Source organism: Lagopus leucura, unplaced genomic scaffold, assembly GCF_019238085.1.
Source record: "Lagopus leucura isolate 7727_CA_CO unplaced genomic scaffold, USGS_WTPT01 Super-Scaffold_100015, whole genome shotgun sequence".
NCBI classification, from domain to species: Eukaryota; Metazoa; Chordata; class Aves; order Galliformes; family Phasianidae; genus Lagopus; species Lagopus leucura.
Window position 1 is genome coordinate 1,960,390 of NW_024962269.1, and position 72,089 is coordinate 2,032,478.

Genomic DNA, 72,089 nt, shown 5'->3' on the forward strand with positions numbered 1-72,089 from the left:
GTAAGTCAGCTTTGGTACCAGAGCTGATATAAAAGATAATTGTGGCACTTCTGGGCACAATTTGTGATTTTCTTTTTTCTACACTTACAGTGTTAAATCAAGAATAATGTCTGTTCACTTAAGTCCTTGACTGGGAAGCAGCTTTTCCCTATGCAGCTGCAAATGAAATACGGTCGCCTGTTTAGGTCTCTTATTGGTAAAATGAACAGATGCATTAAATCACTTGGTTTTATTTCCCACTGCCATGTCTAGATTTGTTTCTAAAATATCTGTTTCTTCTGTTTTCCTTGCTCTGACAAAACAAATCTTCACAGCAAAACACATATTTTTGCATTTAACTTCAGGAAAAGATCACAGTATACTCCCATGAGGAGCACCTAAGCAGAGAATAGACACAAGACAGAATTACAAAATTATTGTTCAAAAAGGAATCAGTAGGAGAGAAATCAGTATTCTTTGCTTCACCTTGTGACTTGGATCCAGTGTTTGAATTCAGAAGGCTGAAAATATTTAGAAGACAAACCCAGAATGATCACACATTCAAACTTGAACACTAAGGAGTGAGGCAAGGAGTATATTTGCATGTCTCAGGTTTGCCTTGATTTTTTTCACTTGCAGAGCTGAGAACAGGTGAAAGGCATTGGTAATTAGTCACAGAGGGATTTTTTTGTTTCCTTTCTTTCTAGATAAAGACCTTGCTTTATGTGAAAACTGGAAGCAGATATTTAACTTCTTTTAAGGTCTTTGAAGTATTTCCTCTAGAAACAGTGTCAGTGTTTATGATGTGGCAGCAGGGTGTAATTTGAAGTACTAAGGACTCTGCTTGATAAAAGGAATATCCAGTGTTGCTGAGCTATTATGAAGCTATCATAGGAAATCTATAAATTTTGCAAAGCAGTCTGCAGTAAAACCTAATTAATGCACTATATTAACACAGCTGTATGTTTAATTTGTCATTATCTCTGATCTGATGCTACGCTGTGGTAACATTTGGTTCTGAATTCCAGCACATGTTTGAATGAGGACTGACTGGAATGAGGCTTGTGAGCGTGGCGGTAACTTTGCTTGAATACGAGCAAAAAGAACTGAATGCTTGTTTGTGGTGACAGATATTATTTAGGTTGGATAAACAATCCTGCAGAATCTTTTCTGGATTTTGACATATGCAGATAAATGAGTGTACAGGTTTGTGAACAGTAAGGAGTTTTCATTAGCCAAGTTATCTACCTCTGCAGCAATCTGAAAGTCTGAATTCCTCTCACTTCCTCCTAGGAGAATGGGAATTAGATTTGCGTCTTTATTTCTGAATCTGCTGCCTTCTGTCCTTCAAAAAATGAGCAGCAACAGCATGATGTGGAAATTACTGTCATGCTGAACACTTGGAGGACTTCTAGAGAGTGTTGTAAACTGTTTCAGTTTATCTTAATGGAGGCTGCTGAAGACTTCTGTTAAATCTGGCAACTTTAATGTTTGAACATAAGCTTTTAATTGCATAAGTGCAAGATGCTGATTGAGTTTAATGTGGTAATAGTCTGTACAAGCAGGTGAATTTCAGTCAGTGCTCACCAGTTGTACTGTGAGATGGGTGATATGTTCTTAACATCATAAACTAGCCCCACGTCAAGCACGTGTATTCCAGCAGTTGTCAATTATACGTATCAGTATTTACCCATTTTACCAAACTTCATGGCAGTTCTATTAAAAAAAAAAATAATAAAATAAAATCTCTGACAGAGGTTCTGTGGAGATTCAGTAATTTGCTTTTGAAAAAGTAAAGTTTTGGAGTTCCATACTTGTTAAATTTGCTGGCATGTTCTTGACAAGATATTCTTGGTGTTAACTGCACTTCTCAGGTACTGCAATTCTGGGAGCATGATTACAATATTTAGTGTGATACTGCCATCCATTATCACCAACACCACCTACTTCTGCAGAGCTGTAGCAGTGGGCGTGATGCTATCTGGTTCATGTTATTGGCCTACAATTCCATACACAGGGAAAAAAATAAGCTTCAGACTTACATTTTGATTTACTTTTATTATCCATATCTTTAACTCAGTTCCATCTTTTTGCAATTGGAAATGATTTTCACCAAGAGAGGTGCAGCTTTCTTCCTGTGGCTGAGCAGTGGCAGCTTTTGGTCAGTGGGTCACACCGCTCTCAGTGGGACAAAGCCTCTTTGCATGCTCTGGAGGTTGTCAAAGCTGATGCTGTGTAGATGCTGTGTGGATATCTGTGTGTCACAGCCTACTTAATTGTTTTGACCTTAATGAATCTTCTTTTCCAGTTCAAGCAAGATGAAACAAATAAAATACATGCATCATTCAGAATGACACGAGGGTAAAGAGCAGATGCTGCGAGTGCAGGAACTTGTAATCTGAGTTGGATCTGATACAGAAAATGTTGTGGGATCTTTCCATGTATAAAGCAGCATTTATCAGCCCAATCATTGTTACCATACAGAGGTCACTCAACGGAGGCCATGGTGAATTCTTTGCAGTTGATACTAAAAGATGCAAGCATTTGCTGTATTTTGTATACAGTGATGAAACATTGCAACAGGGACTGCAGACTCCTTTTACATCAGCAGCCATCTTATAACATAGGAAGACATAGTGTCTGCCACTGGCTTACAGCTTTAAGGTAGGCCAAGGTGCTGCCAGACTTGCTGCTATTGCTCTTTTTTTGGTCCACCACTGTCCTGCGCTGTTCCCTGATCTGATGTTTGATAGTCAGTATCTATTTTCTATCAAACTATGAGCAGACTCTGGGAGTGCACAAGATACTAAACCTCACTGCAGGGTTTCATTTTGCTCAAGGATCAATATGTAGTCAGTTGCTTGTTTTATTCTCGTCCTTATGACCTTTGGTCCCTTTTAGAAAGGATGAGGAGGAAACTCCTGTCTCTATTACCTTTTGTTCCCAAATTCCTCTCAACTCCTTCAGCTATCATTCTCCCTCCAGGCAAGAATCTCTGTGTGAGCCTTTCAGCCCTTCTGTCTCTGTTCTCATTCTGTAACAGCACTTCGAAGCCTTCCTGTTGGACAGTCAGCCCAGCTTCCCCTGGTGGCTCAGGGCCGTTCCTTGGTCCAACAGCAGGAGGTAGGAGGCCACCTGCACACTGTCCTGGCTGCACTAAGTTTGCTGTCATTAAGCCAGTGATTCTGTGACATATGCAGATATAATAGTTATTGCAGAGAAGAATTTCATTTAGAAATCACTTGAAGCCCTCAAAGGAGCAAGAGTTTCAACAATCTTATCTAGGTTTTGAGCTGCATGCTATGTAAACAACTTGCATAACAGTATTTAAATATAAGCACAGATGAATGAAGCTTATGTTCAAGTTCAAATATCTTTATTTCTTGCACTGTGATTGAGAAGAGGATCTTCAAATTAGACAATTCTCTGCAGGAGGGACTAGTGTATTTACCAACTGTGTATAATGCTCTGTTCAAACTACTGCAGTACAAGGTGAGCGTATTCAACCTAGTAGAGGATGAAGTTAGGATGTTTGTGACAACTTAGTTTTATCAGCTGTACTCGCTATAATAAGCATAGTACTTGGGGTAGCTGGGTGAAAACAGCAATCTTGGGGCATTTTCTCATACTGTCAGGTTGGGTATGGCAGGAATTTTTATATGCACATAGTGCATATAGTCCTGTTCATTGCAGGAGTGTTGGACTAGATCATAGAATCATATAGAACCATAGAATAGCCTGGGTTGAAAAGGACCTCAATAATCATCTAGTTTCAACCCCCTGCTATGTGCAGGGTTGCCAACCACCAGACCAGACTGCCCAGAGCCACATCCAGCCTGGCCTTGAATGCCTGCAGGGATGGGGCATCCAAATAGATGACCTTTAAAAGTCCTTGCCAACCATAACAGTTCTATGATTCTACATCTGTGAAATTATTGAAGTTGTTTCAGTACTGTGCTTCTGCTGGCTGATGATATTCAGCCATCAAAACAAGATATCTGTGTGTTTTGAAAATTAGATGTAATGAGATTGGACATGCTCAACTAACAGCTAGAGCAGTGAGTATAGTAAAATGGAGGAAAATGGAGAACTGCTCCCAGTGGTATTGTCAACACAACTACTGATCCACAGCAGGTGGATTATTTCTCCTTATTTTTTCCTTAATTGTCTTCAAGCCAGGGCCTCTTATCTCCGTGATGTCAAATCCTGAGGTTTGTTCTCAGTGTAGTGGCCAAGAACAGGCAACTTCTGGTGAGAAGGGGGAGGACAGAGACTGGCTGTGGTAATAGGAGCTGCCCTGCATCTTCCTCTAGCTCAGGTTTGCCTGAAAGCACAGGAAAAGATGCTATTTTTATAATTTCACAATCTGTGTTTAGTAGCTTCTGCTTCATTTCACTTGAAATTGCAGATGTAGTGGCTGGAAACAATTGTGGATAATGCTACTTTTTAATGATATTTAAGTTTTGGGAGATGCCACAATGGGTGTGCTAGGGAAATCAGAATCAGTGTGCAAACCAGATGAGAAAAGTTGATGAATGATTTTATGTGACAAGATACTGCATGGGAATTAATGGGAGTGTGTGATTATTTGACGTTTTATTGGTATTCATAGTGGGAAGACTGGGAGATGTTACTACTATATCAGCCTCCTGGTTAAAGTAGCTTTTGGTGCTGCTTGTTTGCTTTTGATTACACTGGTGCAATCTGGCAGATAGAAACAAGTTCAAAATGCAGGTACATTCAAAAATGTCATTAAAGCTCAGATTCAGAGTAACATTGTAAGGCTGCCAGATTTCACTGCATAGCTGTTGTATGAATTAGAGTGAGAAAATTGTTTTCCAGAGCTCGTTGCTTTAACTTTGAATACCTGAACCACAATAAGTTGCAATAAAGAATATTCTGTAAACTGCTTTCTTTCCTTAATTTGAATTTATGCATGCTGGGCATTTTGTGCCCAAATATTTATTTTGTACTCAAAATTGTTTCAGAAGACTTTATTTCAGATACAAGATTTAGTTGCATCATGTTTTGATGTTATGTATTTGGAATCACAGAAAGCAAATAATATTAACTAGGACATTAACTAGCTGATAGAACTTAGATTGGTGATCACAGCTCACGTTGCAAAACAAGAACACGTGTGAAGTATTTGTAATAAAACTTTGCTCAGAGCACAGAAAGCTTTTCAGATTCAGAAATGTACTGATGTTAATGAACGCTTTGACAGTGGTGCTACCATATGAAATTTCTAGGGAAATAACAAGGTTATGAAATGGCCAATCCTAGGTATAAAATAGTTCAGTTTTTTTCAAGTGCCTGTCTTCTATCAACCACAAGAAAAAGAGCTCTTGTATTCTGTGAATTCAAAATGCATTAAGAGATGCTTATTTTAAGGTAATGGCAAATAAGCAAAATAGGACCACTACAAAAGCACGTAAAATGAATTGGTGTGTATTGAAGTGGTGTCTCTAACAAAATTGTGAATTTTGTAGAGCTTTAATTACTAGTTAACTAGATTCAAGATGGATCTGTATATCAGCTAGACAATAGATACAAAAGAGTATTATGCAGAGCATAACATGCCTCTAACCATTGTTTGTTCCACTTGATTTGCAGTTCCACATAATAAGATGCCATTTGGGCTAGAGATTTACAGCATGCCTTATCTTTCGTAGATATGTAGAAATTTTTTAATCATCTGTAGTCAGTTCTCCAATTAGAAGATAACTACTTGAAAGGTTTGTTTGTTTGTTTTTCTGTTTTGTTTTGTTTTTTTCCTAGAAATCTTTTCCTATGACTTCATTATAGTAGAGTATAAATTCATCATTTTTTTGCAAGCTGGAATTGAATAAAAGTTCAAATAGCTTACCTTGAATTCCTACCTATGTTATTTATCTATAATCATTTCAAATACAGCTTAAATTATCAGACATAAGTACAAAAAAGATCATGTACTTTCTCTATGTGATATCAACTTTTGCCAGACTTAGAATATGAACTGAAAACCACAAAATTGCATCTAATGAAAACTGCATTATTCCTTAGTGCTTAGTTGTGTGTAAAACCACCTAGACAGATGTGCATAAGAATCCTTGTTTTTTCAGGTTCTATTATAAGGACAGTCAGCTCTTGGTCAGCGGATGGGACCTGCTGTTAGTAGTTAGTAAACCAGAATAGTTAAATGCTCTCAGTATTTGTTGTGTTAGTACCTCGAAGCTGGGATGTTTACATGCCAAGCTGCAACCATGGCACAGTGAAAGACTGCATATAACTGCAGTTTTAAGGTCTTGCCCAATTTATTACCCAGAATCATTGGGCATGATCATTTTCACTATCATAACAGACAGAAATAGACTTTAAAAAAAAAAAAAGCATTTTTGGCAAATGCTGCAAAGGGAAGGCCCGTTTTTACTTGTCAACACTTATCAAAGTGATGAATTTCAGATCATGTTTTCTGAACAATTTGCTAGTAAGAAATTTCTGTTGATGTATAGGCATTGTCTTTTTTATTTGAAGTGTTGGAAACAATTCCTTTCCTTCAGCTGTTGGCTGTGTCTCTTGATAACTAAGTGCATGGAGCTTTATATCGAGATGTCTTTGAGGATGCACAGTCTCAAATGTATCAGCACAACGGAAACAGCAAAAGGAAATGCTGTCCCACTTAGAGAGGTGGTGTCCTGGCTTGGAGAAATGCAGTTTGTGGCAGCTGCATCTCCTGTTCTCCAGCATATGGTGGGGTCTGGGTCTGGATCTGGGTTTCAGCCCTGTGCAGGGCTCCATGCTGCTGTGAGGTGCTGCTGGACACCTGTTCTGTCACTGCCTTCTGGCTTCCTGGGCACCCATGTGCCAGCACTGAATATACTTAGCATGAATATATTCCCCTGTGTTGTATACTTAACACAGACACTATGCTGTATATCTGGTGCTCCAGAGGTTACCAGAGTGCAAATCTATGGCAGTCTGCTGGATTGCAATCCTGTCATTTTACCTGCATGGGATGAGGGTACAATATGGGTCTTTTCTGACACGTACACCCAGACTTTGGGTGAGATAGAGAGTAAGGCTTTCTGTAGCAGCTTTTGATAAAGCTACCTTGAATGAACTGTTAGCTCTGGTTGTGTCTTTCAGTCTGTGAGGGAGAGAAGTAGATTTTGGAAGCACTTTACACAAGTAGCAAGCTGCATCTACAAATAGGATAAGGTAACTTATCCTTTAATGAATAAGCCACTGTGTCTCAGGGAAACTGTTTTAAAGAATACGGTGGGAAAGAGTGTCACAAGTGACTCAAGAGATGAGACACCACTGACTGGGTTTCAAAGATACGCAGTATTTAATTACTGGGCAGATATCACCGTAATCACAGTATCCAGCCAGTGCCTGTGGAAAGCAATCCACTTTTTGAATGAATTCAGGGAGATTTGGATCTGGATACAGCCCAGATGTGTGTTTAAGTTTGCTTAATGATCCTACTTTTGAGGTGTGACTAAATAACATTAAATATTTGCATAATGTCTCTCAGCTAGAGAAGGCATATAACTACTGAAAGTTAATTTGAAGCAGATAATTGCTTTGAGTGATCAAAAGCCCAGAAATATCAAAGCTGCTTGTTTCTTTTTAAACCATTGCAAGATGTATAGCTTTTGTGATGAATTTTTACGTAGAAAGAAAGCTCCAGCTGGCTGTTAGGGTATCCCGTTGCACAAGGTGACAGGGTGCTCTAATGGACATGGGCACATAAAACATTGAGGGAGAAAGCAGGGTGTGTGTTACAGTGCATCAGCTATTCTGCAGTACTTGTCTGCATGCGTATTCCTTGTCTGCAGAAAGCCTGATGTAGCAGCTTTCCTGCTGGGCAGAGCACATACGGGTGGTTACACTGGGGTTATGCTGGGGAAGGGGTGGGAGGGATGTAGCATGCGCTGTAAGCCTGTACTGCTCATATGCTGAGTTCTGATTCTGGCATTGTAGCATGGATAGTTTGTGAATTTCAGTGGAAATAAACTGTGAAGATAGCCACTACTCTGGGACTGTGTTCTTATTTGTTTGTTTTAATTTAGAATGAAGAAGTATTAAATAAATGTGGGGAATTATCATTTTGATAAATATGCTGAAAAATCTCCACAGTGTTATGGCATGGGCATGATTGTGGCAGAGGGGTTGGAACTTGATGATGCTTGGGGTCCCTTTTCTTTTTACTGTATTATCACTTTGTTTGCAGTGAGATCCTTCTCTCCTCTCCCTGATGAGGATAAGAGCTTCGGTGTGACTGCAAACGACAAAAATCCTTCTTGGTGAGAGGAAAGCCTTTTTTCCTTGTGAGGGATAATCTCCTTTTATGCTGGTCTTTCTGCTTGTGTCCAGAGAGATTACTGGAGGGTACTTGAGTGTAATGTCTCCAGAAAAGAACAATTTTTCAGGCTCTTCGTTACAGTCATTAGTAACTTCAGTAAGAAACCTGACTTCTCAGGCACTGCGATAATTGTCAAGGTGAAAGTGTAATTATAGGCCAAAGCTGGTGAAAGTTTTTGCATATTAAAGAGCTGTTCTGAAACTTATTCTGGGGCCATTCAGTTATTTTTCAGTTTTGTGTTGGAAATCAGCTGTTCAGTCAGCACAAATGTAAAGGAACACATTTCACGCTGGCCTGTACTGTTATGAATCACATTAGAACTTGCAGGAGTCCTAGGGCTTGTGTGATGTCTAGAAAAGGACTGTCTGATGTAGAAAAACTGAGGTTATGCTTTTTCTTTACTATTGATGGTCTTTTTCAATCATGTGAACGAAAAGAATATCTCTAGAGCTGGGATATCTTTCACTGGAGCAGCCAACCTGTTTTTTTGTATCTTTTTTTTTTTTTTTTTAGTTGTTTCTTTTCCCTTCTTAATTTGATGAACAAAGATGAACAGTTCTGTTACATCGTGCCCAGCGCATTCAAACCTTGATCCCATTAGGGAAAAAAGCCTGATTTTTAGGTGGTCGTACCATGTAGCCATTGGCAGCTCAGTTCTAACTATCACGGCTCAGGACTCCTTTTTTCTTTTTCAGAACCCTCCAATGCTTCTCTTTTTATATTGAATATCCTTTTCCCTTGAGGCTCAAAACATTACTGTGTCTATTGAGCAAATATCCAACACAAACAATGACACTCAGTTTATCTTCCTCCTATTGCTAATGATATTTTTAATCAGAAACATAGACAATTCCAAAGAAGTCAAATCAACATGTGCTGGTCTGTAAGCAGAGAAGATGCTATTGATGCAAATGCCTGATGAGATAACTGAGCTTTTGTCACAGCACTGATATTCTGTGACCTTCCATGTTAGTTATGATGGAGAGTGAAATCATTGCTGTGTATTTGATGGCTCCTTTGGCTGGCATGGTGACAACTGCAACAGACTGTCAATATTGTGTTCTCGGCTTTACTTTTTTTCCCCTTAGGGTACTGCCTGTTTTGCTCAGCTGGTAAAACCCAGCACATCCATACTTGCTCTCCATTTGTCACTAACTGCATTTCATGTAGTATACTTTTGAACTAGTGCTTCTTTGCTGTATTAGTCCTTGCATTGTAGAGATGGTTGCAGGAAGACATGCATGTCACATTCCAGTGAAATTACCTTCTTGCCTGCTTGCCTTTATCATGCCAGAAGACAGTACTGGATGGTGATCCTGATTCCTCATGTTTGGTTCTGTCCTTGAGAAGATAGGATGCCTCTATATTTACCAGACAAGGCTGCAATACTTGTTTTTCTTGATTATACTCTCCATGAGTTTACACGTAGCTTCTGACAAGTTGACTCTTCTCTCTTTCAATCTCTTAATGTCTCCCATGCGACATGACGAATATGAGTTGTAATGCTTGATTTCCTGTCATCACACTGCATCCTATTCAGTGTTACCTTAACTTCTAACTTTCTCTTGGCAACCAAGCTCCTGTAGCACAGTGATTTTTTTTTTTTTAATTTTTTTTTATTTTTTGGTTTTTGCTGCTACTGCATTTTGACTGAATTATTGGAGGTGTTTTTTCTTTACTCCTGGTTCAAGTGTGGCTCTTTAATCACTCTCAATGGATATTCCAGTGTTTTATTAATCTGTTTGCTAATCCATACCTCTTTTTAGGTCTATAATAGTACATGAGAACATGCAGGCAAACTAATTATTACTTCTCCTTTAACAACTGCATTTTTTTCTCCAGTTCTTCCTATAATGTTCTATAGCCTTCCTATGAGGTCTGTTACAAATTTTAATATACATGATTTGCTCAGAGTAATGCCTTCTATTTATTGCTGTGGAAACTACAAGTACAAAGAGCACAATAACACTATTTGGGAGTACAGATTCTTAGCTACAACAAACTAGTTTTCAACACAGTTACTGCTGTTAGCTGTGCATTTTCACCGGCAGTGAACAAGAGCCTGTCTCACTGTGCTCACATGCACTGTTCAGTCCCTATAAACATTCATCAAGTGTCAAGGAAGATCAATGGATGTGCCTTTTTCCACGTGGAGGAATTCAATTCCAGCCCTCTTCCTGATCCACACTTCCATGTCCGATGGCATTTTGTCAGACTGTCCCTCTGCTGCCATCTGTCACACAACAACAAAATGTAAAGAAATATTGGTGAGAAGGTTCTACCTCTACTGCCATGCCACCAACGTCTGCTGCTGACATTGTGGGCTAATCAAATAAAATAGGAGGCGTTACTTTCAGAGCAGCCCTCATAGATAGCTACTTTTTCAACCACGGGACAAAATATCTTGGCTTAAAATCACATCAGATTTGTCTGTGACATAGGCTAGGTACATCAAGGGTCAAAGACTCCTACGCTTCCTGTGTAGATTGCGAAAGCTCATGAGAATGTGTTTTCATTAATATTCATGAAACATTCTGCAAACATTCGTGTGAACAGTATTTGTCAGAACCTTCTTATTATACCTAAGCCTCCAATAGGAGTTTAACATCTTAGGCCAGCATTTCTTTCAAGGCTGTAACAGGTTATTCATTTCGTCAAGCAGGCTGTTTGCAACGCTGTGTGTTTAGCTGCATGTCAGCCATAGGAAATCATGGATAAGCTACAAGATTGGCTTCTCTATGAGAATTCATGTCGGCTTGCACGCAACTTCTTTAGCTAACTCTATTACTGTAAGGTTATTATCGAGTAGATGTATGTGGTGCTGACAGCTCCTGACAGAAGAGTGCTTTATTACATAGAAGCTTGCAAAGAAAAAACTTCAACATTAAAACATGATAATCTTTTATGCCCAGATAGCTACATATTGGACAAGAAATCCATATAATTAATATTAATTGTAATGAAGTGTGACAATCAAGAAAGAGTAACAGGAGATCCTGCTCATAAGTCAAGACCTCAATAGAACAGAAGATACAGAGCCAGCCAGAGATGGATGATGGAAGAACATTAGACTGAATAATTCATGAAAGAACACAGTAGATTGCATGTGAGGTCTGAAGCCTTTTAAAGGGCTGCGAATAGATGACAAAGTTCACTCGGTTCAGGTAAATAATGATGAGCCTTAAGAGAGGAGGATGGAGAATGTACATGTGATGTTCATGAACTATTAATGAGAGTTAAAAGGTCGTATATTTGCCATGTCAAGTGTGAATGATCAGGAACTTAACATGCAAGGAGAGATATATGTAATGTGCAGCATGTAAGGAAACAAAAGCAAATATTACCTTTATAACAGCTTTTTAAAATTTAAATGCTTTTTAACTGCATGTTTATGGCATAAAAAACCCTATTATGAGACCAATATGTGCATAGAAGCATTAAAACTAAGTACAGAGCCTAAAATACATGGGAGCAGTAGGTAATATAGATTGCCATGAACAACGATGTTAGAGTGCTTGGATTATAACAGGAGGTGAGAGTACAAAGAGAAAAATCCTACTTGGTATTTGAATGTCATGATCTGAAGTAATGTTGTTTAAAGAAATTATGGTTGCACTCTTTACACAATCTTACAAGCAACGATATGAAGCTGTGGGAGATCTGGGGGACTGGCTAGAAAAGATGTTTTGTCCTGAATTAGGTTTCCACTAGAGACATGAAAACGTATACTTCTGTGGAAGCATTTCCGTAGACACAATATTGTATGAGGGAGAAAAAAATGTTTTAAGGCTTGTCTACAAGATTTAATAATGTCTCTTAAATTCTGCTAGCTTCTTGTGAATCAATTTGTGTTGACCATCAGCCTTTTGGGGGTTATGAAGAGAACCAACTGATGATGACAAGGGCCTGATGCATGTTTTGGGGCAGTTCTTTTAATTTTCTGAACCTGAACAAATTAAATACTGCAATAAATAGGAAATTAAGTTTTGGTTATTTCATCCACACTGTTATTAGTCTGCCAGTTTTTCTCCTTACCAGCAAAGCTGTTGATTCTTAACATGAAGATAGAAAGAAAGATCTTAGATTTGAATGTGAGACAGTCTTAGCAGATAAACTCTGGTCTGAGGAAAACAGCCTTGCAGCAGCATGGAGCAGCAGCCCTTGGTTGTATCCTGCGAGGAGCTGGAGGGGATGGGGTTGCAGTGTGTGGCAGCAGAGGTTGTGGGCACCAATACTGCTTCCTACTGCATGGTTTGGCAGCTTGGTTTCTTTGAGAGCACTGCAGGACAGGTACTTTACCAGACCAGTATTCAGGAATGCCTTACTGACAAAAGCCAAAGGCATAAGAATTTTCTTTATAGGAAATGATAAGCTTGTGTTTAATAGGAGTTGGTACAGCTCAAACCCTGGTGTGTGAGGCAGTTTTGTGCTGATAAAGGTCTTGATGTTCTGCTGCAACTTTTCCCAGTGTTATAAACAATATATTTTTTTTATGATTTCAAGTCTGAAAATCATGGATGCAGCTAGCTATATGATATGTCCTTTGTCAGATATTTGGATAGTCAACTGAGCTTATTTTACACTGTCCTACCTTTCTCGTTTCTGATGTGACAGATCTGTGTTAATGTATATGGTTGTGCCGTAGAGGTTGTCACGGGAAGTGAGAAGTTCTGGCAGCTGAGTAAAGGGCGTGTGGGAGCTCTCAGTGCTGGGAGTGGTGTGGGACATGATTTGGAAGCTGGGTATTGGCGTGTTTCTGCCTTCAGTTCTGCAGGAGCAAGCAGCGATGTCCTGAAACAACATCAGCAAAACGTTCCTTCTAGTAGGAGGAATTTTTGCCCGGGGGTAACAATAAGCATTACAAAGTATCAAAGTTACTTTACCTGCATACTACACTAGCATGGGATACTGGCAAAGAGCATACAAGCTGGTTGGGTTTGTTTGTTTGCTTGTTTTTGTTTGTTCCTTTGTTTTCAGCGAGCATTTGTATTTGAAAACAGTCTGGGAAAAAGTGATTCTGTCACTGAATAATATTCAGCATTTCTCTGCAGCCATTGCTAGTAAGGAGCTGAAACTTCCAAGTGTACAGAAATAGCACATCTAGAAAACAGGAAAGCAGCCCTGTCTAGGGAGTCAGGAAGGCATATGTAATTGTGGCAAGGTGATCACTAAAGACAGATACTTGCAGATGTGAGTGTAAGAGCAGATGGGAAAAGGCACTTAGAAAATCTGTTACTATGTAACTAAAGTCTGTTTCAAGAACTTACATAAATCCTGGTTTTAGGTGGAGTAAAGCTCTTAAATAAGTGATAGGAATGGGTTGGCAAGATGGTCTTTTACACATGTATATGCTAATGTAAATGTCCTAATGCAAATTTAAGTGCTGAAGAACACTGTGTGGATTTGGGAAAATCCCTTAAAATTATAATTCTATAAGCAAAATATTATTTTGGCAGCACATGACAGAAGTAATCCTGCTCCCAGATGTTTCATACTATTGCATACTATTGCATTACTGCCTTCTTCAAGGCTTTCTTCTCTAAAATAGCACAAATGGATCTTGGAATGTGAAGCAACTCAGACTTATGGGGCAGCAGAGCGCTGTGTGACCTGCTAACATTGCGGTCTGATGGGGAAATACCCCAGGGAACAGAGTCTTCATCAGGCTTTAAAGCATGTCGATGGGAGAATGAACTGGAAGAAAAGCTCTGCAGGTTTGTATGGGTGCCATGCGTGCCAAATGTGCTGACTGCCGCCCTATAGATGGTGGAGGTGTCAGAGCAGTCTTTCCGTGGGCATGAAGACCTCTGGATTCCTTTTGTGGGAAGGTGAAAAATATGCTGGCTACTGGCTCTGTGCTTATGGCAGTGTCTCAGAATGCAGTTATTCTTTTACTCCATTAAAACTGAGTCTTAATGGAAATCATTTCATGCTGAGCAAAATACACAGGAAGTCTTGGATGTGTTGCTGTATGACTGAGAAGGTTGGGTCCCATCGGTTTAATGTTTTATGAACAGAGAGGGACTTTCAGATTAACACATTCCTATTTTTTCCCCTTTTTTTTTGTTTTGCTTTGTTTACTTAAGGATAATTTTAACTGAGTAAATCTCATTTAAAATGCTTACTTTCACTGACCGGTTGGTTACAAGAGCTAAACCTAGTGCAAATAGCTTTCCGCTGCTTCACCGCAAAGGGCGGCGGGTCGGCTGCGCGCAGAGCGCCTTTCGGCCTCATCCCGCTGCCTCTCGTGCAGCTGCGCCCAAAGCCGTGACTATTCCCTCAGCGCGCGCTGCTGAAGCAGCCGAGCGGCAGCAAGCGAGCAGCTGCGCCAGCACCGAGCTGCCGGGCAGGGGAGGAGCCTGCCGCGCGATGCCCACCGCGCCCCTCGTGCACGGCGCGAGGCGGGCGGCTTCGGCGGGAGCGGCTGCTCGCAGCTCCTCACGGCCTGGGCTGGCAGCGAGCGCCTTCTCGGGGGTGGAAGCCTGCCCTTCCCCGCCGGGATGCTGCCCGTCCCTCGAGTGCTCTGGAGCTCGGAATGGCAGCGGTGGAAGGGCTGAGAGCTCCGTGGCTGCAGGGAAGCCCCTCTGGCCCGGCGGGCCCGCCTCGCTGCCTCCGCATGCGCTAGCAGCCGTGTTGCGTGCCCGGCTGCTTCGGCACCGGGGCAGCCCAGCCGTCGCTCTCGCAGCGGCCGGCGGCTCCGTTCATCGTGGGCTCGAGTGTAAATAAGGCGCTGAACCTCGTTGGGAACACCGAGGTAAAGTGGGAACGGCTCGAGAGAGGTGGCGCAGCCCTGTGAGTGCGATAGGTGTGAGAAACGCGCTGCCTCTCTGACCCCTCCTGGCAGGGCTGCCCTGAGGCTGCCTGCGCTGCGCTACTGGATCGGCTGCTGTTGTGACTCTTAATGGCTGTTTGATTGTTTCTGTGGTGATTAAGTCCATTCCCTTCGAAGTACCTCTGCTTTTAAAATGGTTTTTGTTGAAGTAAGCGCAGAGGACGAGTGGCAGCGTTACTTGCGTATTGCTCTGCCACGTGCATGCATCCGTTGGGCTGACTAGCAGAGCGCTCCACAGCTGTGACATGGGATCTGGTGTGTGGCTCCGGGCAGCTGCTGCTCAAGATGGAGGGGCGAACAGCTGCATTGAATCTAGATGATCAATTGCTGAGCAACTCGCTTGCTGTGCTAGGGCAAGAAACAGGGTATACCTTGTCCAGAGGGAGCATGGCAGTGTTGTTCACGCAGTGTGGGATATCCTGCAGTGGTTATGTGAGCATGGCATGTTTTTGTAAGGGAATACAGGTGTAAAGGAGGCTGTGGATCATAGATTGGAGGTAATAGGCACTGTAGTTACACATGGCCTTCCTTTCCTCTTGTTTTCTGCTTGGAATGCTGAAGATTCTGGACAAGGAACTCTGTGTCAGTTTTTGTGGTCTTAAGCACCAGGCACAATCTGTTATGGTGCAGTGAGTGGCCTAATTTTTGTCCCTCCTATCTACAATTTCTGTTCTTTCTTTTCTCACTTAAAAGCCAGCACATGTGTACCAGCACCAGTGTCTATTACCCACAACATTTGAAGACAATTTTTTTTCTAAAAAAACCAAAACAACACTTTCAAAATTGGAAGAAAAAAAAACCAAAACAACTCCACTCTAAACATTCATGGTAGGCCTTCCCCAGAAATGTAATTAACTAGCATGGCCTGTTAATGAACTCTGTTTAGAATCAAGTTTCTTTTCATGTTTGTGTGGTTTCATAAGGACTTGTTCATGAGCTTCATAACAGTATGGCACTTGTCCCATGAAGTGGCAAAGTGTAACAAAGATAACAATGTACACATGGTGGTGGTGACTCCAACTGTTACCTGGTCTGTGAACATCAGTAGCAAGCTTCTGCTACTGCAAGAAGTAGCAAGAAGTCTTCAAATGAGACTTGTCACAGCTCTTCAGCTGCTTGTATTCATATGAACTATATTGTGTTATAAATATGCTTTTTTCTTGTTTTTTTTTTTTTTTCTGCTGCAGGATAAGTTCTACCTGAAGTTGACTGTATCAAGTGCAAGAGATTTCCTCTGTAGCATGTCTAGTTAAAGATGGAAATTCTCACTGTGGACCAGCAGATCCCACTTCTGTGAGTGGATTTATCCTGGAATGCTGAGGACTTGTGTATGTAAGTCAAGTTACTATGTGTGTGATATAAAAGACCTGAGTGTAGAAATCACACTAGAGTGGAATAAAGGAGACACAAATACTTCTTAATAGTTATAATGCCCTGAAGTTACCTTTACATGTTTAATGTGTGTCATAGTGTAGTGTGTTGTACAGTCTTTTCTAGGCTGCTTACTTTAATGTGGAAGTGAAGAGAAGGAGGGGGAGGTATTCCCCCTCTTGCATCTTGGTATCGTAGTGGAGGGTGCTTGATAGGTATATTTGAGTTCTTTTTGTTATGTTTGTAAGAGTACACTACAGTTTTGTGAGATTACCGAAGGTTTGAGGAACACAACTGAAGAGCATTCTGGCAGCATTGCTGATTCTGATGTCTTTTGCTATTATGAGTATAGAGAATGATGTCTGGTATTTGAAACTGGGGAGAACTTAGAATTTTGAAATACTTACCAGCAGTAGAATAAAAATGCAAGTAGCTGGGAGAAATCTTGTAAAGTGATATTTGGCCATACAACAGTTAGTATAAAGGTGGCCTGAATAAAAAGAACTTAGAGTGAAGCAGGACTTTTTCCAAATGCTTTTTATACTCTTCAGGAAAAATTGAAGACAATGCCATGTTCAGCACTTAAAAATTTATTTCTGGAAAAAATCAGAGGGACTAACTGAAATCTCTTGAACTCATAGTAACACTTCTTTCTGCATGTCTATATGTTGTGTAGTTAGTTATTTTTGTTGTGCTGTTGTTGTTGTTAGGCAGAAGCTAGAAAATACTAGGTTTACTCCCCTGGGGTACTTCCAACCTGGCAAGGGCAAGCTTTGTAAACAATCCTTTTATTCCACCAATAAACCCCTCCTTAATTGGGGAAAGACACTAGTTTCTCATTAGTGTTAGAATGGGAAGCTAACTCAAGCTTTAAGCCTCACTTTTGACCTATGACAATACTTAGAGCTTTCCATAAGAGGATCTCCACGTGCATCACAATCATTAACAAATTTAACTTGCCAGCTGCCTTGTGAGGTAGGTAAGCACTGCCTTAGCGTGCTGCCTCTACAAATGGGGAAGCTGAGAGACACGATATGTGCCTTATGGCCTGAAAAAGCACTTTCCAAAACATATAGAAGACGTTCTCGCCTGCGGGAGATTATAGCCTAAGTGAAGATATAACAAATGGATACAAGAGAACAAAGGAGATTGAGGTGAATGAAGAGACAGGCTGAAAGACTGTATGGTCACTTTGAGACTGATATGCACAATTCAGTCCTATGGGTGTGGATGTTATTTCATAATACTTCAGATTTCTCACTGACATTTGTAGAATTAAAAACCAAGGACAGTTTCCAGAAGCATCATGGACATAGATTAAAATGATGCTAAGCAGCATAGAGGTCAAATTCTTAGGAAGAAAGCCAAAACCTTTCATCTACCACAGACAACAAAATAGAAAGGCTGGCATGCTATGACTTGAATGAGACATAGACTGAAGTGACATTTGGATTTTATTAATTGTGGGAAAAAGTCAAAACTCTGACTTGCTACCACTAGCATAGTAGATAGTGCTAACTGCTCAGGACAGGGGAGCCAAGATGTCCATTGAAAGCTTGTCCCAGCAGTTCAGAGGGGAGAAGCAGCAATTATAAGCAATTTTTTTCCTTAGCTTTCCTCTATTTAAAGCAGCTCTTTTTTTTTTTTATTTATTTATTCTAAGTAATCAGTCTTGGTGATAGACACTTCCTAGACAATCCTGAGGAAGGAATGTGCTCTCTGTGAGATGATGCTAGATCTGTGGGTGTTTCTGTAATAGCTGTGGACATCTGATTCTATTTCCCAGTGCTACAAGCTCCAATTGACTCTTTCTGCAAGCCTCCCACTACTTGTGAGTGCCTTAAATAGTTAAGGAATCACCGAATCATCTGTAAGCATAGAATCATGGTGGCTGTAAAGCCAGAAAATTCTACCAAGGAGATTCTGTAGAATTACAAAACTGAAATACATTTGACAAAGTGAGAAGGTAGCTATTAAAGTGTAATTAATGTTGGAGGCCATATCTTTATTGAGGAAGAGTTTGTCGTTACGGATAGTAATGCAAAATATTTGTTTTGCTGCTAATGTTCTTGTAAGATACCATAGGTATTGCATTGGCAACTGTTTACTGTTTTGGTGCCAGCAGTGAAGTCTGCAGCCTGCATTCAGCAGCTGAACAGTGTTTCTTCTTGGGCTATAGCAGCAGTACCCTTTGCCACAGTGGTGTTTGTTTTCAGCTGGTTAAATGCATAGTGTATTCTGTTAGAAGAAAAAAGAAAACCTTCAATGCCGGAGAGAGGGCAGTGGCATCAATGATTGTTAAGTGGTGCTCTAGAAATAGCTATTACTGTCTTTCATTTTCAACCGTGGTATATTTCTGGGTATGAAAAAAAAATGAAAGATTCCTAGGCCTTTATCCATAGGATCAGTCTAGTAAAAAGTTGCACATAGAGAAGGGGAAAATAGAGATTGGCTATTCAGAGCTAGAAACGATTGGCTGTATTTTGATTAAATGTCATTAGTGCCACTTAATGTCAAATGCTTATTCAGCTTATGATTTAAAGTCATGCAGTGCGTGGCATTATTGTACATAGGAGACATTCATGCCTCTAGTGCTTAAATAAAGTGTTATTTGCATTCTGGAGCATCCCTAAACATTGTTGTTAGAATTGTTATTTTAAAAATATGTTTTGTCCTGCTTTTAGAGCACACTTAATCTTTTCCCCATTAATCTGCTTTCCCTAAACCTTTCCCTAATACTTCTGAAGGATCCCCGACCTGCTGTGCAGGCTATACAACAGAGCAAATCTAATCATGTCTGGAATTATCATTTTTATCAGTTTAATCCATATTTTTCTGTTATTTGCTTTCCAAAATCTTAGATGTTTTATGCACTGTGGTGAGTAATGGAGCAATTGTGGCCGTTAGTATCTTAAAAAAAACAACAACAACAAAAAAAGCAGCGACAGTGCAGCTAAAATAATAGATTTTCTGGAACGTAGCATTAGTGCTCCATGTTCCAAGCTTAATCCTTTGATTTATTGAATATATTTCAGTCTTCAAATTGTAGATCAGTTGAGAAATTGTGTCCCTGTGTTTAACTTTTAGAGCAACTATTCTGAATAGTCCTGATTATCACTTGGGCATTGATCATATGCTCAGCATTCTGCTCTCTTTCTGAATTTGTTTTCATGCTCTCATATGAAGCCTTAAATTGCTATTTTTTTTCTTCAGAAAGCTTTTATAAAATGACTTACAGCTAAGACAGTATCTATTTTCTTTAGGCTACAATTGCTGTTGTAGAGCGTAGCTACAAGCATCTAAGAGAACACCATCTTAGTTCAAACTAGGAGGCACGTTTGTGGAGCTCATTTGAATTTAGTGGTCTGAATGGAATTTGATTTGATATTTCATTCTTACTCCCCATATGTGTGCTACTTAAGGACATCAGTGAAATGCTAGTACTGGCAAGGTCTTCATCTAACAAAGTAACTACTAGCGATACCCATTTGGATGAGGATGCTTTGTTATAAATACATGAGGTGCTCAAGAGCAAACGAGGTGACTTCATCTAGATTTTGTATAGGAAGAGCTGTGGAAGTGCCATCCTTCACTTTTGGGGTTTCCTCTTTTCCCTCATGTGTATTCCAGGTAAGCTCTGTAATCAGCACAGCTTCCTGTTCTACTTCTGTCCATCACTTTTTTTTGTTGTGAAGCTGTGGGACACTCAGTGGCAGCTCACTGCTTGTTGTTCATGTGAAGCTCCACTGCTGCTACTTCAGTAAGGCTGCTTTGTAAAAATGTAGTTTAGCAGAATTTTTGCATGCATTATCAGGCTGTAAACCATTAACAGAAGGTTTGATTTGTACTGTTTTCATTCAAAGCAGGACATTAGGGCTCCGGCCACATTTTGTTATCCATTTGAGTAACTTTATTCAATTTAGAGCTCTCTGCCTAACCACGAGCGCTAAATTAATACTAGATTTTCACTCTGCCTAGTGGGAACACTAAATAGATAAATAAAAACCATTGCAGGATAATTGTAGGTGCTGTGGGCTGAAAGCCAAACCAGGCCAGTTCAGCCTTTGAGCTCCGTCTGCCAGCTTTTCTTTTTTCCTTGCCCATCATAATAGGGTATTCAATTATAATCTTTTCTCTGTATGTACAGTGGAGGTTTGCATACAGTGGCCCAGAGGCATTATTAATCTCAGTGCATTTGGAGAGTGAATAAAAAGACTAAAGGTTTAAGGGAAAAATCTCTCTCCCCTGTAGCTGTATTCATCACTTAAGGTCTTTGTCAAGAATGTACTTTTCTTCCTCCCTCCCCCCGTTCCTTGGAGCATAAGCTAGAAATGACTCCAGAAGTTAGAGGACAATGGAAGCATTAGTAGAGAGATTATGGATCTTGATGTGGAAGGTGGGGGTTGGGGAAGAAGGTAGAGACAAGGATGGAAATTCACAAATACGTAAGTAGACCAGTGTTTAGCAGCGCTTAAGAAGCAAACAGTGGTGTAATCAATCAGGGTGAAGCTTTCCAAGCCTTTTGGAAAGAGTTAACACAAGGGCTGTTTCTATTGCTGGCAAATAGATTAGTTAGGTTGCAAGCTTATTATAATCATCTAAAGAAAATTCTTGAGGAAAAAAATACATGTATTTGATTTCAATCAATTACAGAAAATCACAAAGATGCTGGAAGAATTCTGTTGGGGAAAAAGTCTTCTGGGGAGGTTTGGTGAGTGATTCTTCTCTTGCAGTTTCTGTGTGCTTCCCTGTAACGTTCTCATGGAAACCTAATCTATCTTCATGTTTTGGAGAAACTGAATATCATGGCTACTACTGAAGGGATTTTGAATTGAGCAGGGGTGTGTGGATCCATAGTCTCGTGTCAGCATTATAAATCAAGCTAGTATGATTTTCAAGGCAGTTTCCTGTCTGTTTTCTGCAACGTGAGTAGCTTGGATCAGCAATAGGGCATGATGGAGCAAGCAGCAAAGTCATCCAAGTTGTAATCTTTATTTGTTGTAGGTTAACCATTCATAAAATGCAGCATTCCAGATCATCATGCCAGGAAATGTTCTTTCCTGTGAGAGCAGTAGATATTGGTGCCATGTACTTTATTTTGATGGTCAAGCTGCATTGAAGGCCTTAGAATAGCATTATTGCTGCCTCTGCTTCAATGAAGTTGCTTCATTCTGTTGGTAGCTACAAAACTGTTTACAGTGCTTTTCTTGTAGTGCTCCTGTGCAGGTCCTGCTGACTATTCCTTAAAATAAAAGTAGCTGTTTACTGATGTACTGAGTCCTTTCCAAATATTTAGATGCTAACATCTTTGGAGAAGGTTTAAGTGCACAGCCAACTGCCAGATGCAATCTAAATAGAAATGTACATTATATTGCTCAATTAGATTTTCAGTTACGCTTATGAAAGCTGCTTTCTCATATGCCACTGACGTAATTAAACACTATTAGAAATTATTCTAAGTGACAAACAATTAGTCCTCTCTTCCCCTGCTCTTTCTTCCCTTTTGATAATACTATCAAACGTGACTACTCAATAACTATATACGTGACTACTCAATAATAAAAAAAAAATACTGTTTAAATAACATGTCAGTGTCTACTATTTTAAAAAAAAAAAATCAAACCAAAAAGAAACCCCACAGAACTTAAAATGTGCAAAGAACCTCAGACTACAACTGAAACCAAATGAAAAAATTCCACACCTCAGATATTGTAGAATTCCCCAGTGGAAGGCTTCACGCCTGCCTACTAGTAAACTGGTATTCTGTGGAATCTGATTTAACCTGGATAATGCTTTAACAGTGTCTTCCAGCATAAAAGCTTTAACATTTCACATCAGGACCTTGATTTACTTACCATCTGCTCAGAGGTCTGTCATCAACAGAGATGATTTCTAGCTCCCTTCAGATAACTGGCGTTGGCAGAGTTCTGCTAAACAGTCTATAACCTTGAAGAGAAGGAGTATATGATAACTCATGCATGTCGGTTAACCTTTCAGAGGTGTAATTGTCTTATTTCCTAAATAAAACTGTCAACTACTTCAGTTTTTTCCTAATCTTTTTTTTCCTCCCACCGTCAGAAAAGGACAATAGGAGATAAGGAGGAAAATGTGCTATTTTTGGTTTTAATTTGTATTAACATCATTAACAAACTTTTATTTTAGTAATACTTTTCTGTATTATTCACTGCTATGGTAGTGATGCTTATTTCAGAATGATTTAAAGAATGTACTTGTGGCTTAAAAAACAAAAAAGGTAGTGCTACTATCTCATAGAACTTATCCCAGCAAACTCTAGAAACTTAATGGGATCGGGTTGTCAAAAGTCAGTCAAAAACTGACTGACCTCAATTTTAGCTTTAACACCAAGTCTGCCATTTGAGGAGGCTAATAATACATTTCTTAGGCTGTCAAGTTAATGACTGAATTAGTCATTAAATTTAAAGAGCAAAAGAATATTTCTATAGAGGCAGCTACATTTTTATGTTTGCTTAGACTGACGTTGAGATGTTGGTTAGGCAGGTTTCCTATTATTTTGTAGTATATTCCTAGTCTTCATTCTTTTGTCTGGTTGGGGTGGAGGATTTTCTCTTCAGACAGCTAGAAAAAGAATCACAGTTCTTTCCAGTGAATCTGGACGAACTGGCTGTGAACAGAACACTGTGTTCTACCTAACTAAACATTGCTCCTGATTTATTTTATTTTTATTTTGGGGACAATTTTGTTGCTGACAGGGTCCCACTTGTAGCAGTAATGAGAACTATAAGCCTGGGCAAAGAGTTTAAGATGAGCTTGAGCTCTCCTTTCTAAGCTTTAAACATGTTTGAACCCATATTGTTCAGACTATGGTCTTTTGCATGAACATAGACAATTATTTAATTTAATCCTTTAGATAAATCCTTTTCAGCAGGATTTTCTCTCATGGGAAGCTCTACCAAATATAGGTTAACTTAGGCCACTTCTGTCAAAAGAAGAAAGGAACTGGGATGGAAGAAGGGCCAGTAAGCCACGCTGTGAGCCAGCAGGGAGATGGAGAGTGGCAGGCATGTTTAATCCAAAGCACAGCTTTATGGTTGAGGGCTTGCAACCAACATCTAACTGAGGCAGATGATTGTAGTTTAGGGTGGGGGGGAAAATAAGAGAAACCCTGCAAATTTGACTCTTGATTTTTTCCGGTAACTTTTTAACACGATGTCTGTGATTAATGGGTTCTTTATTCTACTGTTCAGAAGCAAGTTGGAATGCAAGGTGACTTTCTAAGGAGCAGGCTGTGTGCAATCTACTTTGACGCTTGTATACTGTGAGGGAAAGCAAGCTCCCATGTTCACTGTAGTGTCTGGTTTTTCTAGGTACTTCCAGCAAGTTAGCATAGATGTTTTTTCTACATGGTAGGGAAAGTCTCACCATATGAGCTAATAATTTCTTACTGGAATTAGTTGAGTTGATGTAGTGAAGGTCTGGTACCTGCTTGCTTCCTCCTTTTGTATCTGACTGTCAGGTGTGTTCAGTGTTTATAAGCAACTGAGAACTTACAGATGTTGTCAAGCATACAATGAATTAGTGGGCCCCTTGCTGCTTTAGTAAACTGAAATACATTGACTGGGGCTAACTTGGATTACTGTTGGACAGGTAACAGATGAGAAGTATAACTGCTGGAAAGAACAACAAAAAAAAAAGGCCTAGGTCCACAATAGATTCTCCATAGGGAATGCTAGATTTCTCTGCTGCATGAAGAGTAACCTGGAGAGACTGGGCAAAAAGTCTCAACTATGTTTACTTGATGTAAACATTCATTTTGCAGTAGTGAAAATGTGGTTGTGAAACTTGATTCTGTGGAAAAATCTCTGAAGATGTATACAAGCTTTGCATGTCAGCAGCTCTCTAACAGAATTCTCTACAGCTTAATCTGTATAAACAGGAGTGTCATTACTGTTTCACACACGGAACACAGAGATAGAATAATTGGCATAAAGTTGGTTAATAGTGCCAGTCTGCTTTTGGGTCTCTGGAGGCCAGCTGAGAATTATACTGCAAACTGTCCTTCAGTCTTTGCTTCTAAAGAAGCTGTTAGGAGACTTTTTAATGCTTAATTCTTAAAAATATTTATTCAGTAAAATGTTGGATGGGCTGGATATCAATTTTAATGGCATTATTCCTGATGTACGTTGTTTCCTCTGAGATGAAAAACAGAATAATGCGACTCTGAGTGGTGTCCAGGTGCAGCAACACCTTTTTGTATTGCGTTTGAATTCCTGACTATGCGCTAGGACTGCAATTAATTCAGAATAAGGTTTGGCATAAAACACCGTAATTTGGCTGTAAAGGAGCCCAAATTAGCTTAGCTGTGATTAGCTTATGAATGTTTCTTTACTGTTAGTGATTGACAGGATTCCCATGGACTTCATACTACAAATAAATATGATTTATTCCTTAATGAAAGTCATTGCTAGGCATGTTAAAATAAAAGAAGCTACACTGCAAACCCATTGTTGCTTTTTTTTTTTTTAAACACTTAAGCTCGTTAATTACTGTGCAAGTAGTATTCATAAACATCTGTATTGTAAGCCACTGTTGTCTGCACATGGATGTGGTTGGTTTTTATTCATTTCTGGGTACTGACGAGATGAGGTTATGAAGATTTTTTGTGGAAATGTCTGAACACTACTGTGTACAGAAGTTAGTCATTTGTTAGGCATGAGTTCCTGTGACTCAAAGTGTCTCGTGATGTCAAACACATTGAGATATTCAGGTATCAAAGCTAAAAAGACTGCGCTTCTGCAGAAGCTAGTTTTCTGTTCCTAGTGTATTGTAGGATGTACAAGTTTGGGACTTTCTTGGCGGGATTTTGACAGATTTAGACTGTCTGGCACTCATTTAGAGCAGGTGATCTTGATTGTTTAATTCTGAAGATTTTTGAGAAGTCATATTCGTAGTCTTAATGGCTGCCTGCCATTCAACTTAGTCTGCTCTGCTTCAATTTTGTTCTGCAGAGGCACAAGGGAAGCTGGAAAGGAAGCAAACTTGAGAGAAGGGGAATTCACTGGTACTAGAATCTTCATTTTTTTTTTAATGATGTTTTGCCTAAGTTTCTCTCATTGGGACTGTCATTCACATTTTTGCTTTGTATTTGTCTGCATCCCGTGCTCTGCATTTTTTTTTTTGAATTGTGCTTGGTAAAACTCACCAAAGGGTAGATCATCAGGCAAAACTCTTCCCTTTTACTAGGGCCTGTTGTGAAGCATTTTTTCTGTCTTTCCAAGTGTCACCTATTCTAATACCTTAAGGTGTTCTGACCAGCCTTCAAAGCCAGGAAAGTGTACAGAAACGTCTGTAGATGGAAACCCTTTCCAGGTGTTTCATTTAAAAACAAAACAGCAACAACAAAAAACCCCAGACATCTTCTAATGTTAAAACACAGATGTAGAACTCTGGTTTCTGAACAGAAGGTTGGTTTAGTTACCAGATAGCCCCTCTGATCTGTAGTAGCACAAATGAATGGATTTTTCATCTGCAGAAGGCAGAGAGAAAAGAGGAAAGAATCCTGAGAGGACAGAAATCAATTTCTACTTGCTGATCCCCTCTGGCTTGTGATTCTTTCAGTCATTCACTGATGCCATAAATTAGGGCAGCATGAAGGGTCCAGGATGAAGCAGGGCACCCTGCCTCAGCAGGAGCGTTCAAGCTTCCATGTATGACACGAGTCCATTCTCCCCTTTCCACACTGAGTGGAGCTCTGGCACAGGGGGAGGACCTTTCCCTGTTCTCTTATTTTGTTCTGATAATCTTAGGTGTTGGAGATACATGAGCATAATTATTTTGTAGGCACATAATATTCTTCTTATATACTTTTTCTATTTAATTTTTTAACTAGCTATGCTTTTTATCAAATGTCCTAGCTATGTTTCCCTGATTTATTTTCTTATTTAATAGACTGACGTCTCCAGACATCTCCATCATTAGCAGTAGTAGATGATTTTGATAAATATTTGGAAGCTGCCCAGGTCATGCATCGCCTTCAGATAAAGCATTCTTCTGTTTAGAGGTCCTCCATTGATCTTCTCACTTTTAAAGTTCCTCCAAAATGTGTGAGAGCAGGCTGAAAACATAAGTTAGGCTTAGAGCAAATACTGCTATCCTTTTATTGAATAAGTAGAAGGTAATGCAGTCTGATCATGAACTAACATGACCAGAAATGAAAAGGACCAGATCTTCTCTCATCTTTCTATTGTTCTGGAGCCAGAATCCTGCTATTCCACTCACTGCATGGTTTCTGTCTTGTCATTTAGTCATGGAGGAAAGATGTACTCTAAATCTGTACAAATTGAAGTTTGATTCTATATTCAAGAGATAGTCTTTACTTTTCCAAGTACTTCCTGCAGATCATTCTTTTCTGCTATTTTCATCTTTTGGGAAGCCATTTTCACGTCACAAATAATGAGAGGTTTAATATTACATAAGCTTTGGGAAAACAATATTGAGAAAGAAGGTGAAATTATTCAAGATACTTTTTAAAGCAGGCCAATCTTTCTGTAGCTATTTTGAAAACTTTTTCATATTGTACATTTCCACTGTGGTCAGGATTTAGGCACAGTAATTACCATCCTACTAGAAATCTACATGTTGCAGTGGATATTTGTACCATAATGATGGTAAATGCAAGCCATGTCTTATTTTTCAAACATATTATATTAGGGAATCATTCATCTGCTTCAGGCTAACATTTTGGTGCAGATCTCTGGGTGCCTTGCAGACAAGACAGGTGTAAAGATTTAAAATGCTGCATCCTAATCAAACTTGATTTTAATGAAAATATCTTAAGAGAAAAGTGAAAGTATGTAATTGACCTGTCTTTGTTCATCTGAATGTGATTCAGAAGAGAAATTCAATAATAACCAACAGAGACATCACTTAAGCATACAGAAACTGCTACTGTCAAATATGCACAGGGAGGGGGAAAAAAACCTCCAACTGCTCATTGATTTCAACTGAGATGAATTACATCTATAGATACCCAGCAATTCTGACTATGTTTAAAGGCATTGTCCATATAATAAAAATATGCATTCTAACTATGGTTCTGGATGTCAGGTGTGGTTGGGAATGACTCTGAGTGGAATAACAAATTATCACTAGTCAGTCTTACACTGGATGTTGGTGGGCACCAAGCCTGTTATGCCACAGAAAATCTTCACTATGAATTTCTTAAGGTGTTTTGAGTCTGCCTGGCTTACTGAATCTCTTGTACACAGTAGTGGGCTCTGCTTTTCAAAAGGAACTTTGTCCCACAGGGCTGGGGACCAAACAACAGAAAATATGTGCCAAAGATCAGGAGAAGAATTTGAGGTAAATGTCCTTATGGAATCGTTTGTTGCTTCATCAAATGCTGAAGAATGTTTTGAGAATATTTGCAATTATTTAAGAGCATACCAGCAAGAGTTCTGTTTGTAAAACCAGGAACTCAACCCAGAAGCAGTAAGTACGCAGTATTCCGGGAAAATAAAGTTGCAACAGGAATCAGTGTTGGAAGAAAACTGGCCTAATCACTAGGTTTTGCCTGTTGATGGTGGAGCCCAATTCTGCTCTTCCAATCTCAGCTGTAAAGAATTAGCTTTGAATAGTTTCAATACAGCTGGGTGTATTGAAACAGGTGATCTTTAAAGGTCCCTTCTAGTCCAAACCATTCTATGATTGTAAATGTGAGAGGTTAGGTTTCTAAGGGAGGGAATGAGCCTCTTGCTCTGTTAAATGCAATACTAATTACCTTGGTAAATAGTAAGGCTAGAAAACAAAATATTGCATTGCAAAGTAAATATATCAGGCAATTAAAAACACAAATCAGTACTTCAGAAGAAGTGGAGGAAAGATGTACTCTACCATCAAATCAATTTTATCACTGTGAGAAGCCAGATTATGGTTGTTTTCCAACTTTCATTTTAAAAAGAGAAATCCCATTTGTCCTGGGAGGCAGAGCTGTAGGTCTTAGGAGGTTGTAGCTGCCATATTTGACTTCACATAGCTCTCATGCAGTGCTGTGCAAAGGAAGGATGTGATCAATATGATACAGTAAAGAATTCTTGTAAGGATTTAACTAGTTTGTTTTGATTAAACATGCCAGCTACAAGGAAGTGACAACAATTTCTGCCATATGTAAACAGAACAATTTTGTAATCCATTTATTGACTGCTGTAACTGATGGAAAAGCTTTACCGTCAGCACAATATGTTCAAATCATCCCCTTTTTCTTCCAAAAAAGCCCAACACCAACAACAAAAAACACAGACCAGCAGGCACAGCCTGTTGAGACTGTGAGGAGCCCTGTTGTGCAAGCTAGTCAATAAAGAATTACAGTAATCTAATCCTGAAGAAAGACAAAAGTGTAAATAGCCTTTTGAAAGGCTTCTTGAGTTGGAAATGACAACTACTTGGCAGCAGCCTTTTGAAATGGTCTGGAGATACTCTGGTAATGGAGATGAAATGCTCCTGCGGTCTAACATGATTTTTAAATGTTTCCAGCTCCTAAAGAAACCATTTGATTGCAAACCAGAAAAATATGTGATGGAGGAATAACCTCCTTTGAGATTTACAGCCAAGAGGCAGTGTGTCTGCTTTGTCCAAGGAAAGTTTGACCCGGGATATTGAAAATTCACCAAAAATTGTACCGCTGATATTATCCAGTCTGCATCTGTTACAATGGGTAAGCTTCATACAGCTTCTTGAAACAATTACTGCTCTTTAGGCCACAGTATGGTATCTATACATCATTCCTACTGGGGGACTTGTGTCTTCTTTAGAGTCCTGAAAGACTTACCGTATCTTTCAGTGAGCCAGTTCAAACTGCCATCTTCATTCTGCACAGACCTTTGTGCTGATCTTCTGGACCACTTAAACTCATAATTGCTGACTTTTATTTTTTTAGGACTTAAGATAATTTTTCTTCATGTGCTGTTAGTAAAGACATTTTCCATTTCATGCGCAAAAGATTTTAGAAGAATAATGCTGTCTGATAGAACAATAAGGTCTCTTGCGACCACAGTAGGAATTTGACACTTGTATTCCTGTGAAAGAGGAAAACCACATGTCTTTTCCTTTTATTGTTAATTTTAAAACAAAAGTTACAAAAGAGAACTGTTAGTAAGAATGACTTAAGCTCTGCAGTATTCTATTACTGAGCCTGTTAGTAAAAAAAAAAAATTGAGGTAGCTCTTCAAACTGCACAGTTACAAGATCAATCTGGAAGCGTACATTGACTCAAACAAGAATATTGAATCTCTTATCATTCCAGTTAGATTATTTACTGCAGAAATTCTGGATTTTCTGAAGGTTGATACTAAATCAAGTGTCTGCTTTATGTAATTTTAAAGACTCTTGTAGTTGTAGAATCTTTTCATCTTGAAACGTATACTTTTCCCCTAGAATCACTCTGTAGCTGCCCCCAAGTTTGTTTTTTGTACTTCCGATCTTATAAACAAGTGTTTTAAAGCTCTGTATTTTTCAACTAGCTTGTCTTGTGTATCTGAGCTCCCACTGATTGTGTTCATTGGCCTTGGCAATTATTGTTCTCATGCATGTCTTTTGGGACTATCTTCTAAATGCATTTGAGGGGGTTTTTAGTAGTAGGAGCAGCAGTGCTGGAACTGCACCCAGGTACGTGCATCAAAGGATTACTGACTGGGGACTGAAATAGTGAAAAATAAGTTTAGGATAAGCATGATCTCTTGTGCCAAGTGTCACAAAGAAGTAGTACAAGTATGTGTTTGGCTCCTTATGTCTGGTTAAAAGAACACAAGACTTGCACTGGAAAGCAAACAAAGGGAATTACGTGTGCTATTATCTAACATAAGCCTGATCTTCTGCTACTTCATTTACTCCCAGTGCTTGCTGTCTGAACATGAAGATTGCAAGGGATAGTTTAGAACCTGTGGTCACATCAAACTGCTTGCATGCTTCTAAAGACATCAGAAGACAGGTCTAAATGCAATTAAGCACGTGCTTGAATTTTGTATTAACTCCTTAAGGTTGCATTTACAGAGGCAAATCTGAGCATTCAGGTGAATTACGTGGTAAGATTCTATAGAGAGGGAAGGACAGGCTTGTTCCAAAGGTTACAAGGCAGCTGTGGATTTCCTGTAGCACAGAAGACATTAAAAGTGCTTGATTTCAAGCAATGCATTTTATGTAAGAAGCAAACATTCTCAGGGTCTTTTCTTTTTTTCCTTTAGATTTATCTTTTATTCTAAGAAATTAAAGTAGAGATACAAAAATGCTCTTTGAAGTCAAACTTTGTAATTTTTAATCAGTTCCTCTGTGTTTCAATAAATCAGGAAAAAAGCCTTCCCACAATAGATCTTTGTTGGCTTCTTTGAGGAGCAGGTAAGAAGAGAAGAGCATCTTTGCCTCAATCAGAACATAGTCCTTCTCTCCAAAGCTGTTTGCTTAGGGAAATGATGTTGCAGGGATCAGAGGAGTGGGAGAAAAGCACAGCTGAGACTGTGCCAGAGGTGTGAGGCACAAATTCTGTCATGGAAATTAAGACAATTGTTGCTACTTCAATATTCAAGTAGCAGTAGGAGCTAAGGAGTAAGGCTGAGATGGGGCAAATATTGCAAGAGAATGAAATGCATGAAAAATTACTGGAGAAGGAGGAAGACGAGTGAGAAATGGAGAGTGAAGGTACAGGTGATAAGAAATAGAGACTAAAAAGGATTGAAATACTTTGAATAAAGTTACTCTTCTTGAGAATAATGAAGAAGTAATTAAAGAACTCCACTCGTACGCAGGTGAAGCAACGGTAGGAGATGTGAAGAAATACAGAGGAAAAACCTTTCATTTCTGCAGAAAGTTTACCTAGGAAACATTTTAAAATCCCAAACTTCATTGTAACTTTGGTATTTATTCAAACAACTCTTCAGTTGCCTATTTGCTTTTATAAAATTGTGTATGTTTATAAGAAGGTGGTTATAAAACTACCACTAGAAGACACTATGAAAAAGAACACTGATAGCATTATAGAAACAATTAGTAAATATCTTACAAAAGCTAATGCAATTAATGATAATTTTCTTGTTGTTTAAAGACTACATGATAAGCGAGGCTGGTTTTACATTTGTTGCTTTCAGAATGTTTTTCTCACATGAAGTAGGAGTTTTTCATTTAAAGATGTGATTGTGTAATCAGTCTGTATTTTCATGAGAGCCTGAGATTAACTTGATGGCTTTTTATTCTTGTACTTCTTCAGTTTTGTAAATGGTGGTCTTATGGTAGTTTGGCTTCCTTGCTTTCAATTTATTTTTGTTCAGATAGAGTTTTTATGGAGTTACCACCCTAATTTTGGTATGAAAATGTAGTAAGGCATTTTAGTACAGCTTAACATTCAAACCTGACCTAAAGGTAAGAATTTGCTTGAGCTACATTTGGTAAAATGTAGTTTAAAAAGTCCTTTTAGAGTTCATACTGTAAGAGTTGCTGTGAATTTGTGTTTCTGTGTAGCATTAGCAAGTCAAATACTGAACTACTAAGGACTGAGAAGAACACTGACTACAAATTGATAGTGAAACTTACTGCTTTTATGAGAACCAGTTCATCTGCCTCCATGTGCTCAGAGTAGATTAAGTAACAACAAGTGGTATGACTTGAATAGTACGTGTGCATGTATGGTCATGTCACTGTGGTGTAAGCAAATATTTTATTTCAAAAAATTCTTAGCTTATATTGATATAATTTCTGTGTCCAGATCACCTCTAAATAGTTAAGATACATTTGGGAAGTTTAATATGTATAAAAATCTGAAACAAATTTTAAAAGAGGTTGATGAAAAATATTAATAATAAAGTATTTGTATAGTTTGAAATCTTTGGAGTTTGCCTTTTTAGGCTGAATTTGGAAGTCTTTCATCACTGATGTGACAACTGAGAGAAGAATTTCCTACAAGTCCAAACTGTAAGAAGTTCTGATAGGGATTTTTTAAAAATTAAATTCATTTTTCAGAATATAGGTATTTTGCAACGAGGAATAGGAGATCATGGAAGCACATGGGTCAGAACAACAGCAACAAAAAAATCCATGCTGTTACTGCTATTTCAGAACCAGAACTATATGAGGATTTGATCTAAAGCCATCCCTCATGTGAAGAGAATGGTAAATTTTAGAATCTGTGGGAACAAAGGGTTCTAAATGTTTTTGCACAAAGGAAAGAGAAGCAAAAACCTCCGTGCCTTGGAGTAAGAATGTAAAGTTTTGTCTTTTTCTAAAGCTCTTTAAGGAATGCCTTGGGCAAGGCACTGTGGTGGTGGTGCTCAAGCTTTGAAAAGTCCTTAGTCCCTGTAACGTGTGTTATAACTGGAAGCACTTGATTCAGTGCAATTCAGTGTGGAATCTCAGTTTTACATTTTTTTTGAGTGAGCATCTATGTCCATGTTTTCCTACTAAAATATGAGAAGAAAGGTCCAAATTATACAGTGAATAGCAGTTTGTTTGGCTTATTCACCTCTCCTTTTTTGAAAAGAAAAGGAATTCATCTGGCAGGGGATTGCTGTCACAGCCTCCATCATGATGGACTCAAAAAGGTGTGACAGTGCCACACAGCAAAGCACAGTTTGTAGAAACTATGGCTTCCCCTAAGTCCATGTAAGCATGGAAACTGCAGCCTTGTACTGCTGCAGGATGTATGTCTTTGGCGTTGGGAAGCTGGGAGGAGAAAGCTAAACTGTGATGTGCAGGCTAATCTGTCACCTGTTACTGCAGTTCTCCACTTGTGGTCCGGATGCCTTCTGCCAGAAAGCAAATGTCAGTACTGTTTACGCCTTACTTCATGCCACTTACAAGCAAATTCACTACTAGGTTAAGGCTGCTGATCACTACTTCTAGGAAGTAGTTCAAATGCATTTATCTTGTAGAATAGTATCTGGGTACTACATTATGGATTTATACCATTCTCTTTCTCTCTTGTCCTCTGGACAGCGGGGAGAGCTTCAAAAAAAATTTAAGGGTAACTTCAGGTAAAGGAGGGAACATTTGTGAGCTCTCTAACTGCTGAGCTATTAGATGAAGAAAGAGTTCTTTCTATAAGTATTAATGAAAGACAGATGCACCCTTAGTGGTTGACGAGGGAAAGGCTTCAGAGTTGGAAGTTCAGTGTGGAGGCAGCTGTTTTCCTGCAGTGAGAATTGTTCACCTGATGCCTGGAGCCTCAAGACACAGCTCTGCTATTGTGTGAATCTCATACCTGCCTCTACCCTCCTTCTGCTCTGTACAGGAGCCCTGGCACCTGGCTGGGCTCTGAGGATTGTTTTAAGACTTTGAGTTATGCGTTCTGTCATTGTGCAAAAACTTTTGAGTTCTGTTCCAAAATTTCATGAGCGTTTTTGAAAATACTTAATTTTCTTTTTCTAAGCCTGCTTTTGAAAGGTAACACAGGAGCCTCTGCTGAAAAGCGGCTTGAACTTCATGATCTGCAGACAATCAGCGCTATCTGAAAAAAAAATTCTCAGGCTTTACTTCCGTGGAACTCTTCTCAGTATGTGGTACTACATCTTGACGTGAATGACCTCTTTAAGTAGTCTTTATTCTGATCTTCCCATTTCGTGTCCTGTAGCAATGCCTTTGAGAAAAATCCGGATGAGGCGGTAGAAAAACTTTTTCTGAATGAGAAGTATTTGTCAGAAAACTGCGAGGAACACTCCCTAAAGACAAAAGTGTTTCAGGAGCTCCATTGTTTTTGCTAGACTTGTGTCAAATGAGTGGCTCTCCTTGACTGGAAAACCTGAGGATTGAAGCTTACTCACACTTTTATCCAGACTTCACCACGCTGCTGTCAGAATATGCTTTATAGGTGCTTAATGTAGTCTATAGTAATTTAAGGTGAGGACTTTGTCTATGGTGTAGTTTCATCCGTTTTCTTGACAAAGCTGAGAACTTTAGTTGAGGTGGGTGCAAATTATGTTTAGTTACTTTTACCTGTGTGAAGCAGTTAAAAAATGAAAAAGCTGAAAAAATAGAATGAGTGATTTATTGTGGTTACCATATGTTAGAAAGTTAGTTTTTATCTGTTTTCAGTGAGTCCCTTTCTCCCTTTATGAGCACTAAAGCTCAGTATTTCTTTTCCTTTGGAAATTAAGGTTCCAGCACAGAATGTATTTCCATCTACTTGTAGCTTCTTTAATGGTGCATGGAAATTTTACTCAGGAGACGATTTTTTTTTCCTTCCTGGGGTTGTGTAACAGTTATTATTTCTATCCTGTATTTATTTTAGCATGCAACAAGAGAGGGGTAAGGCATCTGAATCTCTTTATATGGAGAAATAACTTCAGAAAACTGTGAGATTATGCAGTGTAATTCAACCCAGTAATAATTTAAAGCATAAATATAGAATCAAATAATACGGAAGGCATTTAAGTTCAGTAGTGAAACATCTGGTGGTCTGAATGCTGACAGCCCTACACTTTGTTAGAAACACTTTAAGTCTGAACGTGATTCAAAATTACCTGTGGAAGTCTGGAGCATAATGCTCCTACTGCATAAGAGGTGGTTGCAGCACACCAGGAGGTTAATATCCCAGCTCAGCAATTTCTGTCTGTTCCTCTGAGCTCTTAAGAGCAGAAACTTTGACAAATGGCATCTCACTCATAACACAGCCCCTAAGTACAAGTCTCCGGTTCAGCTTCACCTGGGCAAGCTGCAAATTTACCTGTTGCAGCTACTTGATATCTTCACCTTGCTAAATTGATACAGAGTGCCAAAGTAATTCTAAGTGTACATTACTTAAGATCTGATTGCACCTCATTAGCTCAGTGGAGGAGACACCAGCGTGTGGGCCTGTCGACAGTCTACAGTTAGAAATGTGTTAGGCAGCCTAGACTTGCTTCTTTGACTTGTACTGCAAGTGCAAGGATCTGGATTTAAACTGCGGATGTGAAAAGCCCATTTTTTAGTCTCTATAAGAAACCCAGCTCTGGATTTTCTACTCCTTTACTCAGTTTTCACATGATCTTCAGTATATCCAGTTTGGAGAGCATTCAGGACAATGTGAATCTCCACTTTCTTTTCTGTATTTGTAAAGCACTCTAAAGCTGCAGCAGGTAGAAAAAAATCTGGGACATCCTAATATGCTCACTGCTGGGTCGGCACGATGACTGTTGTGTTTTCTGGGTACGAATTTTGCAGTTTGTTAATGCAGGTCAGGATCATTCATACCTTGTAGTATTTTTCAGTTATTAAACAGAGCAGTCTACAGTAGGAATTTGCACAGTATGATTGTGGAATATTTGCAAGTGGCCTGCAATTACTTTTTGGCAGGTGCAATGACCACGTTAATTTTGCTGTACTCCATAACCTGCCTGATCACCTAAGCTGTAGTAGTTATAAGCTCTCCCTTCGTTGTCCTGGAACTTGAGTGAGATTAAGAACGGCCTTGCATAATGTAGAAATAGCTGCACAATATACAGTATGCACAGTAGAATAACGTATACAACTTCCAGGAAATAAACATAATACTGTTCCAATTCACAGTGAAATTAAAACAAAATTCCTCTGTAATAAAAAGCAAACCTGAGACAAGACCAAGTCAGGATTGAAGCTGTGAAGCGATGGAGATTCATGCAGGAGTCTCCTCTCCTTTCTCTATTGATCAAGGAGGGTTCATGGGCAACAGACCTAATGGGTTTTGCAGACAACTTGTTTTTGAATGTCACAAGCAGTTGACGATGCCTTTGTATCTTGGAAGGCTTGCAGCCTGTTTGAATGTGTTAGCCCAACAGCGGCATGCTTCAGAGCTAGTTTCCTAAATGGTGGTGGTAGTTGTTTCTTATTCAGTTATTTTTCTTCTTCAAGTTTGGGGTAAACCACGTGGTGTTTGAATAACCAGCTCATTTTGTTCTGTTTGCTGTCCTAGAGATAAAGGTATGCTACTGTCAGGTAGGATTTTATTCCAGCAGCAGAGCGACTGGGTTGGACTCATGAAAAGGGGATAACAGTTCTCAGATATTGCATTCTAATGAATAGCTGGCTATTATTCAGTATTTACCTATTGCAGAAGTTTGATGAATAGCTGGAAAGCTAATTATTGACTTTCTGTATTTGTGAAGCATAGTGCTTCAGAAAGTGCAGACTGCTGAATACCACAGACAAATCTCTGTGAGTATTCACTTAAATTTAGAAATAAATTTACTTCAGCCAAGCATGTCCTCATTTACTTATTTGCCCTGAATGGCTTTTTGCCATTGTTTAACCATCTGTTTGGAAGGTACACAAGATGAATTCAAGACAATTGAAAATCAAGGAGCAGCTGTGTAAAAGCTTAGGTACACTCTTTGCAGTATCACTCATCACTTCATCTGGGAAAGAACGAGGATTCTTAGAAAGCTGACAGGTCCTGTTGGTATGGCTAACTTCTGTGGATGTGCTGCTATGGTTGCTATGCCATGAGGAGGTTAGAGGTGGATCCCGTATTGTGCCAGCTGTAGGTCAAGTTGTGCTGTTTGAAAGCCTGCTGTGGAGCTCTGACCAGCTGGGACATCTCCTATTGGGAGTTCGTGGCTCAGGTGACTGGGCCCTTCTTTTAAAAGGAACACTGCATTGTTGGAACAGAAATAAAAACGAAAGGGAAAGAGGAGAGGAAGAGAAAGATGTTAGAGTAGGGCAAGGGCTATGAGCAGGTCTGTCACCCTGAGGCTCTCTGCTCCCTTCCTTTGCCTCCTCTGAAGCTCAGTCAGGTCGCTGCAAATGTGCTCATCAGCCTGACAAGAGCAGAGTGCTGTTATTTAACTATTTGTGGTTCTTTTGATCTCTTACTTCCTTGCACCGGCAAAACAAGTACTGTAACTTGGCTTGAGCTTCTTGACAGCTAATATTGAAAGAGGTAAATAATCCCACATACGTTTCCATCAGGGTGCCAATTTTGAACCCATTTACTGTTTCTTCCATATTCCTGGTGGTTCAGAAACTAAACAGAGAGAAATAGGCAGTGAATATTCTGCTTAGTGTTTGGATGTAGATAGATGCACTCACCACAGTATTCTGGGATGAACACAAGGATCGTATGGAGGGTTATTGTTTTTTCAAGCAGCTCAGTTTTCCAACGTGGAAATAGTTTTGGTTCCCTGTCAAATATAATTTTGTGATTTAAAAAAAAAACAAAAAACAAAACAAGGGGAAGTAAAGTAAAGTGCAGCTGTGTCACTGTCTTGATAACACTTGGAGTCTGAATCAAAACTTTAAAAACTGGGGATATTAAAAAATAAAATAAAGCTGGGCCTTATATTTTAATGCAGACCTTATATTTTAATATTGGTTGGGTTTTTTTTGGGGGGGGGGGAGGGGGGAGGGAAGAAAACTTCCATAATTTTGGTTTAATGTTATCCTATGTCAGCAAAGTATGAGTGCTGTCTGAAAGTAATGCCTCATAACTTATTATGTTGGCCCACAGTGTCAGCAGTAGATGTTGGTGGTATGGCAGTAGAGGCTGAAACTTCTCACCAGTATTCCATTACGTTTTATTGCTGTGCATCAGGTGGGGCTGTCTAACTAAGTGGTGTCTGACATGGAAGTGCTGATGAAGCAAAGGTGTGTCACTGAATTCCTCCCTAGGGCCAAATGGCACTCACTGAACTTGATTGGTACTTGCTGAATGTTTCTGGAGCCCAAACAAACAGCAGATGAGAGCGCAGTGAGGCCGTGGATGGTGCATTTCAGCAGTAACAGTGACAGTGGGTCACCTCTGGTGGTGAAGATTGTTACCAGCGGGCTCAGGTTCACTGCTGGTGAAAATGTGTAACTAATGGTGGAGACTGTTGAAAAAAAGTGTTTTGCAACTGAGAATTTTCTCTGTCGAATAATGTTGTTGTGTTCTTTGTACCAGTTACAGCTTCCATGAAAATAAACAGGAGGTGTTACTTTTGAAGCAACCTGTGTATTTAATAGTATGTCACATGAAATACGTGACTACTTTCATTATTTGTTAGCTGTATGCTTTCCCAAACTGTAGCTCTCCAGAAACTTTACGAAATACATGCAGCTCCACTGACACTGAGTTTTGTTTTCTGGAGATTTTGTTTGCTCATAGGTCTGAGCTGTACATTCTATTAATTACCCATAGGTAAATGAGGCACACAGATGTTATGTCTGATAGTGGGAATTGATACGAGGGGATTCTAAGAAAATCCATTCTTGTCCTGTGTCAGTGTATGCAGTGCAGGGAGAATGTAATTTTGTTTGTAAAAGGATTTTAAGAGTGTATGCAGCGTTCCTTTACATATTTTGTTTTAGGCTATTAAATATACGCTTAAAATATTTTTTGAAACTTTTTGTCCAGTTTGAGATTTATTTCTCCCCTTTCTTACATCTAATCCCTCTCTTTTTGGGGCAGCCATTTAGAGAGTTGGGCTCTTCACGAGAATCTCTCACCCACAAACCAGAGGACTGCAGAAATATTACTGTGATGATCAGCACATTCATCTGAAGTGGAAAAAAAAAAAAAAAAAAGCTGAGCTATTTATTTATCTTTAATTATAAGTGGCTAAACAAGGAGAATAGACTTACAGTTCTTACTTAACTTAAAAAGGCTTATTTGTGCCAGCTAAAAATTAATTAGTAAGGAATTTTCAATTCCAGCATCCTGGGCTGAGTTTGTGATAAAGATGTCCCCATGGAATAGAGTTATGAGATCAGATTAGAGGGAACATAAAGTTTGTCTCATGAAGCTTGTACTTGGTGCATCAATGCACAGAGCATGCCCAGCACTTTTTCTTGCATTGCATCCAAAGTGCAGAACTGAACAGCCAGGAGGCCCACTGTGCCAAACAGAAGAGCACAGCATCCTTGAGTGTAAGTGGAAGATTCTGAAGTGGAAAAGTATTAATGGCATTTTAAGGCCGAGGATGAAACTGCTTTCTGAGAACTGTTTGTGAACCTGAAATGGATCTAGTAGTTACTGTGTCTATTTTGGAAGGTCATGATACACCTCTCTCTGTCTTTTTTCCTTGAAGCAAGGATGCACACAGCACTTACAGTAGAAGTCATGTTGCTTTCATCTAGACACGTTAGATTTTAGCTTTTTTTGATGTGGGGCTAAAAAGTGAAGAGAACTTTAAAATTTCATAGTAAAAAACAATCATGAATGGTAAATAGGGGAAAAAAAAAGACCAAAAACTTTCTGCCTCTCAAAATCCATACTTGCCAATTTCAAATGTTTTCTTCAGACACACTTTGCAATGCTGTATGGAAGTCGAAAGAAAGGATGTCTGTGATATGAGTTCAGATTTCCATCCAGACAATCAAAAATTCTTAAGTAGAACTGCTATGTTGTGGTTGTGTGCTGGTTCTGACATATGGAAAGTTACAGACGTTGATGAGGAGCTTTGAATTGAACAACTTTTTCTTCCTCTGGAAGTTACTCTCTGATCTTGCCGTCACTTAGAAACGTTTAATGTTGCCCTCAGTGCATTCTAACACTGTATGTCTCGTGGATGGGAGCCATGGCAGTAGTTTCTCTTGGTAAAGGTACCAGAAAAATAGCAGTGTAGTGTGAAGTTTATGGGTAACTTGAAGAAAGTAAAATGATATTAGTGTAAGATTGATTCTATAAATATTAAATTATTGGCTTAATCCTTTTGAATCTGAGGCAAATGTTCTCTAGCAGCTTTTTCTCACCTCAGCATGACAGAAAACATTTTGTGTTGATTACTCTGAGTGACTAATGGCAAGTGTACAGAGATGAGATGTGGTGGGTGCTGCAAGGAGAAACTGGGAAAAGATCTGTGGATGCTTCGCTAATGTGCCATGGGATAACATTCCTTATGGAAAAATATATTCGTTTTTAACTGAATTGACTTTCACGTTACTCACTGACAGAACTCACTGGAAGATAGTAAAGGTAAAAAACAAAAAGCCAAACATAACAACCAGAGCATAAAAGTGGTAAGTTCAAATGGAAGAGTGCTGTAAGATTCACAGTTGTTACTTTTTGCTTTTGCTTTAGAATTAAAAATAACTGTGGACTATTGAGAACTCTCCTGGTCACAAGATTTAAACCTCAGCTAAGACCAAATCTGTACAGCAAAGAGCTTTCTATTTTGATTACAAAACATGTGAGGCAAATATTTTTCTAGTAACAATAAAGTATATCTAAATACATTTGTGAGGATATTTTGCATAACTTGTGTTTACTTTTAAATGACAGTTTTGTTTAAAGAAATGAATCTTCTGAGAAGAAAGGAGAAATGCCTTACCTGTCCCAGTTGATGTAACATCCATAGGGTTGGCAATCTGAGTAGTTCAAATGTACCTAGCATCCTTTGGCAAATGAGTTGAAGATAGTTATTTGGCTAATAAAATTGTCCAATTTAAGATGGTTGCAAATAAAATACCAGAAAATCTGCCCTTTAAATCATTTTAACTGCGTTGAATGTTAAAAATTCCTCTGTTCTTTTTACAGAAGGAGACCATGTCAACGTGGTTCTTCCCTCTGGCTTTATTTCAATTATAACTGATAAAGGTTTTGCAAGTTGTACTATAGTAGGCTCTTTGTTTTGTTGTTTGTAGATTTGTTAGACTGGTTTGTTGGTTTGAAAGGCAGAAGTTGCATGTTTATTCAGCAATACAGTTTATTCAGCAATGGCTATAGGCATTGCCATAACCAGCTGTTACACTTTGCAATTCATCTGCGTGTGAGAGTTCATAGGTAGTCACAGAGCAAGAAGCACATTCAGCCAAGATGAGAGGTGAACACAGCTTGCCTGTGGCTTAAATCCTTATTTTGGAAGAGCTTCTTACAACCTTACACAGACACATTTCTCAGAACACGTGTCCTACATCCAGAACCATGACTAGGAAGGCTATCTATAATGTTCTAATAAGACCTAACTTTTTCATGTCAATATGCAGATGTGTCTGGAAATTCTCTACAACTCACCATGTTCGTGGTTCAAAGGCTACCAGAAAGCTTTGCTGTATCATAAATGGATATGGATTGACTTTTTGGCTTGACAAATTCTTACCAATTTCCAATTGAAAGAACTCATGTGTGTCTGTGCACGTGCTCTTTTTATACAACTGAAGAAGAAAGAGGAAATACGAGGAAATGAGACAGACGCTGCTTTTTTATTATGTTCAAAAGGTTTTTTTTGAGTTAAAAATCAAAATAACATACATTCTTCAGCATTGTACTTTGAAGTGTATCTAAATCTGCTTTTTAACAAGTAAAATGTTGAGGTGCAAAAAGCATCTATTAATTTCAGGTCAAATATAGTTTGATTAAAGGAATACTTTTCCCACTGTATTTTTCACCACAGAAAGCATGAACGCTGGAGGAGAAAAACAAACCAAAAGCAGTACTCTTACTTCAGATTTTTGTGCACTATTGAACATGACAGCTTTAATAGCAAATTAAAAAAAAAAAGAACAAGCTTTTTTTTTACACAATTATAACTGTCAGTTGTGGATGTTCCCTACCCTTGCTCATCTCCAGATACAGGGGAAAACCAAATATCTTTTTCTTTCTTTACCTTTGCTCCACTAACACGCTTAAAAATATTTACTATGAAATTCTTCCAGGGATTTTTTCAGCTTAATACTTGAAACTTCATCTTTCTAGCCCATATAAAAACAGAAAGCATTTTGGAGTTGCCAAAGACAGAGGCTTCACGGACATATATTTACAAAACAAACAGCAACAAAAAAAACTTTTTATCCTAGATTTTCAGTGTACCTTTTTAGACTTTTTGGTACATCAGTTTTCTTATTCAGATTCCCTTCTCTGTCTCTCACTGTTTCTAAACTCAGGTTGAGAATTGTGTCACTAGGTAGCATCAGTTATGTGGAACATGGTGCAAAACTAATGCAAAAACCATTCAAATAATGAAGTCAATCTGCATTACTTTGGTATCTAATTAATAGTAACAAATGATCGTCTCCAGGGCAAAAGAAAGGGTTAATGATTTTTGCTTTATATGCTTTTGCTCTAGGAATGATGTTGTGTTGTAGAGTGTTAAGTTTTCAAAGAGCTCAAGTGGGCAGGGAATGCTTTCAGCAATGCTGGCCATGCGCTGGTTTACCTTTGCACGCAGTAGATGGCTTTCTATTGTTCTTTGAAACAAAAATATTCTTCATGATACAGTGTTTAAATGAATCAAATGAGGCTTCAAGTTATATACAAGCAGAATAATTATTTTACATTAAGTTGCAGCTTTCACTTCTGCCTTTCTGGTATAATTTAGATTTAATGCTCATCTAAGCCCAAATGTTTCTGCTGTACATTTGGGCTGCTTGAACCAGCTGATGGTTAGTGTAACTTTTTGGTACGTGTTAAATGAAGGAAATGTTTATATGTCTAAGCTAGCTAGAAGATCAAGTTCTGTGACCTGGAGAAAAAGGAGGGAAACGGGAAGGTATGAAAAGCATGGCTCCTTCCCAGGGGAGTAGAGAGCTGGGGAAAGCTTTCCACCTGCTGTTCAGAACATGTGCTTTGATTGCTGGGTTGTGATGAAGTGGGAAAACTTCCCCATCTTTCTGAAGGTAGCGTGTTGGAAGTCATCGTTACCGATGAGGTGAAGTGCACAACTCTGTAGCATCACGAGTTTTGGAAGGGAAGCGTGGCAGTGCCATAGTGGGTTGTATGAATAGTTGGCGGCAGCTCCGTGTCAGTGAGCAGGCTGTTCTTCACATCCTCAGACCTGTAGGTATCATCTTTCTCTCCAGATACTTAGGAGAAGTCTCAAATAATGTTTTAGATTGTTGCAAATAGGTACTTTGGCTAAACTTTGTCTTCCTGTATGTGCGGTAGTTCCTAGGAAGTATCTTGTTAGTGAGAAGTTAAATCACAGCAATAGAACTTGTTTTCCTATTCAGAATGATTTATATGTCTGAACTTCTAATCTAATATGCTTCTCTTGGCTAATGCAAATTTTCCTAATGATTTGGAGAGAAAGTGAACTTTGCAAATATGTGTGAATTTTCAAATGCATTGAGTTCTTGCCAGAGAGCCAAATAAATCAGAATGGTTCTTTCAGGTAGGATATTCTGAAGGGGGTTACTGACAGGCTCTGCTGGAGGATGACAGGTACACGAAGGAAACAGACCAATGAACAGTTAGATGATAATATTTTCTTCAAAATGAGAAGTGATTCTTTCCTCTTTAATTTGCTTGTAACCTACAGCTGCTTTTAGGGAAACACTTTTTTTTTTTAAATTTTTTTTGTAACGAAGAACACGAGTTATGAGTCTGCTGTAAAGGAGGAGCTAGGTAACAAACAATGCATCTGAGGGAACTACTGTTCAGTAAAATGCAATTGAGAACAAAGTGCCACAGCAAGAGCTGATTAAAAAACAGCCAGACAGAGAATGAGAGAATGATCCAAGATTTCAGAAATGATGTCTGACTGTTTTACTAGAGGAACTTCCGATTTCTTGGGAAGAAAAATATATCTTTAGATCTGATTTTGCTCTTCAGTGTTTCCCTTCATGTCTCCAGAGAATATGGGCAGGCTGAATTGCTCCTCTAATTCGATTAGATTACCTTTGTGGGAGGAAGAGGTTGTCTGCAATTGTATGAAATGTGAGAACGGTGTTCATTCTGCTGAAGGAAAATACGCTGTTGTTTTGTTTTTTTTTTTTAAACCAATCATAGTACAACAGCAGCACAGACATACTGAGAAAGACGGATCTCTCTTGGACTTTTGCCTTAATTCATTCTCAACGTGTTGAATTCTTTAGAACTGGCCTCAGCTGTTGCTGTTTACTCTTTACATACAGGGCATGCTGATTGTGGATGTGGTGCCAAGGGTTAATTACTTGATACGTTCTGTGCTTCCCCACTTCCTTTTCTCAGAGATGGAAAATCCTCTAAGGAATGAATACAAACGGACTGCTACATACTTACATGACTCCAGAATTTGCTCATCAGAACATCTACTGCTTTTTCTTCCATCTGTGACTTTTGCTCTTTCTTCTTTTCCTGAAAAGCCACCAAAGCCACAGATGTAAACTGGTTCAGTAGAAGCAAACGTGCCTTAGCCTTGGTAACTTGTTGTGCCAGGGAAGCTGGATAGGAAGAATTTGGGGGAATGCTGCAAGGGAACAGCAAAGACAGAAAAAGCCACCAGCACCAAAATACCGTAGTAGTTCTTCCTGTGCTCCCAAACACGGGTCTGCATCACTATGCTCTCCACAACTGCTACACTGGGGCTAATGAACTTCCTAGGAATGTTTGACAATTGCTTTTTACGTGGCCGGAAGTCACTGCAGTGCAGATCCGCAGAAAGGGAATGCAGGCTACTTCTGAATTGGGAATGTACGTTGGCATCCTCATGAAAGTAAGATATCTTAATAGCCATGTTAGTTATGTAATTGGAGGTACCTTTCTAATTCAAAATGTGCTTGCATATTAGTGGGCCACTACCACTAAGGTAACGCAGTGGTACTCCACTCTCCAGTGGTGTTTGATTTTCCTGCTCGCGTATGCTGTGTGCCTTTGCCTGTCCTGCAGTCCTTTTGGTGGCGTTTGGCTGTGTGCAGCATAGCTGTTCTGCCACTTGCTCTGTCACCCTGGCAGTGTCCTGGGAAGGCGTCTGCATGATCCTAATATCTTGTCTACTCCAGAGTCGCACAGGGTTTGTGTGATTTTTGTGTTATTAAGATTTTTAGTTACTGAACATCTACATGGAATCAACAAGATAAACATGAAATGTTTGGCTGTTCCAATACTGCTACTTCTGAAAGAATAATTTCTGGGCCACTCTAGCAGGTAACGTGCCCAGCAATTTCCACAGCACTTCTAAATCTAACAAACCCTTCCTTTCTCAAGTTTCTCAGCATACAGAAACTTGATAAATATCTTTGTTGCTAATGCCATCTCACTTGTTTAAACAGGCTTAGTGATCAAAGTTAATGGCCTGTGTTTTGGACTGAGTTGGAAGCTAGACATGAAAGACCAAAGATTGAAGAAGACCTTTTCTGTGCCCAGGAGATGTCTCAGCAGAGCACCCACAGTCAGAGGGATCTTGAAAGAAATCATGATTTTCCTCATTTATGTGGAGCATGAGCAAACTGTGGCCTTAGCTTTTCCTGATGGGGTCCTCAGGTTTTTCAGGCACCCTCTGTTCTTTTAAAAGAGCAAAGCTGTTCCATCTTTTTGCTATGTAAGTGCTGTGAAAACGTAGGTGGTTGCCTCTACATGCTTGCTGAAGGTCTGTCCTGCTTTAGCCGATTCCTACTGCTGGTGACTTGAGAGACTTTAGACTGGAAACTAATTTTTTCTCCATGAATTCAGGCTCTTCAGACACTATTTTCCTCCTCTGTGATTTTTTCCCCCCTGTAATTTCTTTCTAAAAACCAAAAAAAAAAAAAAAAAAAAAAAAAAAAGGAAATGGAAAAATTGCTTAGTTTTCAAAATGGGAGAAAATGTAGAAAATGTACACTAAATGACAACTACATTGTAGGGTAAGAATATTAAATCTCAGCAGCCTTTAATATATTGAGGGAGGAAAAAAGCCCATACTTCTTCCTAATTTAAAGTATTTGGAATACTAAAAACAGTCCTGCAAAACTCTCACTTGAATAATCCTCACTGTGGCAAGTAGCTCGATTGTTCCTGGTACTGGTGAAAGGCAGTGCTCTGGCAGCTTTGAGGAATGAAGTCCTCTTTTTTTATTAGCTGGGCAGGTTTCCCAACACACACTGCCTGGTCAGCCTGCTTAAACCCTGAAGAGAGAAGGATAAGCTTTCTCTAAGGATAACAGGCATTTCAGTTTCCACAGCTCACATAATTCTTGCTTCTATTTGGAGGTTGCCAATTAGTGAAAAGTGAAGGAAGAGAGTTTGCAGGAAACTGCAACTCTAATCCAACCAACTTGCATCACAGAAGGACCACCTCGCTGCTCTCGGCACATTCCAGCACAGCCATGCCAAAAGGACTGTGAGCTGGAGTTAGAGTGCACTGCAGTGCAAGGGTGGAACCTTCCCCTGAGCCTTGAAGTAAGGCACTGGGAGCAAACTGTGCTCCTGCCTCCCTTGTTTTTACTCCCACCCCATCCCTTGCCCCCTGTCAAGGAGAAGGCAGAGATGTTTTTGTTTATCACTGGGAAAAAACTACACAGCCTGTTGTGCTTATGTACTGGGGCTTCAGGTCTGCAATAACTGAGTACTTCATCTGTGAGGACAACATCACTTACTCAATGGACAGATCTGGAAGTTGAGCTGTGATCTTTGCAAGTTTATTTGCCCTCTGTAAATGCAGAATTGTTATCCTATATGCTGCAGTCTCCGCTCCTCCCCTTTCAGATGTAGACAGCGAACAAATAATCAGAAATATCATGCAATTTTTTTTTTGTTGTTGTTTCTTTTTAGACACGTAGTTGGAACTTCAGGACCTCCAAGTCAACTAATGCAAGACTCTGTGCTAAAAGATTGAATATCAACAATGCAAGGGATAATCCGATCTGTGGATGCCATCCTGGAGCAAGTATGACATGGTATGTTTCCAACCTATTTTTGAGCAGGCCCTCTGTGAGAGGGCAGTGACATAGGAGCCGTGAGGCTGCTCAGGCTGGGTTTGCCCAGCGTTTGCCTGGGGTTGCCATCAGGTACTAGTGCCAGCAGCACTGATAGCACAGCATAGGATAGCACCTGGGTCCTTGCTGGCGGGAGGTGGTGTATCAGCTGCCTGCACGCAACTGAGCACCACAGTGGAAGAGCTGGCACTGCTGTCAGTACCGATATCTTGGTTTGACAGACGTGGTCGGGCCATGCTTCCTGTCAGAACCTTCTGTGCAGAAGGCTATAGGGCTGTACAAATGTGGCCTCTTGCACAAGAGGGATGCGTCCTTCAGCCTGCTCTTTATGGCAGATGTTACTTTATTTCAAAACGGGGTGAGCAGAGCGCATCATTACACCGTGCTGCGTGCAGATGCTTTTAAAAGTCGCACCCGGTGTGTAAGAGTTTTGTGGTACCTCTCCCATCACCTTCTGCCCCGTGTCAAAGTGCACTCGTTGAAAGGGAGGTATTGTGTGAAATGTGCCCGCGTGGCTGCTGAAGGGACGGGTCCTGAGACGCTTAATATGGATGGCATCTTCTGCTGCAGCTCCAGCTGAAACACCAGGGAAGGAGGGGGCCGTGTTTCGACGCTCTTCCTGCCGGGGTGAGGCCGGAGCCGCGACCTCCCCGGACGGGCTGACCGAGCCGAGGGTCCGGGTTCGGGAGGAGGCCGACCGCTTCCCGCGGCCGCGCCTCGCCTCCCCGGGGCCCGGCGCGGGGCTCGGCAGGGCCGGGGCGGCCCAACCTCCCCGGCTACCCGCCCGGTGCCCGGGGCCGTGCCCGCGGCTCGGGGCCATGGCGGAGGGCGGCGGGGCGCACGGCTGGCGGCGGGGCGCGGAGAGCGCGGGGGGTGCGGGGGCGGGGGTGCGCGGCTCTCGCTAGCGCTGCTTGTGGTCACAGCCAGGCAAGCTCGCATCCCATCTGGATCGCGCTCGCTCTCTCCCTTCTGCTTTTCTACCATAGAGTTGCGCTGGAAACAGAAGATAGAGGGAGTGTAGGAGCTCGCCATCTCCAAGCGATCTACATTGGGAAAAACATGGAGTCCGCTCCGGCAGCCCCCGATCCAGCAGCCAGCGAGCCGGGCAGCAGCGGCTCCGAGGCGGCCGCCGGCGCCAGGGACGCCCCGGTGAACCTGGAGCCCGCCCGGAAAGGCGATGCGCCGGCTCCGGTCCGCAGGCAGAGCTACTCCAGCGGCGGCGGCAGAGGTAGGAGACTTGGGGAGGGGGGAGGGGGCCGGGGGAGTGGGATCGGGGTGGGTGGGAATAGGAAGAGGGGGGCAAGAGAAGGGGGAAATGCGGCGATTTCATCCCCCGGGGTGCCGCCGGCGCTCGTGGCAGCCGCGCACGCAAACGCGGCGCGCTCCAACCCCCTGCCAAACCTCTCAAACTTTTATCGCTTCTTTTAATTGCGGCGGGAGGAGGGACGGAGGCGACGGAATACCGAGCGGGGCTCGGGGCTCGGCGGTCCCCTCGCGCTCCCGTTCGCTGCCCGCGGGGTCCGGATGAGCACCGCGCTCCCGAAATTACATAATTTATAAATATATAAAGCAACAGCCCGAGTGTGGGGATGCGAGGGAACAAACTTTTAAAGCTGCAGCGTCCTTCCTGCCCCCCGCCCCCCTCCCGGCGCGTCTCTGTTTGACAGTTTCCCAGCCGGTGCGCTTCGCCGGGTCGCGGATGGGGGATCCGCGGTTAAAGGGAGCTCGGCGGCGTGGGGAGGACCCGCTCGCCCTCTGCGTGCCGTTTTCCCTCGATTCATCGCCGTACAGCCGGCTCCTCGCGGGGCGGGGGCTCTCGCGGCCGCCGTTGTTCTGCGGAGGCGCGCAACTTCGGAAGGGGCTTCGCCGCCGCTCCTCGAGCGGAGCCCCCGGGAGCCCCTCCCCGCCCGGCCCCGGGCCGCTCGCACCGCGCGGGGAGGGGCATTGCCCCCGCCGGAGGGGGAGCGCTCCGGGGGGCGGAGGGCGACGGATTAAATAAAGGCGCGCGACTATGCCCGCGGCCGCCGTGCGGGGCGCCAGGAGGTGCGGGGCGCCGGGAGCGGGGCCGTCCTCGGCGGCGGGGCGCGCGGTGCGGGCCGGAACATGGCTGACCATGTGCCGCCGTGTGTTTTACAGTATTTTTCCCCGCTCGGCCACGCCCCCTCCGCGGGCAGCTCCCGCTCGGGGACCCCGCGCGGTGCGGGGCGGCGGGGGGCGGCGGCGCCGCGGGCGGGGCCGGGCCAGGCGTGCGGGGCGCCCGCGGCGCGGTATATTTAGCGCTCGAGAGAGAGGATGTGGCGCGCGAGCGCCTTATGTAACGGGGTTAATGAGAAACACCGGAGAAACGGCCTCTCTCCGGCGGGGAGTTCTCCGGGCGCTCGCGGGGCCGGCGGCCGTTACACAACGGGCGGGCGCGGGCAGATGGTGCCGCGGGGCGGCGGGGCCCGGCCCGGCGCTGGCGGAGGGCGCCGCGGGGCGTCCATCAATTATGTAACGCTCGGTCGGCGCTGCCGCCGGGAGCGCGCGGGACGGCGCCGGGGCGGCCGCGACCGCGGTGCGGAGCCGCGAGGTCGCGGCGCTTCTGACCCGCTGACCCACATGTCCCCGCTGCGGGACGGGGCCCCGCTCCGCGCCCCGCTCCGGAGCGCTCCGCGCCGAGCCGCCCGGGCACGGCCGCACGAGAGCGGCGCCGGTTATGTAACGCGCGGCTGCAGCGCGAAGGTCGGCGGCGGAGATGGCGCGCCGCGCGCTCGGTTCCCGGCGGTGTGCGGGGCTGCGGGACGGGGACGCCGGGGTGGGGGTGGGGGAAAGAGGAAAAAGAAATGTTTGGGTTTTTCGGATGACGTAATGGAGTTGGCGGAAAATGCGAGTCTACTCCTCGAGTGCAAACAGTAAGAATATTGGAGCTGGCGTTCTGTGCTAATGTTGCAGAAATTACAGTATTGGAAATAAATTGAGCTACACACTGCACAGCAGGCGACTGTGGTACTAAAAACACGAAGGTACAAATCTGGGCAGGAAAACGTCATGGTAGTTGTATTTTAGTCTCCTTGAAATTGGTACTCAGTGGTGATGCAAGGTGGTCCCTGCAGACTTTGACCATATCGTGTTATAATTATTGTTATTATTGACATCAGATCTTACTTCTTGCTTCTTTCGTATGGCTCTGGATTTCTTACTGCAGCAGCATGACCTTACTGTGTACCTGGTACAGGTGAATGTATTTTTAGAGCAGCTGCCTGTAAGTTTGTGTGTTCGACTGTGCATGAGCGCAGGAATTTTCCTGCTTGGGCCACGGTTCTGCAGCATGATCCAAACCAGCAGCACTGGGCTCTGGGGCGGCATGCAGGGAGGACTGGTGCTGTCAGTACAGCTCCACGTGCAAACAGCTGTCCGTCTGCATGAATCCTTGTCAGACTCAGCAAACCCTTCGAAACAGTAGAAATGTTTGGTTTATACCCCTTCTTTTTTTTCCTGATTGCGTCTGCTGCAAAGCTGCTCTGATACTTCAAAATTTGTGACAGCCAGCTTATCTGAAAGGAGGGAAAACAGTGAAGAAAGCTATTGGTGAAGAGCAAACGGGGACATTTTGCTGTAGGCTAATTCTTAAATGCAGCCGTGGTTACCTTCACATAGTGTTTCAAAGTACCCGGCTTCCTGGTGTGCATACAGGAATGCCAGTTCCTCCTGTGCCTGATTATTTTACTGAGGTTATGTTCTTTGTGTCACTGTGTGCAACGCTGAACTGAAAACATAAATCCAGGAGTTATCAGCTTTCAAACTGAGCATTATTACCAAGTTTGTTTGGGATACAGGTGCGTGTGTGTATGCTGGTATGCTGCAGACAAAGTACTTCGGCCTGCTATTGAAACATTGTTGGAAAGGTGACAACGTATATGGAAAAAGCAGGAAACTATTGGAAAAGCCTGTTTTCTCCTCCAAGGGATGTGGTTAGTGTTACCACTGTCTGCAAAGGTTTCCTAAGAGCAGTTACTGTGCAGCAGGTTTGATGTCAGCCTGTGCTCGCGTTCCCACAGGCTCTGTAGCTCCCCATGATGAGCAGAGGCCATGCTTGGCTCAGCGGCTGTGGCCCCGGCCCGAGGCTGAGTGCTGTGTGTTGTCCTCTGCGGGCCCTGGTGGCTGTGCAGCCCTTCCCAGGCGTAAGGCCTGATGTTCTACCCGTCTACTTAAAAGTAGGCATAATTGAATAAGCGATGTTTTAATAGAAAACGATTGTCTCATAAAAAATGAGAAGTATGTAAAAGCTTTCTAATCTGATAAAAGTGCTTTGGTTTTGGCGACCTTGTTCTCAGTCAAACGAGAGGATGTTTTACTGGGAAGAGAAAAACCTCTGAAGATAGCATTCAGATCAGTAGAAGATGCTGTGTTTAGGTATTGTCACGAGGCCTGGTATTTACTAACAGGAAACTGCTGCTGTGTAGGTGCTTGTGGTCCTCATTCACATTATCATGCTGTTGAGCTGCTGTTGATTATTTTCCAGAAGTCTTCAGAATGTAGTATGTTACCTCATCAGCCTAATCCTTTATCTTCCAATAATTGGGTGATGGTGGTGATTTCTGTGTTTAATTTTAGTTGGATGCTGTTCCACAAGTAGGAATGTGACAGCATTAACAGTGACATCAGTAGGTTTGTTTTGTTCTTTTCTTCTAATCTTCCCGTTTTGCCTGGGTTCAGACTGCTCTGCAGAGTAAAGTTGTACCAAATGTTGACACGTTGTTTTGGGAGGCCTCTGAATTTTTGCGAATTTGGATCTGTTGTGTAGATGCTGAGGGCTGCCTTTGTTATGACCAAGGGCTGTTCCACACTACTGGCTTAGTTTGGTTTGGTGTGTGATAGGCACAAGGAACCCTTTAAAGGACAGCCCTGTTTTAATGCTTGTAACACAGGAGTGATAATAGCAGCAGTATGCTGTTCTCCTAGGAACAGTGCAGCTCCTATTTCAATAAACCGTAACCTATTCTCTTATTTTATTTGCTTGAAAAATATCTCAGGAGCTCATAAAGCAGTATGTAAATACTGTTATCATTCAACTAAGTGCTGTAATTTTACTAAATAAAGAATGTGTTTTGTAATGGAGATTAACGGGCTGTGTGACAGTTTCAGTTTGGGTACAGCACTGCATTTGAATGGAAAGGGCAATTTCAGCTTTGGGAGGTTGTCTGGTTTTTCTAGTGTTTGTTTTCTAAGCTACAAAAATGCGTACTGGGAAAAATCTGGAATGTCTCAATTGATCTCAGTGGATTTAATCTGAGAGCTATCCCAGTGAAAAGGAAAGGAGAGAGAAAAGCTAGTCCTAAATTACTCTGCTATCTATATCTCCCTTGAAATTAATTCACACGCAGGTGATCCATTCTCTGCTGAAACGTGGTTGAAGAATGACTTTTCAGGCCATTGTAGAACAGCAGGTGTTAAGAAAAAAAAAAACAAAACGGGGATATATCTAAATGTAGTGGCAAGTCTGGGTGCTCTGTAGCCTCAGGGTTGCATACAGACAGGGATTCCTGGCTTCTGAGCCCACAGTGAAAGGGCCTGCAGTTGGAGGCTGGTGCCAGGCGGCTGGGTAAGGCTGGGAAAGGAGAGCATCAGACTCAGAGTGGGGGCTTGGCCTCGGGCCCTTGCTTTGTGTGTTGCAGGCAGTTGTGCCACGGCTGGACCTTTGGCTCCACATCCTCTTGACATCCACTCACCCACCCCAGTTCCTGCTATCTCTGATCTGCAGGGCAGGATGCATGCAGGAAGCTGATGGCTGCTCAGGTGGTGCTGAGTCTGTCACAGTGCACTTACACCCAGCCTGGGCTCACTGGGGACATTCTGTCATTTTTGTGAATTTCTCTGGCTTTGGTAGAAGTAAAAGTTAATACAGGTGTGAAGTCAGAGAGGCCTTTAGGTGGGGGAAGCTTCTAATGCTTCATACGTGGAGTTCTGCTGTCCTGTATTCTTTTAGTCATTCTTTTTTTTTTTTTCCCCAGCTATTTCATGTGTCCTCTCTTGCAAAGGCACTCCTTGTACCCTTATTAATCACTTGTGGAAGCGTAATATACAGTGTTGTGTGTTTTAAGATTCAAAAGTGCGTGTCCGCTGCTGGCAGATGATTTGTGCCTCCGTACCGCGCTGATCCTTATGGAGCACTGGAGCACTGAGCCTGAGTCCTTGTGCTGTCACTACATCCACTGCACAATTTGCATCACAAACTGATTGAACTTCAGTTTAAAGGCTGTTAGCTTTTCTGTCTGCCCTGTTCTGACAGAAAGTTTTTCTACAGCTTTGCTGTTCAAGTGATTAGAAGGCTTCTTCTAACTAAATGCACCTGTGATGTGTTCTCTCATTTCTTTAAATACTGTTATAAAATCTCCTTGGACTGAAAATGAGAAAGAGGCTGGTATTGTTTTTGGTAGCTGGACTGGCATACCGAGCTCTGTTCTCTCACTCATGGCTTAGATCTTCAGCCTGTCTGTTGTAGATGGTCTCTGCTGATAGAAACGCAAGAATAGCCTGAGCTGCGTGTTAGGAGGAGGCAGTTGTATAATTTCTTGAACGTGCAGGTTATGAATTATTTCTCAAACTCTTATCTGAGGGCTCATCTGGGCATGTTATATGTTCAGCAGCGACTGAGCTCTTCAGAGACTGAAGGTATTAGGGTGTGTACTTTTATGAAGAAATTGTGGGGCTTATTTTACGGCAGTTTAATCTTATAGTTTAGCCTCATTGCACCATTCATTTGGAAAGATCCCCAGGTGTTTTAAACTCTATCGGGAACCATTTTGCTTATTACTGAAATCCAGCCACTTCTAGTGTGGAATCTGACAGCTGCTTAATGGTGCTCAGCCATGCTAAGCAGATCAGAACAGAAAGTGAAGAATACCGTACCTGATTGAAACACTCAGAGGGATTTTAGGTACAGATAATATAATTATCTACATTGGAATTGGGTCAAACAGCGCTATTCCTGTAGAAAATTACTAGATATTTTCAGGGACTGTGTATGGTCAAGAAATTGGTTTAAAATATCTTCCTGAAAATTGTACCTGCAGCGGTGAGATAATCGAAGATCCTGCTGCTTAACCTATTATGATCACCAGTTGCAGTATTATCGGTGTTCTCTTCGGGTATTTCTGTGTATGTGAACTGTTTGGTTGTGTGCTGGTGGGGGAAATGTTACGGAACAGACGAGAGGACTGCGTTGTCGGAGGTCTTCCTTTGTGAAGCAGATTTCTGTGCGACTCTTCCTTCCAAAAGCATTCTGTGATGTGTACTGATATTAACAGAAGTTTTTACATTGCTTGTGGAGGTTCTGTTGGCACTTAGGGGAAGGATGTGTGCCACTGTCCTTACTTTGGGAAAACGTGGGGCTCTCTTCCAGTTGTCTTCAATTTTGCTTCCCATACGGTCTTGAAAAACAGAATGTAAAAAGAAGATCTGTAAAGATGCAAAGGAAGAAACGTTAAAACTCACGATCAACCAAATGTGCATAAGTGTTCCAGTAATCGCAACTGACTGCAGAGTCTTTCATTTGTAATTTAATCTAATAATTTCCATGCACTGCTAAAGGAACGCACTATGAAGCTGGCAACTTCTGAGAAATTGCTGTGCTGTTACAAACAGCATTTGAGCTGGCATTATAGCAGCATGATAGATAGGGAGATGGAGAACAAAGTTAGCATTTGAAACCGAGCTGAGAAATTGTTAGCAGAATGTGAGAAAGCGGAGCTGGATTATGATAACCTCCCTGGTAGAATCAAATTAAACCTTTTTAAAGGCATTATTGATTTTAGTTTATAGTTGTACCATGTATTTACCTCACATGGGTGCAGGAGATTAATGAGGCAGGTGTAGTGATCAAGGAGCGAAAAACTGCGGTGCTGCTGTTCTTTCTTAAAGCTTTCATTTTGTACAGACTGTGGGATATTTACAGCTTTAATTGACAATATGTCTGTGGGCTTTAGTTCTGCAACTGTTTAAATGGATTGGAAGTGTTTAATCTATGGTATTGGAAATGAAAGCTCCTGAACTGTGTGAAGGAGGTTGAATGGCTTCCCCCCCTTTATAACTCAGTTAAGAACCCTTAAACAATGCATTCTTGTCCAAGGAGACACTTAGTGTGAAGAGTGGTGACTTTGGCTGAGAGGGCTATGGCTAGTTTTGAAAATACGACTGAAAGAATAGAAAATGAAAAATGAAAAGGCAGAGGTGGACCATTCGGTGTAAGTGCTATTGAGTGCACATCCAAGAGCACTGCCAACTCCTCACATAGGAGAGAGGAGATTTTTTCTGTACTTAGATAGAAGTGTTTGCCTTGTATTTCTGAAAAAAAAAAACCATGTTTTTGCAGAGCTGTAGACACCATGGGGAAGACTTAAATTATGTATTAGTAGAGCTTGACTTGACTGTTCTGGAACTGAAGCAAGGTCTGCTAGATACAGTCAAGGATAAAACCAAGGCCAAGGCTTGTGAAATACAGATTGTAGGTTTTATTTTCTTCCTGTCACGGAAGTGTGAGAATACTTTAAGTAGAGGTGGGAAAAAGCGTCTTTATGAACTGATAGATGATGATACCAAAGTCTCTGCCAAATGCAAATCAGTTAGAGGGCTGTGCTGCGTCGCATCTGTAACTTAGGGCAGAAAGGTAAGGGTTGAACTATTACTTTGAGAGAAGTACTGAAATTTGATAAGACAAGCTGAAACACAGCTTTTCTTAATACTTTACTTGAAGTCAAAATCTGTCAGTATAAAAGCATCTTCTAAATCCTGTGTATATTAAAAAATAAAATAAAATGAAGCCAATCTCAATGGAAACTGGGGCATAACAGAAATTTGTCTCTGCATCATCATTCATTTGTGTAATCTTCAGGAGGAGTTTTGTAGTCGTTTATGTTGTAGTTATAGAAGTTAGAAAGGCTTTTTTCCTGCCTGGATTGTTGTCAATTGTCCTTTTAAAAATTCTAATGAAATATACTCTGAATTATTACCATCTGATGTTGAATCATGGTGTTTCTGAGGCAATATGTGACAGTCTGTTATCAGAAGCACAAGAGCGATTCTTCCTAGGGCTGATGCTTGGAAGGATAATAAATGAAGACAAATGTAGTCATATTGTAATTTCAGTCTCTACACATTTTTACCCATTTATCAATGACCAGTTTATCTTCAAACTGAGACTTTCACAACCAAGCCAGTAAGTCATTTCTAAAGATTTTATCATTCAACACTTGTGATATTTTTAGTGATACATTATATTCTGCTAAGTTCAGGTGTGTTTTAAAAACTGAAATCTTATTTCCATGAACACCAATCTGCAAGAGATCAGATTTACACCTGTTGTGTTAGCAGAATGAAGGCTTCTGTTGGCTATTAGAGTTCTGATCTGCTGGCAGAAGACTCGATCATATGTGTGTTTAATATTAAGCATTGTGAATGATTCCGTTGATGTCAGTGATACTATATAAATGTACAAAGCTGTGCGTTTGTTAAGGATCAAGAGAAGACTACTAGGAATAAAGAACTGCACTGTAAAGTTGTTGAAAAAAATACAGACTCATAATACTGATGATTTTGATGATTACTGATAATTATGGAAAAGCAATATATGGTAGTTTTCAGTGCAGGTACCACTGGTGAGTAGTTGCCATTACTTTGGCAGATATTGCCCAGCTATAATCTTGCTTCCAGAATCATGTTGCAGCTCTATCACGGGAGAAGAACCAGTCTTCGTTTCAGGAGAATCTTGTGCATGAAGCTGCCGTTCCACTTAGATTGTTGTATATGCAGTTATGCTAATATTAGCAAAAGTTTGTAATATGTAATTGGTGAAATCCTAACTCCCTTCTTTTTATAACGACCAAAAAGTTTTTTCTGTGTCCTGCTGGAGAAAAAGAGGGAGGAAAAGGGAAACAAACTGTAGGATTGAACTGTAGAAAACTGGAAGGCTGATGGTTGAGATGACTTGGCTTACAGGTGTTGGTATCTTTAGACATTGGCTTGTTACCAAATCTGTGTGTGCCGGCTTGGTTTCATCCAAGAGAGTGTGACTTATAACTGAATTTTCTACCTTTTCCCCCCTTCCCAAGAAATTATGCTTCAGGAGTTGGTCTTTTTTTAGGGCTCCCTGTTTTTGATGAAGTTACAGTTGGTAATTGTGCTGATTAATACCCCATGGAAATTACTATGCACAGGTCACTAGCATCCCAGAGATGCTCTGGTATGACTGGAAGTGCAATATCCAAGGATATGCAAAAGATGGAGGTACGATCATACTTATTTATTTCTTAAAAGGAAACAAATTCATTTCAAAATTCCAGCTGGTCGTTAGCTTTGCCCAGCAGTGGTTGTGTCTTTCAGTAGATGAAGCAGATCTGTCCCTAGAATCTTTAGTGTCGGTTCTCCAAAGAACACTCTCTCCTACCACATTCAGCTTAGAGGAAACAAACTACTTTAGATAAAGCCAGGATCAGCGAGGTTTACAGATAGCCTGCTGCATGGAACTTTGTGTTTCTCTGTTCTAGCTGCGTGCTGAAATGGCTGACTGGAGTTCCCAAGTCTGCCTTGCTGTTTTCAGCTCAGTTTAGAGGTTGCAGAAGTGACTTGTCACAGATCTCTGGAATTGACAGTTCTGTTCTGAATTTCTGCTGCATATCTTCTTTTCCAGAGCAGAAGTTCAAAGCGAAATGTCGTTAGGGATTTGAGAGCAAATGATCGCAAATGTCTAGGTGATAACTTGTGCCAGTATACTGAAAATATTTTGTTGCATTGCTTTTGTCTGCACGCAGCAGAATGCATGCTGGAAGCAGACTCAGCTCGGGAAGAACAGCAATAAAAAATGTGAAAACAAAACCAGGAAAGAAGCAAAAGAAGGTTAAAGGGGAACTTGGTAGTTTTGGGTAATGAGCAGTAAAAGGAAGACATGGTGCTTAGGGGGAGCAATGATAGGGCATAAAGGATGGATGGCTGATGTGGAGATCAGCCTGAAAAAGGATCCAGACACGTTTGGAAAAGGACTGGAGTAATGGGAGAAACATCAGTGCCTACTGAAGGGAAAGGATAAGATTCTGTTGCTTTATTTCCTCAAGACAATTCATAAATTAATATTCTGTGATGTCATCTTTACTATGGAATGTAATAAAACATATTTTTAGTGGACAGTGGGGTCTCAAACAGTTGCCTCTCGCAGATTTGCTTCAGCACCCTATTGTTCTCAATGAGCTCTGACTAACTGCTTTTGCCATAGATGTGCTAATGTGTTATACAAATTATTTGTCTTATCTCCTTGCTGTGAAATTAGAAGCCCTTCCCCACAGTGTGTTAAGCAGATTAAAATAAAAGCCTGTTTTTATGGTCCAGGAAAGTGCAAATATCTTAAATAAACAAAGAAAAATAATGTGATCTAATAGTGGGGTGCTATTAGAAGGCTGTATGAAGCAAATGTATTTCATAACCTAAATGATGAGATAAGTCTCAAGCTTTCCTTGAAAAGTTTTATATTGTTTTTTTCTGATGTCTTAAATCAAAGGGAAGAGCTTGAGATAGGTAAATTCCACCAAGATACCTTTTTCACTGTTTCTTGAAGTTAACTTCCTAGACAATGTGCAGTTCCCTCTTTGAAACCCTTCTGATGGCTGAAAGGCTGTGTTTACCTTCTAGCGCACCGTCTTGAAGCAGATTTTTGGCTGTCCTGGAAAGTGTTAATCATCATACAAGAGGCAACTACCTGCTGTCTTTTGTTTGTGAGAGAGAAGTTGTTTGAAGTAATACTCATCTGATGGCTTTGCAGAGGTAGATACAAAATTCAGGATTTGTATTGCTCTTTCAAGCTTCTGTCTTGTCTACCATTCCCTCCTATCCTCTACCTCCGTTGTGGGTAGAATGTATTTTGGTTACAGCTCTATTTTAAGTTACCAATTTAATCTTAGTGTCATAGTGTTCTGAGACACTTCATACTTTGCTTTTCTACGCGTGTGGCCTTTGTCCCATAGAAAGTTTAATGCTGAAATGCCATTATTGCAGATAGGATGTGTTTAAGGTAAAAGGAGTATCTTACTGTGTTTGAACAATAGCTTAATTAAGAGTCACATGCTAGCACTGTGCATTTGGGAGCAGACAAATGATGGTATAATGTCAGAACGAGCATTGTATTTTTTCAGGACCGTTTCTGTAGTTTTCTTAGTAATTTCTCTTATTTCCCTGTGTGGAAACAACAAACAAGGTTGTATATTGTGATGTCAGTGTAATGCTGGTCGTTGGAGCCTCTTAGTGTTCCTGGTCAGGGTTGAGAAATTTGAAAATTGCAGGCTACACTGTTTGGAGGTTTAAACTGAGGTGTGCTGAATTTCAAATCTCTAGGACAGTAAAAGGCAAAAGGTGTGTGAGGGAAATCCCCTGTCCATGGGTTTTACAGCACCAGGCTGAGGAAGTGTCATAGGGCATAATTCCATGGCTGACATCTGCTCCTCATAGGAAAAATAGGAAGGGATAAGTAGAAGTCACACATTATTCTGCCTGCCAGAGTTAGGGGAGGAGGAGTTGGTAACAGCTGGGCTGTTTTCCTTCTTACTCTCCAGCATCTGCTCTTGGTAGCTCCATGCAACCACATGTCCTTGGGTATTTTGTTGGCGCAGCGAATCAAAAATGCATGCTTCATCCCTGATACTGCAGTCACGACTACTGGTGTGGATGCAGCTATGCTGGCAGAAGGGAAATTTTAACAGTTAATCTTGTGTTAAGGAGAAGAGTTTAGCTATGTCAACACAAAAGTGTTTTGCATCCTAAAAATTGTCCATTCTTAAGATAGCCATATCAGAGATAGAGTGAGGGTTGGGGAGGAAGGGGCTCTCATCACCATCACGTCAGCAGAAGCCATACTGCATGGATGGTGGGGAAAAAAAAAAAAGATAGTAGTCCTTGTTGTGGTATAAATTTCTAGCAGAATGGAGTGGTTTATAAAAAACGTGGTGTTAGAGCAGTCCTTTGAACAAATAGCCTCTTGACATCTTCTGACAGGACAACTTGGAAAAAAATAATGGAACACCTTTCAGTGGCACAGCTGTGATTATAAATCTGTGTTCTATTGCTGGTGAAATTTACTTGTGAATGTTGCCATTGGGGTGCCCGTTCCTTGGAACTCATTTAAAACTTCATGGGGTGAAACTGAGGAAGGTGGAGTGCTGATATTGTGATGCGCTCTGCTGAGCATCACGCTTATTTATTTGGGTACAGTGTGTGCAGGGGTGCTGTGCTCAGGGCACGGACCGTGGTTTGAAATAATTCCTTGGTGGTGCACTGTAGAGGTGGATTAGGTTCTATGCGTTTGGTGACAGTTCTTACCTTGGTCACTGCATTGTCAAGGAGAAGAAGCCTGGCGGAGAGAGAGCAACAAACACAACCTCAGAATTCCTTGGTAGCGGTGTTTCAAGTGGTTGAGTCTACCTGACCAAATCTGTACATAAAGAGAGCCTGTCAGGGATGATATGGCTGTAAAACTCCACTTCTTCAGAGCTACATTTTCCTTTGGACGCAGGAAAAACACTTGAACCCAGCCCATCCCTGAAGTTCAGCCACATCATCTCAGCGCCTGCAAGCATCTCGGGCTGCACCTGGTGCATTACAGCCAGGGGCAGCTATCAGCTGGGCATCCCATGGCTTGGCAGAGTCAGGGGCTGAGAGGGCTCTGCTTTGTGATGGCCTTCATCAGGCGCGGCTTCAGATTCAGAACTTACAATGCAACTGGTTGTATCTTATCAGCCGTCAAAGACTCTTCAATACTGAGAGGAGTCTCGGATTCAGGATGTGAAAAGGATTGGAATATAGTCTGTTATCTAACTTCAGCTTTTATGCAGTTGTATTACTGATGATGAAGGACAAGCTTTGTCCAGAGATGCTTTTAGGAGCTTGGGATATCCAGAATATTATCAGTGAACCTGCCTGCTTTTTATTAAGAGTATCTTGCTCATGCAAGCGTTACTGTTAACACTAGCAAGGAAGGTTGCTGGTTAATCAAGTGGTATTGAAGTGGAGCAAAGGGGCTGAAGGTCACTGCTGTTTGTTTTTTCCAGTAACCACTCCGACTAACAAAATCCAAAGTTAATATGAAATGCTCACTCTGAGGTGTCACTTAGAACCCATTATTAATGTAGTGACTAACTTCATAATCTAAGAGCATCCTTGTCATGCTTAGAATGTGGTCAAGGTGCTATACCCTACGAGACTGCACTTGAAAAAAGTTCTGTCCTAATTGCTGTTGATGTAAACAGGGGGTTGTCTTGGTTTCTTCTGTAAATTTTGACTCAGACACTTAAGAATGATTTTTTTTTTTTTTTGGAAAGCTTCAGTAGTGGAAAAATATATGCAGTCTATATGTTCATCAGTGTTCTGTCAGTTGGTTGTCAGCCACTCATTCTTCATGCTTATATCAGCTATTTTGAAGACACCCTTTATATTCGGCTATAACAAAATGTTTCAGGTTATTGTTTATTCCCTAATTTCTACCTCTTTGGTAAAATTTATAATACTCTGAATTAAAACTCCTATTTCAGGAGCAAATTTTCAGCTACAAAACACTTTTTCAACATAGTCACCACCAATAGTTCTGCATTTTCACCGTTGAGGAACAGGAGCCTGCATGCTGCACTTGTAAAAATCTGCACCAGTGGAGGTGACTGTTTCACAGCTGCTGTGACAGCATAGTTACTGGGAAGGTGCTGCCCACGCAGTCCATCTTTCATCAGCCCAAACAGATGGAAGCCAGAAGGTGCCAAACCTGGACGACATGGTGGGTGTGGTAGGACAGCCCAACCAAGATTGGCTGTGTGCTCCATGCCCTTCAAACTGGTCTGGGGCCTGGCATTGTGTTGCAAGAGAAAGGTTGTTGTCTTCTCTGGTCTGACTGTGGAAGTTTGAGCCTTCAGCTTAGTCAGCATTGCAACAAAGCAGTCAGTGTTGATGGTTTGTCCAGGTTTTGGGAAATTCACCCCTTTCCCATCCTGAAAGAGAGCACGTATCACTTCACCTGAATCTTTTTGAACTATTTCTTTGATAGGGAATTCATACATCACCGTACCATGGACTGAAGTTTTGACTCTGGCTCTTAGTGACAAAACAGCAGGAAACAGTCATCTTCAGCCTCGTATGGGTTCAGTAGATCCTGACAAACTTGCACATGGTGTCCTTTTTGTTCCTTTGTGAACATTTGTGAGACCCACCTGGTGCAAGCTTTGCAATATTCCAATAGTTTCCAGAACACTGAAGCTGATACTGAGCTCTGTGCACGGTCCCCTGGTTGTAATCTGCCAGGTTTTGTAGATGAGCTGATCAAGATGCTCTTCATTTCATGGTGTGGCAGCTGTGCATGGTGGATTGAAACGTGGCTTGTGAAAATTCACCTCCATGTATGGGTCTGTGTGGTCTGTGTCTGTCGCCCATTTGAATATAAGCTTTTTATTGTTGGGATCAGTAAGATTTTCTACATTTAAGATTAAGGAGAACATCTGGAGACAAGAAGCAAGCAATTCTAAAACGGCAAAGGAGGATTTTAGAGAACAGCAAATGGAGGGGGCATGGTGTCCCATTAGCAGAGATCATCTCCCAATCTGTTTTGTTGTTTTTTTTTTAAATTAACAAAATTATAACAAATTGTGGGCTGCAGGGATCAACATGCTAGACTGACCAATTAATGGAAAGAAGGAAATGATTTTGTTTCAGAAAATTGATGTGGTGAGCAACAGGAGCAGATGTAGGTATGCTCGTAAATTGCTAAATTGACGCATTGAAGTACTGCTTCTGAAAGATGAACAGCTGGGTAAGAGTTTGAGGAAGTGTTGATTTTTGACTTAGTGAGATAAGTACTGATAATCACCCTAACAGAAATAATGTTTGAGTGGTATTTTACTGGCTGGTATGCTTTGTGTGTTGGAAGTATAATCGAGTTGAGGTCTCCCTCCACTGAGGATTAATAAACCGTTTCATTTGTGTCTTCACTTGGAGTAATTTTTTTTTGCTTTAATATTTTTGTTTTCTCACCTCTGTGCTGGTTGTGCTTCAGCCTTCTCAACCATGGGTATTTCTCACTTATTTATTCCTTATATATCTTGTTCCCCATTTATAGCAAAGAATGTTTTTCAGGTTGAGTAAACTTCATGATAGCTTAATGAAATTTAGCTTTGCTTGTTGCTGTCCCAACAACCTTCCTTCTGGCTAGACAAAATTAAGCTCCAGTCTTTCAGAAGACATTTTTATGTACAGATTTGACAAGTAACTTTAGCTGATTGCTGAAAACAAGCAAAGATTATGGGCTGGCAGTGTTTGCTACCAATTCTGAATATTAAAGAGGCAGTATCTAGTACCTGCTGGGAAAAGAGCCCCTGTTAGGCTGGTGATTTGATGAAATAAGCTGCTAGCCCAGTTGTGTTTTAAGAAGTACAATGACCAGAGTTTATTATTTTTGCCATGGGGCTGATTACTGATGTTTTTGCTGTGTTCTTCTTTATGTAAGACTCAACCTGAGGGAGAAGAATGTTGTTCATAACTCTGAAACCTCCTTGCTTAGGTTAGCTTACAGCAGTCTGTAGACCAGTGCTGGTGTAGTCTGCAGCGTATCTCCTCAGCATGGCAGAAACTATAAACATGTGTAGCAGTAAACATCTGCAGAGGTTTAAATGGCTCTCTGACTATTTCCTACACGATCTTTCACTTTTGAATCAGTCTGTTTACACTTCGTAAAAAGTAAAACTTGTGCCAGTTTTCTTTGTTTGCTTTCGACTGTAATGCTAGATACGGGATCAGTGCTGCAGTATTAAGTAGTCATGCAATACAAACAAAAGTTATTTCCAAATATCCAGGATCAAATTAATGGGTTCCTAAGGGACAAAAAGAACAATATTCCTAAAGTTAGTTGCTCAGAGAACAGTTTTGTTGCTATTGCCATAGGTACAGTAACCATCAAAACTATAGCATTATAATGCACTTAAAAGGAATTTTTGGAGGGGACTATTTTGGCTGTTCTATATTCGTTTTCTTTAAACAGTACAATAATATCTATAGTGTAAAAATTATCTACGTAGATTCTATTTTTTACCCAGACAGTGCAGAATCCTGAGAAACTTGTATACATACATTCTGCTGCCTTGGTCCTTTCTTTGGGGAGGTTATGTGTGTGTGTCAATGAAATTAAATAATTTTGGCAGAAATGTGGAAAAGCCCTGCTGGTATCCTGACTAGATATTGTCCCTGGAAGCATAAATCCTGAAAAGCAAATGAAAGCTGCTGTTTGGGCTGGGGAAAGGAGTATGAAAATATTGTTTGCACGATATCCAATTAATGGACTGATGAGGAAAGTGCCTGACATGGACTGGGAAAAAGAAGATGAGGGCAACCCTGTGCAGAGAGGCTTCTGATGTCTGAAAACCAGATGAGCGAGTTAAATGCTCTAGAGGATTTGAGATTTGCTTCATGCATTTGATGCCACAGTGGAATTGTGTGAATGCTGACTTGCAAGTATGTTATTGTGTCACAAGTCCAATAACATAAAGCAATATGGTGAAAGACATTTACCTTGTTTGCTGACAGAGTCTAACTTGTGATCCACAGTTTCTTTGTAGCGGCCCTGAAGGTTCAGCCATTTTCCTTACCAGTAAGGTCTGCATTATCTATCCCTCATCAGGTTTCTCTTTCATAGTTGTCTGAAAAGGATTAGAAGGGAAGAGGCAGGTCTCCAAGGTTGATAAGAAGCCTTATTGTGTTTCACTTTCCACACTGATAAGTGCCATAGGGTGTTCTAATACTCCTTGTCTTCAGGTATGCAACATTGATACCTCTTACTCATTCAAGTACTGAATGTGAGGTAGTCATCTCATGTTGGGTTGATCAAACCATTTGTAGATGTTTGCACAGTAAGTTCTTCAAAATGTCCCTTATTTCCTAACTTAAAAATTAAAAAAAAAAAAGCAAAAAAAAAAAGCATTTTTAAGTATAATACTGAAACATAAAAATTGTGAAGGTTGATATCCAAATAAAGTCAAAGAATCCCTCTCAGCCTACCTCCTTCTCTCATGTAAAATAAAAACATTCCATAAAGAAGCCCAGTGTTTTAGGGTGTACAGCAAATTCAGGTGTGTACACCATGATTGTTTATATGTAGGAGTGGGAAAGGAATACATCTCATTGGTACAGTGTGCAGGGAAGAATTCTATAGGTAAGCTTACTTGGGCTGTACTTTCTCCTACTTGGAGATTTTAGGACAAAGGTAAACAGAGAGCAGATGACTTATCTACTTTTTTCTTCTAGCCATGATGTAATAAAGATAATTCTTGTGAGTTTGAGTATTGGCTCTGTGTGTATTTAAATGGCAGAATTTTCAAATTGCTGAGCATGGCTGTCAACTCAGTGAAGCTGAACATGATTTTACTGTTGGAGTTGCAGTCCTCTGTACACGCTAATGCAGGAAGAGTCCTCCCTTTCTTGTGAATGTTGCATTCCTTATGGGCTTACTGCAGCAATCAGAAAAGTCACTCATAATTCATTAGGAGAAAAAAATATATATATATATGATCAGAACTGTATGTTGGAGAATAAGTGGCCCACTGCAGTTAGCCTGCTTCAGATCTAATAGTTATTGTTATAAACAGAGAGCTCTTCAAATTCCTTTTATTCAAGTGCTGTATAGTGCCCTCCATCTTCAGCTAATTTGTGTGCTACTGATTGGAAAATACTTCAGATTGAATGAAATGGAAAGTCACTTCCAGTTCTGTGTGTGCAATATTTAATTTTTTATGTGTGACTCTTGGGCCTAAATACGCTTTCATGAGCACTTACAAAGCTGCTGTGAGAATCCACACGTGGCATAACTGAGGGTAGAATTTGGCCTTTAATAGCACTGTATTGTAGTTAAAAACAAAACCGGAACCCTCATGAAATTGTCATAATACATACAATATTCTGATAGCTGGAAACATTGCAGTAATTTAAAATTTCACCTTTTATTTACACAGCTCCCTCCTTGTTCCCAACTTTCTTCTTTAGCTGCTGCTGTCTGACTCTCATAGGAATCATTGATTTTATGCCAGGAACATTAGTGGATCAGGACTTTGAAGATTAGTAGGTCATGACCAGGTACAGAATGCATGTTATAAATCCCAGGCTCTTGCATTTGCAGGAATCTTTCCTCAACAAATGAGAAGGGGTAGCTTTGAACAACAGACATCTTTGAATGGATTAATTCCTTGTGTATTTCAGAGAACTGACAATATGCTGAGGAAACTACAAATGAATTAATTTTCAGCGACTTGAGAATTCAACTAGCTGACAAATACGTCGTTTAGATAAACCAGGGTGGTGAGGATGGAAGTGAAACAATGAAGTCTTGAGGAGGAGAGCAGTACGTTCAGTTAAAGTTTCACTTTTTGTGCATTCCCACATTCTCTTGCAAATGGAGATCCACAAAATTGGCTGCCATATTTCAGTGACATTTCTCTGATTTCAAAGCTTTGTTTTCTGTGCAAGAAAAGAACTCTTACATACTCAGATGAAGATAAATATGGCTGATTTGTGTCTCTTGCTGAACTAATCTTTAACCGTCTAGCATTCAGCTACCATCTTGAACTGTTCTGCGTAGGTTTTTTAGAGAAGTTTGACTAAATTCAAGCAGTTTTTGAAGGTCTCTCCAGTGATTGCATTCCAGTTGTGTGTTGTGTCACCTGCTTATGCATGAAGCTGAGGAGATTTAGAAAAGCTTGCTGGTTTGATGGGGCAGGTGAGTTAAGTGGGAACACAGAATTCAGAGTGGCATTTGTTTGTTGTGAATAGATTAGCCATAGGATGCTTGCATTCCTTTTCCTTTCTTTTTCCCTTCTCTCAAGATTGCCATCTTTGTATTCTCTTTCATTTTCATTCTTTCACGGGGATTTTGATTTTAGACACGTTTCAGGTTTTTTATCTGTCAGTTTTTGGTCATGTTTGACAGGACAGATGTTTCAAAGATAATGACGTATCTCCAAGTTTTCTGAGAATAGGCATACAGCAGAGGCTTAATTACATGCAATTAAAGTAAAGTACTTATTAGGCACTAGAGAATCTATATAGAGGAGTGAATTCCTCTCCAGAAAAAAAATGCAAGTGGAATTTCTAATTGATAATAAAAAGCATCAGGTCCCTTTAAAATCTTTTAACAGTGTCAGGGCTCCTTGCTGTGCATCAACCCGCATTTATGATAAAGCATCAGTAATGTTAGTTGGCAAACCTGGTTCCTCATTCACTGACTTTCTAGTGTAAAATACAGCTAATTCTTTTCCCACTGCAGCTAAAATTGGTACTAATCTATAACAACTGTATGAGTCTTGAGTGTTCATTCCAATTAGTAAATTACCATACCAAGCTTGACCACAGTATTGTTGGGAAGTGAAAGAAAATCTTCCCTAGGGCGATTTTATCTGCTTTCTCCTTTTCTAAGGCATTGCTTCTATTTCTTTATATGCTCGATACAACAGGGAAGCCTGTATTTGAATCAACATGTCCATAGAAATTGGTAGTTGGGGGGCTTACTGAAAGGATTTGTTCTATTGTGAAAACGGTTTTTGTTTTACTGCATTATTATCAAAGGCTTTTTGTGGGCTTTCCCTCACGCTTGTTGTTAGGGAAAGGATCCGTCTCTGTAGTTGCAAGGTGTGCATTGCATTTTTAGGGCCATCGACAGTTTAATTCAGGAGCAATCTAATTAGAGATCCAGAGAACCGGATTCAGTGTATCCTTAAGTATTGACTGTCCTGAGAGATGCTCTGGCAGATGGTTAGTTCAAAGTGGGTTTACCTTGGGCTCAGTTTCTTTAGACTGACAGCTTTTTTTACTCAATTAAATGAGACAACTGTCAAAAGAACAGACTCTGAGTTGATGCAAATAACTATGCAGCACAGATAAAGCTTAAATGTGTTCCTTGAGTCAGCTGAAACTGTCAGGTGCTTTGAGTAACTAGTTCAGCCAGCCAAAAAGGCACACTGGCAAGTAAAAGAAAAGGTTGGGAGGTGCCTAAAAATAAAACAACTCCCAGGTTTTTGCTATCTTTTTCATTGACTTCTGTTTTTGTCACATGCCACTATGGGATATTGGAAACTGTTTTTCGCTCTCGCTGTTCTATTCACTTAAGTAAGGAATTCTCGTTATGTTTTAATTATCCTCTGAAGTTTATTTGTTGTTAATGTGCCCAAAGTCCTTAGGCTATGAAAGCGTGAAAATAATGAGCTATTGCAATGGAGCTGTCAGGCAGTCCCTGAACTAGCTGTCCTTTGCCCTGAGATTTCAGCTGTTGGCAAATAAATTACTGCTTTTTTTTTTTTCTTTTCTTTTTTTTTCCTGTAATTTAAAAATCCACCTGTGAAGCTTATAGCTAAAATTCACTATGCTCTTCCTTACCCTCTCTTGACCCTTTCAGTAAGAACTCAAATAGCTCTTCCTAGGGAGCTCCTCATTCAGCAGGTGAGATTCTGTGTTTCTGCTCTGCTCTTTGGTTTCCTCATGAGTTAGTAAGTGCAGTGAGCTTAGTGCAGCAAGGAGACCCTGCTGATGCTACACTGCTACTTGGATGGTGGCTCCTCTGCACCAACATTTCTCCAATGTAAATTGGGAGTGGAAGTGGTGAAAGAGCAGACAGAATAGTCTTGTGGGCAAAGCAGAAGCTGCTTATCTGCTGCTAACCTGAAAATGAGTTGTTGGTATCGTAGGAACACGTACTTAAATGTGAAATAAGAACAGCAGTAATGGAAGTACAAAAGCCAAAAGCTTTGGGGTGACTGCAGAGAAAGCTGTGATATTTGGGTACGTGCTTGTTGCTGCGTTTGCAATGTGGAGTGCTCGGGCAAAAACAGTGTTAAAACTTTACTGCGTTTTAATTGAGAAAGGGGTGAAAAAACAAAACAAAAAAAAACACCCAAAAACTTTACTTACCTTTTCCTCTATAAATTCCCAGTTCAAAAAGACGAGTGGGACAAGAGCAGCATCCATCTCATAAAAAAGTAGATCAGTGGCTGTGTGAAATTATGCAGCTGTTAGGATGCTTTTTTTTATGCCCTCAGATATGGGCTCATGGAAGATTCCTAATTTTGCATTGTCTGAGATGATTAGAAGTGTTAATAAAGCCAGGTGATTTAAATTCTTAGGAGGTGGGCAGAAAGTCCCTGGAGAGAGCTCGGATTCCTTCTCATTGCAAAGCCAGGAGCCTTTATAGGTTTGTTACTGTATCAGCTCCCAGTTTTATAAACTCCTTCATAGACTGACTGGCAACTTCTGTTAGGCAACTGATTGGAGTGCTTTCATTTCATTCCTCAAATGTATCAGAAACATGAAGCTTTCAAGTCCTAGCTCTAAAATTTCTGTTATTACTTGCATGTGAACTTGAGAATCAGAATCAAAATGTTCTGTTTTGGGCACCTCCTCCTTGTCAGTTTGTTGCCAGCTTCCTGAGCAACCGCTTCCCGGCATCCCTCCCTCCAAGGATGACGGACTGCTCCCTCTCCTACTGGCCTCACAGCGCAGTCGTGAGAAGCATACAACACCAAGCTCATGCCAAATGCATTAAATCATATCAAATATGTTCCTATCAAATAAATAAGAGTCCAGCAGCAAGGAGGCGCATTTAAACTTTCCACCTCCCTCATTTGGATGAAAGTTTTCAGTGCTATTATTTGTCTGGCATTCCAGCTTTCTTCTGAAGTTGTGGAGTGAGAAAGCTTTCTTTCCCTGAACAAAGCTCAGTCCAATAAGTTTTGTTAGAGTTTTTGCATTTTAAAAACATATATATGCCACTCAATACATTTACATGAACTTATTTGAAAGTCTTTTAAAACTAGGAGCATTAAGCTCTAATTTCAGTGTGAATGAAAATGCTGACTATAGTGAAAGTTAAAGAGAAGTGATGAGAACATCAAAGGCCTTGTTATTTTTATTAGGAAACAAGATACAGAACTGTCTGCAAGCCTAGAGGGAAAAGGGAATGATGAAGCCAGTAGTAATTGGGCAGCCAGGTGTGGCTGGTGGGTGTAATCCACAGGCATTGAATGGGAGAGGAGTGTCTGGCTCCATAGCAGCTTGTAGGTGGGCAGGGATTCTGATGGCAGTCTTAATCACAAGGCCTTGCAGCTAGCTACTGTCATGTATTTTTTCTTTCCTCGTTGAAAGATCATTATTTGGTTGACTTGTTAATGGAAAAATTGTGGATTAATGCTACAACTGAGTGATAAGTACTTAAAACCAGTGCACTTATCTGACACAACTGCTTGAAGTAGTGCTGGAAAGATTCTCATAGTCTGAGCGTATAATTCTAGCAGATGTATGGCAGTAGAGATTAGCAGAGACCTTCATGTGAGCATGATTTATGGGTCGTAGGAACTGAGGAGTACTTGGTCAAACCTAATTCTGAGCTTTCCTCTGCTGGTATTAGTGAGGACTCACGTTTTTGCTGTATGTATATACTTTTGAAGGTAGGAGTGGTGAAAGTGAAAATGGAGAGCTTTTTATCACTCATTGCTGATCTTGACCTTTGCATTTTATTTAGTACTGTGCAGTACTGTGTAGTCATGTCTCTGACAGACAAGTTTTGATCGTGTAAGATTGCTTTGACCAAAGCTGTGCAATCCTCTGACTGCTGTAAAACACTCTCACTGGTCACCTTTATCTCTAGCAAAGAGCTGTAATGATCTGGAGTGCTGTAGGGCCTGGATTGTTATTAATCAGTCTGTCTGATTATTATGCTTATTCATTGTTTCTTATTTATAGAAATCATTAGATTGGACAATTGATGGGGCTTTCACATTTCTTTATGGAGTTTCCTTTAAAAGAGAAAGAGGAGATTATATCTGTGGTGCAGTGCGTAAGTAGGGGAATCTGCTGGTGTGGAAGGACCTGTGCTTGGCTGTCCATGCACTGTAGAGGTGGTCTGGGCATGCTCAGTTCAGTGCGCTTGGGCCTTGAGCAGTCCAGCACAGAACTCACAGCTCTTTTTTTTGGCTGTGCTGCAGAATGTCTAGAAATAAATCCCCGGTAAGTTTTGTAAATCCTGCTTTTCAACCCCAACAAGATTTGTGGTTGAAAGAAGGCAAGCGTGTTATTTTTATAACCCCAGTGCTATATGCCTGTTTGTAAATATGTTAGCATATGCTTTCCAGTTTAATTTTAATAATTTTTTTTCCTTACCTTCTTTTTCATGTCTTTTTCATTTTTCATCCCATAGCAATCTACCATTCTTTACTTATGAATGCAGAATTATTTCGAGTTTTAAGAGATTTTCCTGTGTCCTTACTTTTCAAAACATCTGTGGATGCTTTTTCAGCATATGCTTTCCTGAGGTCACAGCCATATTTTCGTCTTGCACTGTTTAAGTGTATTTACTTCAAATGCTTTTCCTTCCCAGTGGGTTCAAATGTTGGCATGTTCTGTCTCTACCCTGTGAACTGGAGGATCAGTTATACTCGTGAGGTAACGTGGTGAATGCTGGTGATACAGTAATCTTTCCTTTTGCAATGTCCTGGCTCATTTAAGTTTGAAAACAAGTTTTTCTTTAGAACTGAAGTGGAGACTTTTTAGCAGTGAAGGTAGTCAGTTGTTACATTCAAATAAGTGCAAAACTTTCCCAGTGAAACCTGAAGGGATTTCCAAGTCAGAAAACAGGTATCTCCATGCTCTGGCCTGGTCATTAAGTATACAACAGTGCGAGGGAGAAGGCACCTCTTCTCCTGAACCAAGCTCTGGATTTGTCTGATATGCAAAGAACTTTATGATGTTTCAAAATCATTAGAAAAGAGTATGTAAAGACCCTAAAATGAGTTGATAATCAGGCACAGAGAGGCATTTCTGTAAAAAAACAAAAACAAAAACAAAAAAAAAAAACACAAGTCAGTTCTGAGACATTTGTGTATTTATTGCCACCTGCTTTCTTGTTTATTTTCAGACACGGGCTGTCTGAGCTGTGTTGCACTTACCTGATGCTCTGTTCTTCCATGGGTGCTAAGTCACCAGTTTCAATGAACGGTAACTCAGTGACTTGCCTGTTGATAAATGATGAGAGGAGAACAGATTCACA